Source organism: Ascaphus truei, chromosome 11, assembly GCF_040206685.1.
Source record: "Ascaphus truei isolate aAscTru1 chromosome 11, aAscTru1.hap1, whole genome shotgun sequence".
Taxonomy (NCBI): domain Eukaryota; kingdom Metazoa; phylum Chordata; class Amphibia; order Anura; family Ascaphidae; genus Ascaphus; species Ascaphus truei.
In genome coordinates this window covers 56,867,548-56,939,636 of record NC_134493.1, presented here as the reverse complement: position 1 = coordinate 56,939,636, position 72,089 = coordinate 56,867,548, and the positions used below count along the sequence as shown (strand labels likewise).

The 72,089-nt window shown below is 46.6% G+C and overlaps 2 protein-coding genes across 4 annotated transcripts in view; both read left to right on the top strand.

The window, feature by feature from the left end:
* The window catches only part of LOC142463577 (up-regulator of cell proliferation-like), a 25,138-nt gene extending 18,567 nt beyond the window's left edge, over positions 1–6,571 (top strand). For all 3 annotated transcript variants that reach the window (XM_075566512.1, XM_075566514.1, XM_075566513.1), the window contains exons 2-3: positions 99–384; positions 1,056–6,571. In XM_075566512.1, the coding sequence (XP_075422627.1) occupies positions 120–384; positions 1,056–5,812 (5,022 nt within the window). In that variant the 5' untranslated portion in view covers positions 99–119 and the 3' untranslated portion in view covers positions 5,813–6,571. The remainder of the gene's footprint in view (positions 1–98; positions 385–1,055) is intronic.
* A 5,293-nt stretch (positions 6,572–11,864) lies between these two features.
* On the top strand, positions 11,865–53,964 carry LOC142463579 (interferon-induced very large GTPase 1-like). The gene is made up of 3 exons (XM_075566515.1): positions 11,865–11,956; positions 23,387–23,703; positions 48,611–53,964. The coding sequence occupies exons 2-3, from the start codon at positions 23,406–23,408 to the stop codon at positions 53,311–53,313; spliced, it is 5,001 nt and encodes a 1,666-aa protein (XP_075422630.1). The 5' UTR covers positions 11,865–11,956; positions 23,387–23,405; the 3' UTR covers positions 53,314–53,964.
* Positions 53,965–72,089: the final 18,125 nt, after the last annotated feature.

Sequence of the window (72,089 nt, the reverse complement as noted above, 5' to 3'; positions counted from 1 at the left end):
AGTGCCTCTTGGCTTTGATTTTGTGCGTCTTTCTCAAACACCTTCCTTTTCCCCTTTGTTTATTGCACTTTTAAACCTCTCTTGTTGTTGTGTTTCAGAGCTAGAAGTCCGCGGGCGCCATGGAAACTGGTGGAAGAGCGTCTCGGACGCTGCGTAGTTTGCAGAATGAGTGTGAGGAGATATTACAGATGGACGTGGCGTGGAAGGACCTGTCCTTCACGCGAGAGGAACAGTTTCGGTTAAAATCCACGCCTGAGCCACGGGCGAGAAATACAATGTTGATACAGATAGTGCTTCGGAAAGGAGAGTCGGCCTGCCAGGAATTCCTCCACTACTTGGAAAAGAGGGCGCCCCCATTTCCGTGGCTAGCCCCATTTCTGCAGGGTGAGTAAGGGGTAATACCATCTGTTTGTAATAGGCAGTGCAAGAGGAAGAGGGGGCAGGAACAGGGGTTCTCAACTCTGGTCCTCCAGCGCCCCCAACAGGTCAGGTTTTAAGGATATCCCTGCTTCAGCACGGAGCCACAATCAGTCCCAGCTTCAGCACGGAGCCACTGATTGAGCCACCTGTGCTGAAAGTGAGAGATCCTTAAAACGTGTCCCGTTGGGGGCGTTTGAGGACTGGAGTTGAGCGCCTCTGGGATAGAACATCTGTATAGACAGACACAAAAGGAACCCTAAAAATGAGAGGCCCGGGGAGCAGCAGGAGCAGCAGGCTGGGGCACAGAAGCACAAGCTCCTTCCTTCTGTTTTCCCAACGGAATTATTAGAGCTACTGAATAATATACCTAGCACGCACCGTCCATATAATAATCCCTAATCCTCACCCCGATGCGTGTACGTGACGGTAACACAAGTCGGTGTTTATATTACATGCAATGTGTGTATTAAGCAGCAGAGATCTGTTTGGTTTTAGGAGATGTAGCTTTGAATAGCACAATGCTATGTTATAATGTAATATCCCACGGGTCTCTCCTAGAGTAATGCTGGGCTGGCAGACCGGTAACTAACGCCTTTTATAGGAGGAAGTAATACAACTTTAATTTCCTCACTCAGGCAAAAGAAAACCACTGGATGAACTACTGTCGCAGATGCAGCTGGAAGACTACAGAACCTGTAAGCTCTCCCTGAAGGACGTGCTGCATATTGGGGAAGAGTGTGTGCATGGACTTGATCTGAAGACTTCAGCATGTGAACCGTGGCGTTTCCTACGGAAACTGGTTGCTTTGGATGAAACCGCCAGGAACACACGACTAGACCACTGTGCACCGGACTTGGGAACTAGTGGCAACAGTGAGGATGAGGAACAGCACGAGGCTTTTGATTTTGCTTATGAGACTGACACATCTAACTCCAGCCACCCCCTGGATGTTCTGTGCGCTCTCCTGCATTGCTCAGACAGCTTTCTGCAGCAGGAGATTGTGTCAAAAATGACCATGTGCCAGTTTGCTGTCCCCCTGCTGCTCCCTGCTGGTGATGGCCCAGACTGCACCTTGATGCTGTGGGCAATGAGAGATATTGGGAAGAGGTGGAGACCTCAATCATTAGCAGAGAGTAAAGGGTTTAGAGAAGACAGCTTGGTGCACATACCTATGCCAACCTTCTCTTTTGTGAGGCTGGGGGAATGTAACTTTTCCAAGTCTAAATTCCTGAATCAAGTTCTCAGCCCGGCTCACGCGCACCATTTCTTTGTCCATCGGGACCTCGAGTGTGGGTATAGTCCACGGAAAATCTCCGATGGGTTAGTGGAAATCTCCTGGTATTTTCCTGGGGGCAGAGGGAAGTCAGACATTTTCCCAGAACCCATTGCGGTTACCAATCTGCGGGGAGACCTGGAGTCTAACTGGAAACAGTTCAGCTTTTTAACACAAGTGTCATCAGCAGTGTTTGTATTTGCTGAAAGTTTTCGGGAGAAGCAATGCAAATTACTATCAAATTCTGGAGAGGCAAATACAAACTATTATTTTATTATTTGTCCAACCGATGGCAAAAGTGTCAATGCAGAGACCAAGGATTCCCTAAAAAAGTATTTTCCAGTGCTAAAAATGAACAGAAATGTCTTAGTGAAGAGCACAACGGCTAATGAAGCTGAAATGGTCAAGCAAGTACAAGGTCTTATTAGAAATGTTATTACGGATCCCATAAAACCAGTGAAACTGGTGGATATGACCAAGACGGCCAAAGGACTTGGCATCCAGGTAGACGAGAGCTCGGCAGAATGTCAGGAAGCCCGAGAACACGCCCTGAAAATTACTAAAGGGATAAAGTATGTGGTGCAGTATAAGAAGGAGACAATGCAACTACAGGGAGATCTGTGGAAACAACTGAGTGAAAATGAAAAAGAGCTTTGTAGAATGAGAAAACAAGGGAATTATAATGGAGAAGATTACAGAGCAAAGCTCATCAAGAAACGGTCTGAGCTACATAAGGAGCAAAATCAGCACGATCTTCCCGGTGGCATGAAGACATTTATAGAAGCAATCACTGACTTGTCTCCGGTAGAGAAACATTATTTCCTGAAATGGATGAAGTTTGATCTTGATTCAGTTGCTAGAAACAATCTGTCTGTGTTACAGGATGAATACAAGAAGAAATGCTACAACTTGTCAACTAACATGAAAGAACTAAAGGAACTGGATCAGAGAATATCTGACAGCTCGTTGGGAATTGAACACTTTTTTCGGGAGGTAGGACAGTTTTATGAAGCTGAATGCTCCATGGTGAGAGAAGGAGAAATTCAGGGAAACGAGAGACAATTTACCAGATTACCGGGAGCAGCTGCTGATCTCCTGCTGGACGGGTTCCCATTGGAGTTGATTGATGGGGATGCCTCCAACATCCCCCTGCAGTGGGTAACGGACGTCCTGACTGAGCTGGACAACAAGACGAGAGGAAGATGCAGGATGAGAGTAATAACTGTGCTGGGAGTGCAGAGCACGGGGAAATCTACCCTTCTGAACACCATGTTTGGTTTGCAGTTCCCCGTGGCCAGTGGACGCTGCACACGAGGAGCCTTCATGACACTTATTAAAGTGAAAGAAAACTTCCAGGAGGAGCTGGGCTGTGACTTTATTCTGGTGATTGACACTGAAGGTTTGAAAGCTCCTGAATTGGCTTCTCGGGAGGACAGTTATGAACATGACAATGAGTTGGCGACACTAGTGGTTGGGTTAAGTGACATCACCATAGTGAACATGGCCATGGAAAATACAGCAGAAATGAAAGATATTTTGCAGATTGTGGTCCATGCATTTCTTAGGATGAGAGAAATAGGAAAGAAACCCAACTGTCAGTTTGTGCATCAGAATGTGAGCGACGTGTCGGCTCATGACAAGAACATGAGAGCCAGAAAGAAACTCCTGGAGCAGCTGAATGAAATGACAAAAGCTGCAGCAAAGATGGAAAAAAAGTGTGGAATCACAACCTTCTGTGACATTATGGACTATGATATTGAGAACCACAACTGGTACATTCCTGGCCTCTGGAACGGTGTCCCACCCATGGCTCCAGTAAACTCCGGATACAGCGAAAATATTTTTGAGCTGAAAAATTATTTGTTTGAATTCATGAAAACCAGATTACAGTCTCAGAGCCCCCAGAATATCCGTGCATTTATTGAGTGGGTTAAAAGTTTGTGGAATGCTGTGAAACATGAGAAATTCATCTTCAGCTTCAGAAACAGCCTGGTAGCCGAGGCTTATAACCAACTGTCCATAAAATACTCACAGCTGGAGTGGGACTTCCGCAAAGAGATGCACAACTGGATTATTGAGACAAAAAATGTCATCAGGAATCAGTCAGCAGAAAATCGAGAAATGCAAAGCAGTGATACTTTCAAATTCAGTATGTATCAGATACTGGAGAAAGAGGAAAAAAATATGCTGGGATCGTTGGAAACGTACTTTGAAAGTGGGTCTGAAAATATGCATCTTGTACAAAGGTACAGAGAAGACTTCTTCAGGAGTGTGAAGTATCTCAGGAATGAGCTTGAAGAGTATTTAAGCAGAAAGTGTTCGGAGGCTATTCGCATTCAAAAAGGAAAGCACGAGATAGAAATGATCCAGGATAGATATGTCAAAACAATTGAAGAGAAAGTTAGCCGGCTTGTAGACAACTGCAGAAGGAGACAGCGAGATCTGAATGACATTGAGCTGAAGTCGGAGTTTGAGAGCATGTGGAACAATACATTCTCAGGCTTCCAGCTCCGTACTTTAACAAAACACAATGTTGACCAAGACATGCAACAGCAATTAAAAAAAGATATGACCAGTAAGAGTGGTTCTATTAATGAGAGACTGCTTGGTATAAAACATCTAGCAGACTACGCTCAGGGCTGTTTCACAATGAAAGATGAGCACATCGATCTTCTGTGGTACCAGAAATCTGCTGAAAGTGTCTGGTACAAAGCTGCAGGACGTAGGGAATATTATATAAAAGATTGTCACTTTAAAACTGATAACCTTGTTGAATTCTTATTAAATAAATGTAACAATTATGTTAAAGAGAAGGTCAGTACCAAAGAGGACTATCATGACACCTTTTGTCAGGAGTTGCTGAATGTGATCAATGAAAGGCTTCAACAGAAAGATGTTGAAATGCTTCACACCACAGATGACTTTGAGTTGGACCTGAAGCTTCTCATTTTGGGCCGAGCAGCTCCAATGTTCCAGAAGATGCACGAAGACTTTGTCCAAAAGAATGATCCGAATCTCTGCCTGGAATCTTTAAAATCTCAGTACTTTGCAACGTTTGAAAGTATATTCCAAGAGAAGGATGAGTGTCAAACCAGGGCCAGGCACTTCTGCGAGCTGTGCCTCAAGCCTGCATTAGCTGAATACGTTAACAATTATCTCGGGAAAGAAATAGTAAGTGATATATTAACGAGTGTTGACTCCATGGAATATAGGAGCCGGACCTTTTTCCAGTTCACTGTGCTTAGGAAACTGCTGGAAGAAAATCGATTTGACCAGTACGTTGAATACATTAATAAATATGAGAGCTTTGTCAAACAGTGGATATTAAAATACATTACAGATAAATACGGAGAATCCAGAGGGTTAGAGAGTTTACAATTAATAATTCTTTCCTCTATCTTTCGGAAAGTCCGAGCGACTCTTAAACACCGAGAGGTTCTAGGAAGTAACAACGTGTCGGACTTTTTGGCAAATTTTTGTAAGATGTTAAATAAAGAATTGGTGATTTCCCAGAATGATATGAAAGTGATAACTTTCCAAAACACGGCATCTATCCACCAGTTTTCTGCTGACATTGAGTCCTTCCTCACTGAGGCAGGAGATCAAATAATATCCCAAATGAATTCTCTAACCATTGAGTCGGTACTTTCCGAGGTGACCCTGAAGCCCGAGGATGAATTGTTTAAGAAGGTGTTTGGATGTGGGAAGCAGTGTCCATTCTGCAAAGTCCCCTGTGAGGCCGGAGCTGCTGACCATAAGGAACACTTTGCATCTGTTCACCGACCTCAGGGGTTAGGAAGTTATAGAGATTTGGAAACTAATGTTCTGTGCGAGTCTCTGTGTTCCACCGATGTGGTCTCAAATCGATCATTCAGAAATTCAGACACAGAAGAGAAACTTCATCCTTACAAAGATTACCGCACATATTACCCAGATTGGGCCATCCAGCCTGACCCGAACATCAATGCCTCTGATTACTGGAAATTCATTTTGAAAGAATTTAATAAGCAGTTTGCAGAAAGGTACAGGGCTAAACCTGCTGCCCTTCCAGAAGACTGGCACAAAATAACTCGCGAGCAGGCCCTTCAATGTCTAAAGGAAACATTTCATATGAAATAAAAGGAATTAATCCTGTTTGACTTTTACTCGTAACTTTTCATTTTTTATGCACATTAAGTTACATGGAGATTTTCGCTCTTTCTTCTGTATATTGGTTGTTTCTAAATAATTATACTTCATTAGCCTTTCTATTTCAACAATAGCTGGTGATCTATTGCTCTGTGGCGGCCCAAAGATACATTGTATGCCACTTTAACTTGTTAGGATGTAGGAATCTTGATAATGGGATCGTGCTCTGGATTAAACCAGGAGATTACGAGTAACACGGGATAGATTTTCATTACACAGAGTAACTAGGTTTCTGTGTTACGTTAGGACAGCCGCCTGCTGGAGTTATACATCATAAACATTCCAGCAGGTAAAAGTATAAAGTGTGGTCGCTTCTCATGTGTTTTACTAGCCCATCAACTCTCAATAAATCACAGTTTAACCAAAGCGGCACAAAATCAATGCCTGTAATTTTGGCTTTCTACTGAATGGTTGTAGGGGTGCTAACTATTAAACACAAGTCATTAAAATGCCCAAATGCCACCCTTTTAAATACAATATAATATGATAGTAAAATTGGAATCCTATTTACTGATTAAAATAAAACCTGGACACATTATACTTGTTTTTACAGATGAATACTATTTTGTTATGCATTTTTATTCATAAAGAGGGATGTTACTCTTTTTTTTCACAGACTACATTACTGTGAAATGCATATCTGGAAGGGGATGTGTATGTAAGTCTCTATAATAAATATATATCGCTGTCTGACGTGGAACTTCGTCGTATTATTCTCGGTTCTGTTGTTTTTTTATTTGTTTTTTATTTGGGAATGTTTCACAAAATTGGTACATGTATTCTGTTTCCAACATTGTACAATATCATATAAATAGGAATAAAATGTTTCCATGTTAACTTTCTCTACACAACATGCCCAATGTCTTTTACACATCCAGCAGTGTATACACATACAGGTATATCTCTGTTACACCGTGTTATCTCAGCGTGTTCCTCGTGTCATCGTGTCTCTTTTACACATACAGCAGTGTATACACATACAGGTATATCTCTGTTACACCGTGTTATCTCAGCGTGTTCCTCGTGTGATTGAGTCTTTTACACATATAGCAGTGTATACACATACATGTATATCCCTGTTACACCGTGTTATCTCAGCGTGTTCCTCTTGTGATCGAGTCTCTTACACATATAGCAGTGTATACACATATGTATATCCCTGTTACACCATGTTATCTCAGCGTGTTCCTCGTGTGATCGAGTCTCTTACACATATATAGTAGTGTATACACATACATGTATATCCCTGTTACACTGTGTTATATCTCAGCGTGTTCCTCGTGTGATCGAGTCACTGTTACATGTAACCCTGTACCCCCACCCTAAGTACGTAGGGATATTGGGGGTATGCTTCTTATCTGGCTACTTCCGAGGTGTTGTGCTGTACCCGTTTGGCAGCAGGAGGACTGAGTGCTTCGCGATGGTGTGGGGAGGACGGGATTACAGGTTACCATAGTTGTTTATCAGTGCAGCGCCTCCAGTCAGCATGGAGCCGCTGTGATAGCGGGGGAGGGCCCATACTGACACCTTTTCTTCTTTCATCAGAAAGACAGCGAATCACACTTCTTTGTATTTCCATGGTATTTATTGCATGCAAATCACATACAGAGGCGACACGTTTTATTTAAAATCGGCTAGAGCCGCAAGCCGGGAGGTTTCCCGGCTTTCTAAACGAATCCCCTCGGCGTGCCGCGCGTCACCGATGCGCGGTCATGCTTCATTGGGTGCGTGCGCCCCATGCGCGCGTGCCCAGGGCTCCCCGAGGGAGCCCTGGTGTCCCGCGATGTGGGGGATGGCGGTGGGGGGTTCAACGTTAAGTGGCGTGGGAATAAACAGTTGTAGAGCACCTAGAAATAAAATTATTTTTGCCCCTAGTTCCTAGGCCTCCCCCCACTCGACCACAACCGAGTCCCCGAATCCTGAACCCCCGATAAGGGTCGAACCGAGAAGAGCGGGTCGCGCCATAGGTTCCAATGGCGGCGGCAGAAACAGCTCAAGAAAACGGATAGGTGTAAAAAGCTGAAATTTAGGAATCCATATCTCCGGTTCCGGAGGGTCCAGAAGGCCAGGGTTTGGGGTACCTGTAGTCACTGCTCCGGCATCGCTGCAGAACCATCCTTGACCCTCTTGGACTAACCCGACGGAGTATGGACCCCCTTGAAAGTTTGGGACTTTTCCCATAGACTTCAATGGCGGCCAAACTCCCTTGACCGGCTATGGCGGAAAAACCCCATTGACTTCAACGGCCCCATTGAAAGTCTATGGCGGCGGATTCCCATAGCCGCCAACGGCGGCGTTTGCCATTGAAAGTCTATGGCGGCGAAGCCCGTTGTTTTCAATGGGGATTTAGTGAAAAACCGTGATTTAATTTACAGCGGAGTTTATTGTATTAAAATAGGAAACGGTTTAAGGTGTATTTGTGTAACTCCGGTTCTGAGGGTCGTAGCAAGTCTCAAATTGGACCCTAGGGTGTCCCAGTTCCGGCATTGAGAACTGGGAAGTTTGGACCCGCTGGACCCAACGGAACCGTATACTTTAATATGTTTGTGTTTTATCTTTAATACTGTGTCCCAAGGTATGGACAGGAACCAGAGGAAATTCCTTTGGCCATAAGGCAGCAGATGGCCAGGGAAGCGCCCTAATGTCTAGAATTTAAGTGCTGTTCAAAGGGGTTTATCACCTACACTGTTTACAGGAGGGCGGAGATGACTCAAACCAGAGCAGGCTGTAAGTGTCCCATTTCACACCTTACAACAAAGAGTATCCTGCCAGAAATTATATTTAGTAGACTGGCTGTCATTCCTGATGCAAATGTGGGACTACAGAAATGAGACCCCAGAGTTCTAATGCGCATGTGCCAAGTAGCAGGGGGGCATGTATCAAAATGTGTTCCCACGTTAGAGAGTGGCTACAGGTAATTGAAAACCAATCACCTGTACTTAATGTTAAGGATAGGGTTACAAAAGATATATAAACTGTGGTAATCCCTATCCCCATTGTCTTCTGATATCATCTTGATTGTACCTGATTGCGGGAGAATTGCTATGCAACATACTTCTCATCCCCCATCCCCAAAGTAAGTGTACTTCTTGTCTGTTACTGTACTATATTGTGTGTTCACCTATCCAAAGGAATAAATACAATGTATTATATCTAAGCCTCGTTCAGTTCAAACCCAGTTATTTGGTGTAACTTACAACCTGTCATAAGCTATCATCACAGCCGGTACCCGAAGGAAGAGGAGGAGCGCAGCCGTGTGCAAGGTGAGGAAACACAGGGGAATGGGTTCTTTCACGCATTCCTGACTCCCCCCCTCCTCCCTGCCCTATGCCCCCCCCCTCCCCTTTGCCCCCTCCTCCCTCCCCTTTGCCCCCCTCCTCCCTCCCCTTTGCCCCCCCTCCCCTTTGCCCCCCTCCCCTTTGCCCCCCCTCCCCTTTTCCCCCTGCCCTTTGCCCCCCCTCCCTGCCCTTTTCCCCCCTCTACCCTTTGCCCCCCATCTCCGCCCTTTGCCCCCTCTCCCCGCCCTTTGCCCCCCCTCCCCTTTGCCCCCCCTCCCCTTTGCCCCCCCTCCCCTTTGCCCCCCCTGCCCTTGCTCCCCCTCCCCTTTGACCCCCCTCCCCTTTGCCCCCTCCCCTTTTCCCACCTCCCCTTTGCCCTCCCTCCCCTTTGCCCCCCCTCCCCTTTGCCCCCTCCCCTTTCCCCCCTCCCTGCCCTTTGCCCCCCCTCCCTACCCTTTGCCCCCCCTCCCTACCCTTTGCCCCCCCTCCCTGCCCTTTGCCCCCCTCCCTGCCCTTTGCCCCCCCTCCCTGCCCTTTGCCCCCCCTCCCTGCCCTTTGCCCCCCTCCTCCCTGCCCTTTGCCCCCCTCCTCCCTGCCCTTTGCCCCCCTCCTCCCTGCCCTTTGCCCCCCTCCCTGCCCTTTGCCCCCCTACCCTTTGCCCCCCTACCCTTTGCCCCCGCCCTGCCCTTTGCCCCCGCCCTGCCCTTTGCCCTCCCTGCCCTTTGCCCTCCCTGCCCTTTGCCCTCCCTGCCCTTTGCCCTTCGCCCTCCCTGCCTTTGCCCTCCGCAATCCCCCGCCCTTCCTCGCCCCTTGCCCCCCGCCGCCCTTCCACGCCCCTTGACCTCCGCCCTTCAACGCCCTCCGCAATCTCCCGCCCTTCCACGCCCCTTGCCCCCCCGCCCTTCCACGCCCCTTGTCCCCCCGCCCTTCCACGCCCCTTGCCCCCCACGCCCTTCCACTCCATGCCCTCTGCCCTTCCACGCCCCCGCTCCTGCAAGCCCGGGCAACGCCGGGTATATCAGCTAGTGAGCTATATTTGGGGACACAATATTAGCCTTATTAACCCATTATATAGCTCTACGTTATCTACCAATAGTTTAGCTGGTGTATTTGTACAAGATAAAGCATGTATGTGATGATGTAATAGTACTCGGACTCGCACTATAGCCCCGTGATTTACAGTAGGTCATTTTCTCCTATGGGGGAGTGCTGCTGGTCTGCTGCTCATGTATAAACCCCACTGGACATACCTAGGGACTTTACAGGCATAGTGAACACTTCATATAGCCCTATGCCATTTAACCCATAGGTCACCTGGTGCAGCCTCTCGACAATAAGGCCGCGTCCATAGAAGGACAGGCAGCGCTGAGCCGCGTGGACGCTCTGCGCTGAGCCCCGGCATCCTCAATGAGGAAGCCTTGAGACGGGGCTCACGCGAGCGTGCGCAGGCGTGCCCAGGAGTTGGATTTTTCAGCCGACAGCCAAGCTGTTTTTCAGCGCGCTGTCGGCTGAAAACATTCAATCAGCGCGAAGCAGCGTCAACATCACGGCGCCGTGACGTTGATGTCGGTGCGTCGCGGGCGATTGGCCCAGCGACGTCACTGCCCCGCCTCCCCCCACCTCCCGATCGCAGACGCTGGCTCACCTGCATGAGCATGAAATCGCTCATGCTTGATCAGGTGAGCATCAGCGTCCGCGCGGCTCAGCGCTGCTCCACCTACTATGGACGCAGCCTAAGGGTTACATCAGGTCAATCTGTTCCATGCTGCAGCACAGTCTGTGTATTGCTCACGTATTAACACCCTGTGTGTACAGATTTCACTGGTCTATACCATCTACCGAGACTGATTTTATGTATTGTGCACAAGATGAATAAGCAAATACCCAACAAGAGACACGAATACAATCAGACTTTCTGAATAAAGATTTATTATTTTATTTCTTCATTTAACTAATGAGATACTCACGTGTCTGTACATTGATCTACAGGGAACAATCTTCATTTATATATACTGCTTTACAGCAGAGTATTCCCTCCTCCATGTACTTTACAAACATACCTTACTAAGGATGTGCCTGTCAGCGGATACCTTATCCATGTATGGTTACCCACTGTTACTGTTAGGATCCTGAGCATATACTGGACTCAGCAATTGGATCCAGCACGCAGTCAGACGGTCATTTTAATACCCATTATTTTAGCTTTTTGTATCAATAAAACATTTTAAACTATTACCACTTATCATCAGAGCGTGAGCTTGAGGGCTTGTCTTGGGTCCCTTTCTCTTCTGTGATTAACATATTGACAAAGGTCAGTGTGTTTGACCGAAATGTTGATCTGTGTGGATTAAAATCTCTTTTTTTTTAATAATGCAAACCCTTGGAGCGCCTGCTCTTTTTATTATTATTAGGAGGAGGTGTTCTGTATTATGTAACACTGCAGGACTACTTTATGACTCTCTCTCTCTCTCTCATTTATGTTACACACACACATAGATACTGCAGGACTGATTTATCTTACACACACACACATATATACTGCATAGATTGCAGCATTAAAGAGATACAGAGGCTAGAGCACAAGCAGAAAGTGAAAGTAATTGTTTATTGGCCGCCATCTTGTGCTTTTCTTGGAAGTCATGTGATTTCTGCAGCGAATGGGAAGTTGGCAAAGTTCCAGGATTCTGTCACGTCACTCTGGTTCCCCCCACACTATATAAAGGCTGGAGGCAGGTGAGACATCCAGAGGTTGGTTCCCGGCAGTGAGATACCCTTACTCTGTGCGCACAGGCAAGAGGTAAAGCTAATTGTACACTGCAGATTTTTCAATCTATTTTTTCTAACTGATAAGTAATCTAATTATTTTATTACAATCACACTTTAGTATAGACGTTTATCATTATACCAACACTCCCCCCCCCCCCCCCTCACTTTCTTCTTTATCAGTGAATTAATCATCAGGTATTTATTTTTTGATACTTATTTATGTGATAATTAATATCTCCCTTTTCTTTTGTATGTATTACACATATTTTATGTTTTATTTTGGCAATTCTCTGTGAGTCCCTGGGGATGTAAATGAGGGACTTCCTGTGCATTCTCTTTGTATTCTTTGTTGCATGTATGTGTATATTCCGGTGGCTGTGTTATTGGGCTCTGCAGACCTATCTTGCATATTTCTGTGCAGCCACTTGTCAGTGAAGTAATTACTATTATTATTATTGATAAAGTTCCCTTGTGCGAAAACCCCCTCACCCCCCCCCTCATCCCATCACTCACCTACACTGCTCCCATTCCCCCCTCATCCCATCACTCACCTACACTGCTCCCATTCCCCCCTCATCCCATCACTCACCTACACTGCTCCATCCCCCCCTCATCCCATCACTCACCTACACTTCTCCCCCCCTCATCCCATACCATCACTCACCTACACTTCTCCCCCCACCCCACTCATTCCATCACTCACCTACACTTCTCCCACCCCTCCCCTCATCCCATCACTCACCTACACTTCTCCCACCACCCCCCCTCATCCCATCACTCACCTACACTGCTCCCACCCCCCCTCATCCCATCACTCACCTACCCTGCTCCCATTCCCCCCTCATCCCATCACTCACCTACACTGCTCCCATCCATCCCATCACTCTCCTACACTGCTCCCACCACCCCCCCTCATCCCATCACTCACCCTCATCCCATCACTCACCAACACTGCTCCCACCCCCCCCTCATCCCATCACTCACCTACACTGCTCCCACATCCCCCTCATCCCATCACTCACATACACGGCTCCCATCCCCCCCTCATTCCACCACTCACCTACACTGCTCCCACCCCCCCTCATCCCATCACTCACCTACACTGCTCCCCCCATCCCATCACTCACCTACACTGCTCCCACCACCCCCCCTCATCCCATCACTCGCCTACACTGCTCCCACCCCCCCTCATCCCATCACTCGCCTTCACTGCTCCCATCCCCCCCTCATCCCATCACTCGCCTACACTGCTCCCATCCCCCCCTCATCCCATCACTCACCTACACTGCTCCCACATCCCCCTCATCCCATCACTCACCTACACTGCTCCCACATCCCCCTCATCCCATCACTCATCTACACTGCTCCCACCCCCCCCCTCATCCCATCACTCATCTACACTGCTCCCACCCCCCCCCTCATCCCATCACTCACCTACACGGCTCCCATCCCCCCCTCATCCCATCACTCACCTACACTGCTCCCATCCCCCCTCATCCCATCACTCACACTGCTCCCATCCCCCCCTCATCCCATCACTCACCTACACTGCTCCCATCACCCTAACATCCCCCTCATCCCATCACTCGCGTACACTGCTCCCATCCCCCTCATCCCATCACTCTCACCTACACTGCTCCTATCCCCCTCATCCCATTACTCACCTACACTGCTCCCATCTCCCTAACATCCCCCTTATCCCATCACTCGCCTACACTGCTCCCATCCCCCTCATCCCATCACTCATCTACACTGCTCCCATCCCCCATCTACACTGCTCCCATCCCCCCTCATCCCATCACTCATCTACACTGCTCCCATCCCCCCTCATCCCATCACTCATCTACATTGCTCCCATCCCCCCCTCATCCCATCACTCACCTACACTGCTCCCATCCCCCCTCATCCCATCACTCACCTACACTGCTCCCATCCCCCCCTCATCCCATCACTCACCTACACTGCTCCCACCCCCCCCCCCTCATCCCATCACTCACCTACACTGCTCCCATCCCCCCCTCACTCACCTACACTGCTCCCATCCCCCCCTCATCCCATCACTCACCTACACTGCTCCCATCCCCCCCTCATCCCATCACTCACCTACACTGCTCCCACATCCCCCTCATCCCATCACTCACCTACACTTCTCCCACATCCCCCTCATCCCATCACTCATCTACACTGCTCCCACATCCACCTCATCCCATCACTCATCTACACTGCTCCCACCCACCCCTCATCCCATCACTCATCTACACTGCTCCCACCCCCCCCTCATCCCATCACTCATCTACACTGCTCCCACCCCCCCCCCCTCATCCCATCACTCATCTACACTGCTCCCACCCCCCCCCCTCATCCCATCACTCATCTACACTGCTCCCACCCCATCACTCACCTACACGGCTCCCATCCCCCCCTCATCCCATCACTCACCTACACTGCTCCCATCCCCCCTCATCCCATCACTCACACTGCTCCCATCCCCCCCTCATCCCATCACTCACCTACACTGCTCCCATCCACCCCTCATCCCATCGCTCGCCTACACTGCTCCCTTCACCCTCATCCCATCGCTCGCCTACACTGCTCCCATCTCCCTAACATCCCCCTTATCCCATCACTCGCCTACACTGCTCCCATCCCCATCATCACATCACTCACCTACACTGCTCCCATCCCCCTCATCCCATCACTCATCTACACTGCTCCCATCCCCCTCATCCCATCACTCATCTACACTGCTCCCATCCCCCATCTACACTGCTCCCATCCCCCTCATCCCATCACTCATCTACACTGCTCCCATCCCCCTCATCCCATCACTCATCTACACTGCTCCCATCCCCCATCTACACTGCTCCCATCCCCCCTCATCCCATCACTCATCTACACTGCTCCCATCCCCCCTCATCCCATCACTCACCTACACTGCTCCCATCCCCCCCTCATCCCATCACTCACCTACACTGCTCCCATCCCCCCCTCATCCCATCACTCACCTACACTGCTCCCATCCCCCCCTCATCCCATCACTCACCTACACTGCTCCCATCCCCCCCTCATCCCATCACTCACCTACACTGCTCCCATCCCCCCCTCATCCCATCACTCACCTACACTGCTCCCATCCCCCCCTCATCCCATCACTCACCTACACTGCTCCCATCCCCCCCTCATCCCATCACTCACCTACACTGCTCCCATCCCCCCCTCATCCCATCACTCACCTACACTGCTCCCATCCCCCCCTCATCCCATCACTCACCTACACTGCTCCCATCCCCCCCTCATCCCATCACTCACCTACACTGCTCCCATCCCCCCCTCATCCCATCACTCACCTACACTGCTCCCATCCCCCCCTCATCCCATCACTCACCTACACTGCTCCCATCCCCCCCTCATCCCATCACTCACCTACACTGCTCCCATCCCCCCCTCATCCCATCACTCACCTACACTGCTCCCATCCCCCCCTCATCCCATCACTCACCTACACTGCTCCCATCCCCCCCTCATCCCATCACTCACCTACACTGCTCCCATCCCCCCCTCATCCCATCACTCACCTACACTGCTCCCATCCCCCCCTCATCCCATCACTCGCCTACACTGCTCCCATCCCCCCCTCATCCCATCACTCGCCTACACTGCTCCCATCCCCCCCTCATCCCATCACTCGCCTACACTGCTCCCATCCCCCCCTCATCCCATCGCTCGCCTACACTGCTCCCACCCCCCCCTCATCCCATCGCTCGCCTACACTGCTCCCATCCCCCCCTCACTCACCTACACTGCTCCCATCCCCCCCTCATCCCATCACTCACCTACACTGCTCCCACATCCCCCTCATCCCATCACTCACCTACACTTCTCCCACATCCCCCTCATCCCATCACTCATCTACACTTCTCCCACATCCCCCTCATCCCATCACTCATCTACACTGCTCCCACATCCACCTCATCCCATCACTCATCTACACTGCTCCCACCCACCCCTCATCCCATCACTCATCTACACTGCTCCCACCCCCCCTCATCCCATCACTCATCTACACTGCTCCCACCCCCCCCCCCTCATCCCATCACTCATCTACACTGCTCCCACCCCCCCCCTCATCCCATCACTCATCTACACTGCTCCCACCCCATCACTCACCTACACGGCTCCCATCCCCCCCTCATCCCATCACTCACACTGCTCCCATCCCCCCCTCATCCCATCACTCACCTACACTGCTCCCATCCACCCCTCATCCCATCGCTCGCCTACACTGCTCCCTTCACCCTCATCCCATCGCTCGCCTACACTGCTCCCATCTCCCTAACATCCCCCTTATCCCATCACTCGCCTACACTGCTCCCATCCCCATCATCACATCACTCACCTACACTGCTCCCATCCCCCTCATCCCATCACTCATCTACACTGCTCCCATCCCCCTCATCCCATCACTCATCTACACTGCTCCCATCCCCCATCTACACTGCTCCCATCCCCCCTCATCCCATCACTCATCTACATTGCTCCCATCCCCCCCTCATCCCATCACTCACCTACATTGCTCCCATCCCCCCCTCATCCCATCACTCACCTACACTGCTCCCATCCCCCCCTCATCCCATCACTCACCTACACTGCTCCCATCCCCCCCTCATCCCATCACTCACCTACACTGCTCCCATCCCCCCCTCATCCCATCACTCACCTACACTGCTCCCATCCCCCCCTCATCCCATCACTCACCTACACTGCTCCCATCCCCCCCTCATCCCATCACTCACCTACACTGCTCCCATCCCCCCCTCATCCCATCACTCACCTACACTGCTCCCATCCCCCCCTCATCCCATCACTCACCTACACTGCTCCCATCCCCCCCTCATCCCATCACTCACCTACACTGCTCCCATCCCCCCCTCATCCCATCACTCACCTACACTGCTCCCATCCCCCCCTCATCCCATCACTCACCTACACTGCTCCCATCCCCCCCTCATCCCATCACTCACCTACACTGCTCCCATCCCCCCCTCATCCCATCACTCACCTACACTGCTCCCATCCCCCCCTCATCCCATCACTCGCCTACACTGCTCCCATCCCCCCCTCATCCCATCACTCGCCTACACTGCTCCCATCCCCCCCTCATCCCATCACTCGCCTACACTGCTCCCATCCCCCCCTCATCCCATCACTCGCCTACACTGCTCCCATCCCCCCCTCATCCCATCACTCGCCTACACTGCTCCCATCCCCCCTCATCCCATCACTCGCCTACACTGCTCCCATCCCCCCCTCATCCCATCGCTCGCCTACACTGCTCCCTTCACCCTCATCCCATCGCTCGCCTACACTGCTCCCATCTCCCTAACATCCCCCTCATCCCATCACTCTCACCTACACTGCTCCCATCCCCCTCATCCCATCACTCATCTACACTGCTCCCATCCCCCATCTACACTGCTCCCATCCCCCCTCATCCCATCACTCACCTACACTGCTCCCATCCCCCATCTACACTGCTCCCATCCCCCATCTACACTGCTCCCATCCCCCCTCATCCCATCACTCATCTACACTGCTCCCATCCCCTCTCATCCCATCACTCATCTACACTGCTCCCATCCCCCCTCATCCCATCACTCATCTACACTGCTCCCATCCCCCCTCATTCCATCACTCATCTACACTGCTCCCATCCACCCCTCATCCCATCGCTCGCCTACACTGCTCCCATCTCCCTAACATCCTCCTCATCCCATCACTCTCGCGTACACTGCTCACATCCTCCTCATCCCATCACTCACCTACACTGCTCCCATCTCCCTATCACCCCCCTCATCCCACCACTCTCACCTAAACTGCTCCCATACCCCTCATACGATCACTCACCTACTGCTCCCATCCCCCTCACCCCATCACTCACCTACACTGCTCCCATCCCCCTAACATCCCCCTCATCCCATCACTCACCTACACTGCTCCCATCCCCCTAACACCCCCCTCATTCCATCTCTCACCTATACTGCTCCCATCCCCCTAACATCCCCCTCATCCCATCTCTCACCTATACTGCTCCCATCCCCCTAACATCCCCCTCATCCCATCACTCTTGCCTACACTGCTCCAATCCCCCTAACGTCCCCCTCATCCCATCTCACCTACACTGCTCCCATCCCCCTAACATCCTCAGCATCCAATCACTCTCGCCTACACTGCTCCCATCTCCCTAACATCCCCCTCATCCCATCACTCTCGCATACACTGCTCCCTTCCCCCTCATCCCATCATTCACCTACACTGCTCACATCCCCCAAACATCCCCCTCATCCCATCACTCACTCACCTACACTGCTCCCATCCACCCCTCATCCCATCGCTGGCCTACACTGCTCACATCCCCCTAACATCCCCCTCATCCCATCACTCTCACCTACACTTCTCACATCCCCCTCATCCCACCTCTCACCTACACTGCTCCCACCCCCCTCATCCCATCACTCACCTACACTGCTCCCATCCCCCTAACATCCCCCTCAACCCATTACTCACCTACACTGCTCCCATCTCCCTAACATCCCCCCTCTTCTCATCACTCACCTACACTGCTCCCATCTCCCTAGCATCCCCCTCAACCCATTACTCACCTACACTGCTCCCATCTCCCTAACATCCCCCTCATTCCATCACTCACCTACACTGCTCACATCCCCCTAACATCCCCCTTATCCCATCACTCACCTACACTGCTCACATCCCCCTAACATTCCCCTCATTCCATCTCTCACCTACACTGCTCCCATCCCCGTCATCCCATCACTCACCTACATTGCTCACATCCCCCTCATCCCATCACTCACCTACACTGCTCCCATCCGCCCCTCATCCCATCGCTCGCCTACACTGCTCCTATCCCCCTAGCATCCCCCTCATCCCATCACTCTCGCCTACACTGCTCCCTTCCCCCTCACCCCATTACTCTCGCCTACACTGCTCCCATCTCCCTAACATCCCCCTCATCCCATTACTCGCCTACACTGCTCCCATCTCCCTAACATCCCCCTCATCCCATTACTCGCCTACACTGCTCCCATCTCCCTAACATCCCCCTCATCCCATTACTCACCTACACTGCTCCCATCTCCCTAACATCCCCCTCATCCCAGCACTCGCCTACACTTCTCCCATCTCCCTATCACCCCCCTCATCCCATCACTCTCACCTAAACTGCTCCCATAGCCCTCATACGATCACTCACCTACTGCTCCCATCCCCCTAACATCCCCCTCACCCCATTACTGACCTACACTGCTCCCTTCCCCCTCACCCCATCACTCACCTACACTGCTCACAACCACCTCATCCCATCACTCACCTACACTGCTTCCATCCCCCTAACATCCCCCTCATCCCATTACTGACCTACACTACTCCCTTCCCCCTCACTCACCTACACTGCTCCCATCCCCCTCATCCCATCACGCACCTACACTGCTCTCATCCCCCTAACATTCCCCTCATCCCCTCACTCACCTACACTGCTCCCATCTCCCTAACATCCCCCTCATTCCATCACTCACCTACACTGCTCCCATCCCCCTAACATTCCCCTCATCCCATCACTCACCTACACTGCTCCCATCTCCCTAACATTCCCCTCACTCATCTACACTGCTCCCGTCGCCCTAACATTCCCCTCATCCCCTCACTCACCTACACTGCTACCATCTCCCTAACATCCCCCTCATTCCATCACTCACCTACACTGCTCCCATCTCCCTAACATTCCCCTCACTCACCTACACTGCTCCCGTCGCCCTAACATTCCCCTCATCCCCTCACTCACCTACATTGCTCCCATCTCTCTAACATCTCCCTCATCCCATCACTCTCACCTACACTGCTCCCATCTCCCTAACATCCCCCTCATCCCATCACTCTCACCTACACTGCTCCCATCTCACTAACATCCCCCTCATCCCATCACTCTCGCGTACACTGCTCCCTTCCCCCTCACCCCATCACTCTCGCCTACACTGCTCCTATCCCCCTCATCCCATTACTCACCTACATTGCTCCCATCTCCCTATCACCCCCCTCATCCCATCACTCACCCACACTGCTCCCACCCCCCTCATCCCATCACTCACCTACACTGCTCCCATACCCCTCATACGATCACTCACCTACTGCTCCCATCCCCCTAACATCCCCCTCATCCCATCACTCACCCACACTGCTCCCATCTCCCTCATTCCATCTCTCACCTACACTGCTCCCATCCCCCTCATTCCATCTCTCACCTACACTGCTCCCATCCCCCTCATCCCATCCCTCACCTACACTGCTCCCATCTCCCTAACATCCCCCTCATCCCATCACTCACCTACACTGCTCCCATCTCCCTAACATCCCCCTCATCCCATCACTCACCTACACTGCTCCCATCCCCTTCATCCCATCACTCACCTACACTGCTCCCATACCCCTCATACGATCACTCACCTACTGCTCCCATCCCCCTCACCCCATCACTCACCTCACTGCTCCCATCCCCCTAACATCCCCTCCTCCCATCACTCACCTACACTGCTCCTATCTCCCTAACATCCCCCTCATTCAATCACTCACCTACACTGCTCACATCCCCCTCATCCCATCACTCACCTACACTGCTCCCATCCTCCTAACATCCCCCTCATCCCATCACTCACCTACACTGCTCCCATCCTCCTAACATCCCCCTCATCCCATCACTCACCTACACTGCTCCCATCCTCCTAACATCCCCCTCATCCCATCACTCACCTACACTGCTCCCATCTCCCTAACATCCCCCTCATCCCATCACTCACCAACACTGCTCCCATCCCCCTAACATCCCCCTCATCCCATCACTCACCTATACTGCTCCCATCCCCCTAACATCCCTGTCACGTACGATCCCTTGCTAGCACGCGACCTGCATACGGGACAAGGGTTAATACCGACGCTCGCAAGCGCACCCACTCTTCACCTCCGCAAAGGTCCGTCAAATGGACAGTATCCCCTCTTACAGGATCAAGGATCAATACACAACCCGCAAGCTGCCCCACTCTTCACCCACTCAGGGGTCCCTCAAATGGGTTGTATCTCTCCGCACGCCGTCCCAATATAATACCGCCACGAACAGCACACAAGTGAGCACGTGACTTTAGATATGCAACCAGGGTTAATACACAAAGGCTTCTCTAGCAACCCCCCTTTCTCCTCTGCAAGGAACCAGCGAGTTAGTATTAACCCCTACTCAATTGCACATCATAACCATCCACTGCCACCACCTGAGGTTATGCAGATATGATAAAAGATCTTAGACTAAAATATCCGCCAGGGCCTCAGGTCCCTGCTTATTATAGGAAAAACTATGCACTTTAACACACAATCAGTTGTAGTAACATGTGCCTGAATTTAGCAAGTTATTCTCTCCAGCGTGCGCAAAGTTCATTCAGAGCCCAAAGCATTACTTATTAAATGGTTTAATATATATAAAAATACAGTGCTTGAACTACAGAAAAGGTATTACAAAATAAACATACAATTACAATACAAGGCAGAGCAGCTTCTTAAAATAAAAGGGGTAAAACAGAAAATCCTATACAGTACATTACCACATGCTATGGATTTTTCCCAGAGAGGCACTGGTTCAGAAGATGAGGTCTGCTATGCTTTCCAAGCATGCCCCTGGTCAGATCTGACTTGAAACAATCTCCCCCAGACTTAAGTACAATTCTTTTTTTAGGGCCCCTTCATGAGCCCACCCCTTCTACAAAATACCTTGAAGCTGTTCTCCCCCAACCCTGTCTGTAGACCTTGATTAATTCAATTGACACCTTGAGTGGGCCATCCACACGGACACCCCTCCCCAAGTAAATCCCTTTGAAATTCAGAGCAGTTCAAAGAAACAGTTCTGACCTGTTTCAGACTCAGCATTTTGTATTTTTCTTAAAAATGTAGCTCATTAACCCCTCAAGCACCAGAGGGATTAAAAATACCCAATATCTCATGACATTATCATGACAATCCCCCTCATCCCATCACTCTCGCCTACACTGCTCACATCCCCCTAACATCCCCCTCATTCCATCTCTCTCACCTACACTGCTCACATCCCCCTAACATCCCCCTCATCCCATCACTCTCACCTACACTGCTCCCATCTCCCTAACATCCCCCTCATCCCATCACTCACCTACACTGCTCCCATCTCCCTAACATCCCCCTCATCCCAGCACTCACCAACACTGCTCCCATCCCCCTAACATCCCCCTCATCCCATCACTCACCAACACTGCTCCCATCCCCCTAACATCCCCCTCATCCCATCACTCACCTACACTGCTCCCATCCCCCTAACATCCCCCTCATCCCATCACTCACCAACACTGCTCCCATCCCCCTAACATCCCCCTCATCCCATCACTCACCTACACTGCTCCCATCTCCCTAACATCCCCCTCATCCCAGCACTCACCTGTAGGAAGCATTTCCAAAGTCACACCCCCTTCCCTTTCTGATTATCTATGGCTCTTGAGCCCCACCCACTCTAGCAGTGCACCAATTGTATCTAGTAACTGCCCAGTCACTTATATTCGAGGACTACATTGCCCAGAATGCTGTGCAAGAACAGAATTAAATAACCCTGAGCAAGCGATCGATTACAGGAGAACAGATTGATCTGCAGTTTAGCTATTCACTTGTAAGTGTGCAGAATGTATTGATGCACATATTGAATGGGAAAAAAAATATATATTTTTTTAAATGGCAGCTTGAACGGCAGCTTTAAAATACAAGGATATTTTGCTCATACAGTTTCTTTACTTCTATTTGTGGAAACGTAATAGTTATAATTGCAACACATTCTTAGCAATGACAGCTTTCAGACTTAAATTACAGCAGAAAATCTCACGTGAGCACATTCACGTCTCAGACAGGCGGCAACTCTGTCTTTCCCCATTATCTTTTAGGCTGTGCTTATAGTGCCAGCGACGGTGATGCGACGTCGCCCGAAAACAGATGCATTGTCGCCGCCACTGCGTGCGCTTATAGTAAGCGCGACAGTGACAAGGCAACGTTGCAACGCGATTTTTTGAAGCCATCAATCTTTGATTTTTCAGGGGCTGTCGTCTCGTGACAGCCCCTGAACCAATCAATGGCCTGGTCGCCCGCGACGCTGCCGCAAAGCAAAATACAACTTTCGCTAGCGGTGACGTCACGCGTCGCGGGCACTATACGCGCGGCCTTAGCATACAATGCTTCCACTGCAGATAGGGATTCTGGGTAATGACATGCAAATGAGCACAGAGTTAAACTGTTCAAATTGTTTTAATTCAAGTCAGGTTTTCTCCTTATTTCTATTGCTATTTATTGTATACAAATACAAGTCTATACTTATTTATACATGATTTTCCAGGCTGTGACGCTCGGGAACCATGGACCGTGCAGGAGCCGCATCTCACTCTATCACCACGCAATGGGGGAGATTAACAGAAGTATTTGAGCGGGACGTGGACGGTTTGATTGCTGAACATGTCTCGCTGCTGCTCCTCCTCACTCAGGAGGAGAAGATCCATCTGAATGAAGCAGAGAACCCACAAGAGAGAACTGACAAGCTGTTACATCTAATACTTCAGAAAGGAGAAGCTGCCTGCCAGACATTCCTCCACCAACTAGAGAACATGGTCCCCAGGTTTCCAATGCTGTCCGACCTGTCAGGATTGTTTTTGGGAAGTGAGTAATCCACAATTATCATGTCACGTTTCCATAGAAATATATGTTGGGAAAGATTTTATTACTTACTAGCTCACAGCACCGGTGTTGCTCAGGAATACGAAGAAGAAAAAAAATACTGATTTATAAATGGATATTATTATTATTATTATTATTTTTTTTATTCTAATGCAGTTGGGTAAAATATATTTTTGGTTTTTCCATCAGGCACAAAAACATACACATTTTTCCAGTTCCCTCTCTGGCGCATCCAGCATAAAGTTACCAATGTGCCAAACAGGGATTTTCTCCATTCAGTCCCGCTACTTACAATCCTGGTGATTTAGTTAAAGTCGGTGCCGTTTTGAAAGGTTCAGTTCGCCATCTTGATTCTAAATGGCATCCAATTGTTTCCAAACAGACAGATTGTGTATCAAAGAAAAATTAGCGCAAACTAAGGGCCCTGTGCTATACGCCTTCATAAAAAAAATCCCAAAATGGGCGAGTAGCCGGTGACGTGGTGATCGCCTTATCCTGAAACTAGGGTCACGTTTTGAGGTATGAATAGCTTCAGTTGGCTTTAACTCATGTCTTCCCTCTTCCAAAGCATCACAAGTCCTCAGTGTCTTTCTTAACTTTATTGCAGAAGTAGAAAACACAGGAACTTGTAGGTGTAGTGTAGGCAGAGAGTGCTTCTCTATGTGGGATGCTTCTATGAGGTTAGACTATGGTAAGACAGAAAGGCCTTACCAGGGGTGGATGCAGACAAGTCTGTACTCACTGTGATCTTAGGTGGAAAAGGAAGTGAGGAGCAAGGGTCACACTAAAAGTGAAGTGAGACTATACTAACTGTCAGCAAGGACAGGGGGGAGGAATAGCCCACTCTCAGCTAGGAGAATAGGAGCTGCAGGCAACCAACACAGGCTGTGTAAACAACATGTAACGATTATGTTGCCTTTTCACATGCAGCTAGCTGCTGGGACAGGGAAAATAGCAGGCAGCTGAACTAGGGAGAAATGAATCCCATGAGCTGCAAAGGGAAACAAAGAATATGGAATCTGGTTCCAGGACACTCCCTGTCTGGTATCTGGAGATACCACTATATTCCTGGAATATGTGGAACATATGTGCAGTACAACAAACATAACAATGCAAAGTTCGTGTCCACATAACGCTGTGATACCGGCCGGTACCACCATCTTAAAGTCTTTTGGCCATCTCGGTAAGGGAGGCCAGGTGGATTCACAGCTCTAGGTTAGCTTGATGCACCTCAATGTCTCCCAGAGTTCACAGAACTGGTAGTCAGTTCTTCCTTGTTATAGTCCGATTGAGGCATAAGGAGTATAGTCTCTGTGATGGGCCTTAAAAAGGTTTTAACAATTCCACGTTGGGTCACCCACACTTCTACCTTGCTATCTGTGTAGAATCTGACAGCATCTGGTTTGCAGTCCATCTTGTTTTCGATGAGTTCTGAGAGTTCTACCGCTAACACTGCGCCACATAGCTCGAGTCTGGTTATAGTGTGATCGGGTTGTGGCGCCAGCTTAGACTTGCCAAGGATGACCCTGATATGGTAACTTCCACCCACGTCCGTAGTTTTTCGGTAGGCCACTTTGCTGTGTGCAGCAGTGCTAGATGTAGGTGAGTAGGGGCGTGGGATTTGAAGTTGCTCAAGGGTCTTCAAGGAATACTTCCACGTTTCCCACTCTTTCCATTTTTCTGGAGGTAGGGGGTTGTCCCAGTCCTGCTTCTCGAAGGACGTTTCTCTGAGAAGAGACTTCCCTTGTATAGTGACAGGAGCTATGAATCCTAGCGGATCGTAAAGACTGTTAACAGTGGACAGGACTCCGCGTCATGTGTAGGGTTTTTCCTCGATGGCTACCTGTTTGTTACCGTCCCTTGTTGTCTGTAACGCTGTACACCCTTGGTCATCGGAACGTTTCTCTTGCACGAGAACGTCTCCACGTATTTTGACAATACTCCTTTATGTCTCTTTGTTAACTGCCATCAGGAGGTTGTTTTCTCCCTGAACATGACGAAGAACAGTCTCTTTTGTCCTTGTATATCCCTTTGTGAAATGTCTCTACGACTGCCTCTTTTTTGACGTGTGTGAGGACAGTCTTTTTGCCACTGTGGCTTCACCTGTAGGGCGCAATCTTTTGCGGCTATGCCAGCCATGGCAGCTGGCCGCTTTGCCACTTGATATTCTGTGGAGAGGAATGGCTGTTCGTCTCAGCCGTGTCATTGCTCTCAGGAGGACTGTCTGATTTGTTTATTGTCTTTTGGACGATCCCTTTGTCGGTCACCTTTGGGAGGTTACTTTCTTCCTTCGGTGGAAAACGACTCATCATCCTTAGCTGTCTGGACTGTGAGCATCCTAGGCCGTTGTCACATCCCCCTATGAGGATGTTTTTGTTGATCTCAGGGATATAACCTTGTCTCTTCTCTTCACTTGGCCCTCCTGTCACTTGGAGACGGCCAAGACATGGTTCAGAGAGGGATGTGTGTCCACATTCTGTTATCACCGTTCTGCGGGCGTCAACATAGTCTTGTCCGTGCCCTTTGTCAGTGCACACGTTGCGCACTATCACCCATCCTAGGTCAAGTCTTCGGGCGTATGGTGCGTTGTGGGGTCAGTTACGCTGTTTACGGACTTTGTGCACCCATAAGATGTCCCTACCGAGCAGCAGCAAGATCTTGGTGCCTTGTGCTACCGGCGGGATGTAGTTGGCTATTCCCCTGAGGTGTGTGTGGGAGATGACGTGCCACGTCTGGTGTGGGAATCTCGTCCCTGTTTGCAGCCATGTAGTTGCACTCGGTGGGGAGAGCTATCTTCACTCTGTTATCCACTGAACGTATAACGTAGCCGCTTGCTCTTCTCCCTGTTGTCGCAGTTGACCCTGCACAGGTTCTGAGGGTGTAGGGTGAGGCATTGTCTTGTGAGTTGAATAAGTTTAAGAATTCTGTCTTTGCTAATGATCTGTTACTTTGATCATCGAGGATTGCATACATCCGGATAGCCTTCTCAGATTGTCCCTGGGGGTGCACTGCGACCAGGCATATATTGGAGCAGGATATTTTGTCACTTCCTTTTCCGCAAACCTCTGTGCGCTGAGATGTGACGGATGTTGGCTCTCCTTCTCCTTCCTCCCCGCCATGCTCCGCTACGGAGGATGGGTTGTTGAGTTGGAGTGTCAGCGCCTCTGGATGTAGCAATGTTACGTGCTTGTCACTTTTGCACACTACACATTTGATGTCTTCTTTACAGTCTCTGGCTAGGTGAGTAGTGGAACCGCAGCACCTGAAGCAAACTCCGAATTCTCCGCAACTTCTTGCATTTCTCTAGGGACTTAATCCTGAACCCAAAGCATCTGTTAAGTGGGTGTGGTTTCTTGTATATGGGACATTCCCTGTTTGGGTCTCTTGGTTCCTCGTCTCTGGCGATCGACTGATCGGGAGTAGTTTGGGTTGTGGGAGACACGTCCGTCCTGTGGACCTAGATGGATGTTTGAGTGCTACCGTATCTCGCCACTGGTCTCTCATTCCTCAGACTGCTTGCACTGTGTGTGGTTTGCGCACCCAAAATGAAACTTGGATCATTCCTTGTCCTTGCCGCTTCGCGGATGAAGCTCAAGAAGAATGAGAATGGGGGGAAGGCGACTTGCTTCTCCCTTTTGTATTTGGAGCCTTGTGAGATCCATCTTTCTTGGAGGTTGTAGGGTAGCTTCTCCAAGATGGGTCTCACTCCGCAAGCTGAGTCTAGGACGTTGAGACCTGTTAAGGAATGGTCTTTCCTTGCAAACGCCAGCTCTTGCAGCAGGTCCTCGAGCCCTCGTAACTTCGAGTAGTCTTTGTGATCCTGGGAAAGCTGTCGACTCTCTTGAAGAGCGAATCTTCGACTGCTTCGGGGCTACCGTAGCACTCTTCTAGCCTTTCCCACACTAGGTCGAGACCTACTTGGGGATGGTTCGCGTTTGCCGTCCGAAGTCTCTTCGCATGCTCCCTGGATTCGTTTCCCATCCATTTGGATAGCAGGTTGAGCTCTTCCCTTGCTGAGAAGCCCAGGCTGTTGATGGCGTCCTTGAACGTGAACTTCCACGTCCGGTAGTTCTCAGGACGGTCGTCAAAGTTGGTGAGTCCTGTTTGCACCATGTCACCGGATCATGTACTTGGCCATGTCTGTCAGGCCTGAGGCATCGGTGTGTTGGTCACGTTCTGAGGTAGTTGCTGGGAGGGTCCGTGCGGTCGCCTCTTTCTTGGCATGGCTGCGTTATGACTGCTGGTCAGTGTGAGGGCTGTGTTCTCCCGTGCGAGTGTACCTGGATTGCGAGCCTGTTGTGGTGCGCGCTGGCGTGTGGATCACTGTTGCGGCTATGGCTATCCCAGGCCGCATGTACCATTGAAGGACAGCGTCTTCTCCGTGTGGACCCAGCAAGTCTTTGGTGTCTGTGGAGTCACTCTCGTCGTGTTGAGATGGTGCGCTAGTGTTTATGCTGAAGAGGCTCCTTACATAGTACTCAGTGCATTTGACTGGGTTCTCTGAGGCTATCTATCTGTACGGTAGCTCCCCTCCGTCCTGTCTCGTAGCTGCTTCTAAGACTTCGGCTTGAGCTTTGGCGGCGGCGTCCTCTTTGCTTAGAGCTTCTAGATCCGCGTCCAATTTGGCCTTTCTACGCGCGGCAGCAGCATTGTCGGCGTTCTGCTCCTCTTCTATGCGCGCTCTTTCTGCCCTTACGGCGGCCTCTCTGACCATATTCAGCCCTGGCACGTGCGGCCTCTGCGGAGGCTCATGCCTTGGTAGCGCTTGCGCTGGATGCGTTAGATTGCGCTGGCCGTGACGAGTGCCTGGATGTGCTGGAGCGCTGTGATGCAGTTTCCAGCAAAAGGTCTTTTCTCTGGTCTTCGGCCTCAGTGACAGTGGTCTGCACGAAGCCGTCACGCTCCAGGTCAGTTGCCTCCTGCTGGTCACGTTCGCTGAGGCTTTCCTCCGTGTTGATTCTTTTTAGGTAGGCGAGATATGTTTGTGACAGCATTTGGTAACGTTTGTGACTTGACCTCAATTGGGCTATAGCTTGCCTAATCTGTTTCTCCTGATCGCTAGTACTTGCAACGTTACATATTTCACGACAAGTGTCCTCCCAGGCCTTCTCTAACTTTTCGTGGTGCGCTTCAATGTCGGTCTCATATTTTTCGCGGGCCTTTTGTGTCAGTGTGACTGTCCGTTTAGGCCTTCCGTCTGTTGCAGTTGCGCAGCTGTCTGTGTCTCTGTGTCTGAGTGGTCACTCTCCTGCGTGATGTCTGGTGAGGCTCTGAGTTCTGCCATGCTGTAGGTGTGTGTAGGCCTTTAGCCAGTGCGTGTGGCGATGGGCGGTGTCCTTCAGCGTAGGGATAGCTGTACTCACAGGTGTCCGGTGGCTCTGACCCGTGTTCTGGCGGGTGTCTGGGGGCGTGGCCCTTGGTGGCGCTAGCCATGGAGACATGCGCAGGGGTAGGTGAAATGGTAGCTCCTCACTATGGAGCTGTGCAGGGGGTGGACTCAAAGACAGAAAAGAGCAATCAAAGTTCTGTGTATATTGCAGTCTGACTGCAGCGCTGCTGTCTTGTGTGAGCTGCAGGCTGTGTGCAGTGTAAGCTGCTTGCTTGTACTGCTGCAGGCTTCTGTCTAAAGGCTGTAAGCATTGGCTTTTATGCTGAATTCAAGGTATATAGAATCCATTTTACTGTGCTGTGCTGTTTAAACTGCTGCTTGTTTTTGCAGAAAGCTGTAGCTGTTTGATGTAGAGCTGCACTTTTCTAACATGAAGGCTGTGAGTGATAGCGTCTGCGTAGACCTCTAGCACACAGTCTTTGTCTTACTATCCTGTAGCTAGGGTCACGTGTTGAGGTATGAATAGCTTCAGTTAGCTTTAACTCATGTCCTCCCTCTTCCAAAGCATGACAAGTCCTTAATGTCTTAACTTTATTGCAGGAGTAGAAAACACAGGAACTTGTAGGTGTAGTGTAGGCAGAGAGTGCTTCTCTATGTGGGATGCTTCTGAGGTTAGACTATGGTAAGACAGAAAGGCCTTACCAGGGGTGGATGCAGACAAGTCTGTACTCACTGTGATCTTAGGTGGAAAAGGAAGTGAGGAGCAAGGGTCACACTAAAAGTGGAGTGAGACTGCACTAACTGTCAGCAAGGACAGGGGGTAGGGATAGCCCACTCTCAGCTAGGAGAATAGGAGCTGCAGGCAACCAACACAGGCTGTGTAAACAACATGTAACGATAATGTTGCCTTTTCACATGCAGCTAGCTGCTGGGACAGGGAAAATAGCAGGCAGCTAAACTATGAATCACATGAGCTGCAAAGGGAGACAGAGAATATGGAATCTGGTTCCAGGACAGGCCTTACCCGGCGATTTCTTTCAGCTGCAGAGGGAGCCGTCTCTCCCTGCGCATATCTGGCCAGCGATCAAAATCTTTTTTTTTTTTTTTTTTTTCCAACTTTGTTTTTATTAGTTTTTTGTGCATACACATCATAGAAAACAGAATGTTGTCAGGTGTATCAGGTATACACCAAACTTACAGGAATACTTTACAAGTAACGGACGAACATTGGGGGGACCACAGGACAGAACACAGACAGACTAACAACATCTAAGGACAAGGAAAGGAGGGGGGGGGGGTAGGGATGGGGGGAGCGGCCTGGGAGAAGCGCTTGTTCCACGTTTCGCAGGAGTCCTTCACCACCACCGCCTTTGCTCTGCTCCAGTCCACCTCTCAGAGGAGCCCAGCTCCGGTTCACATCAGATTTTCGTTGGTCGGTGAATTGATTCACCACTGTACCTCGGGGGGAGCCCTACTGTCCGATCGTCCTGTCCGGCTCCCAGCCCAACATCCAAGGAGAACCCACCTATCTCTATCAAAGCCATATTGTGGCCTCATTCATCCCCTGAATATCAGTTTGGGCAAGCCATAATGACCATACTTTTTCAAATTTGTCGGCTGAGTCGTTAACTAAACTCGTTAACTTCTCCATTCTGCAAATGAACCAAATTCTGTTTCTAATTTTATCAATAGAAGGAATCGCATTCTGATTCCACAGTGCTGCGGTCTCACACCTCATAGCGGTAGCAAAATGTGCTATCAGCTTGTTACCCGATCTAGATACCTCGTTTGTAGGTTTACCTAATAAAAATAGCCACGGGTCCAGCTGAATTGTGAGCCCTAAAAAGATCCTCTGCAGCCAATCGCTGATCTGGGTCCAGACCGGCACTAATCTCGGGCAAGACCACAGCATGTGCACCAGATCCCCCTGTTCCCCGCACCGCCTGGGGAAGAGCGGGGAAGCCCCTCGGACGAATTTAGCTAATCTGATTGGGGTGAGATACCACCTTAATAATACCTTATATGAGTTCTCCTTCAATGTCGTGCATATGGAGCTCGAGGCCGCAGCTTTGAACACCGCAGCCCAGTCCTCGTCCTCTAGTTGTGTCTGGAGATCCTCTTCCCATTGTGTCACGAAACGGGGTTTGACTGTCCTGTCTGAGTCAGTATTCACCACCTCTCTGTATAACGCAGAGATCAGTCCCCGCGTGTCTGCTCCGCGCACGCAGAGCTGTTCGAATTTGGTCAGCGGTGGTCTCACCGGGTGTGCGTTATAAAATGCCCGAACCTGGAGGTACCTCATAAAATCAGTGTTAGGTAAGTCCGTTTCTGACTGTAATAGTTCAAAAGATTTGATCTTGCCCTTAACCTCCAGGTCCTTCAATCTACTAATCCCCAATTGCCGCCAGCGTGGGAAGCATTTTTCTGCCAGCCCAGGAGCAAAGTCCGGGTTGCCATATAAAGGAGCCATCAGTGTGTGTTTAGAGGTCAAAGAGCAGCTACTTTTAGAAGCCTTCCAGACCGAGAGTGAGTTGAGCACAGAGGATAGAGGAATGAGTATATCCTTCACCCGTGTCCTCGGGTACCAGATTAGGTACCTGAGCTCAAGCGGGGCGCACACCTCCTTCTCCAGTGCCACCCACCGCCTGAGCCCCGGGTCCCCATGCCACTGCGTGATTTGGCACAATTGTGCCGCTTTATAGTAGGATATGACGCTCGGAACCGCCAAACCAACAGCTTCCTTGGCTTTCTGCATAATTTTTCCTTTAATCCGTGGTTTTTTATCTTTCCAAATAAATTGAGAAATAGCTTTTTGGAGCCCTGCAATGTCTGCTCTAACCACGGCAACCGGGAGAGTTTGGAACAGATATAGAATTCGGGGAAGGATGTTCATCTTTACACTATAGATCCTCCCCAGCCAAGAAATACCATATGCCTTCCACTCCTGCAGCTCTTTTTTGAGAGTCCTTAACAGTATGGGATAGTTAGCCGAATATAAGGAGCTCGCCTTTTTTGTGATCTGCACTCCTAGGTATTTCATGGCGGATGGTCGCCATCTAAACTCAAAGTTCAGTTCTATCAGCTTCTCCATTTCTCTTGGCATGTGTAGGCTTAAGGCCTCCGATTTAGCTTGATTTATTTTGAAGCCAGAGATCTGGGCAAAACGCTCTAGAAGCTCGAACAGATTGGGCAGCGAGATGAGCGGCTTGGCAAGGGTTAGAATAATATCGTCCGCGTACAGAGCCACTTTGTGCTCCTGCGAGTGGATCTGTACTCCAGCGATATCAGCGTTACTCCGAATTTGTGCTGCGAGTGGTTCGATGCATAAGGCGAATAGCAGGGGCGAAAGCGGGCAACCCTGTCTCGTACCACTTTTGATTGGGAATCGTTCCGAGGGGAATCCCTGGTGAACCACTCTGGCAGATGGTGCCGTATATAGTGCCTTGACCGCCTGTTGAAATTTGCCTCCAAACCCAAATGCTCCAAGCGTGGACTCCAGGTATGGCCAATCAATCCTTTCAAAGGCTTTTTCCGCGTCTAAGCTTAGGGCTACACCCCGAATCTCATTGGCTCCCATAAAGTCTATTATATCCACAATTCTTCTAGTGTTGTCGGCCACTTGTCTACCTCTAATGAAGCCAACTTGATCCGGGTGGATGAGCCCTGGCAGGATTACATTTAATCTATTGGCCAGTAATTTAGCGTAGATTTTTACATCTGTGTTAATTAATGATATTGGCCGGTAATTTAGGCAGCTAGTGGGATCCTTGTCCTCTTTATGAATTACTGAGATCGACGCCTGGAGCATCTGTCCTGGGAAGGGCTCTCCTGCTAATACTCCATTAAACAGCTGGAGCATGTGTGGAGCCAAAACTCCGATAAATTTTTTATAGTACAGGTTGGAGAACCCATCCGGGCCTGGGGCTTTTGATGCTTTTAAGTTTTTTACTACCGCCTCTAGTTCTTCCCTTGTGAAGTCTCGTTGAAGAGCCTCTCGCTCCTTTCTGTTTACTTGTGGCAAGGCTGCGTCTGCTAGGAATTTCTGTAGATTACTACTTGTCCTAGCATTGTGAACTACCTTCTCTCCATTATATAGCTGTTCGTAGAATTTCGCGAACTCCCCTACTATGACTTTAGGGTTTGAGGAACTCTGGCCTCCTGCTGTCGTAATAGATTGAATGTTAAAATTTGGTTTCCGATTACGGAGTCTGGTGGCCAGCATAGTGTCCGGTTTGTTAGCTTTCTCATAGAACTTCCTCTGCGTCCAACTCATGTCTTTCTCAGCCCTGGAGGTGAGGAGGTTTAGCTGAATTCTAACGTCCTTCAACTCCCTCAGAGCATCATCTCTACCTGTCCGGTTATGTAGAATAGAGAGCTCATGTAACCTGTGATAAAGCTGGGATAATTTGGCTTCTTTTTTCTTTTTCCTATTTGCCGCTATACCGATTAATACCCCCCTAATTGTGGCCTTATGAGCCTCCCATAATAGTGAATGGGATTCCACACTGCCACTATTTATCCGGAAATAATCTGATATTTCAGATTTCACTTTGTTTTGGATCTCCGGGATTTTAATTATTGATTCATTTAGCTTCCAGTTTGCTCCTGGGCTGACATTGCTCAATTGAATGCATCTCAGCCCTACCGATGCATGGTCCGACCAAGTAATATCATGTATGCTTGTATCGGAAATTTGTGGGACCATTCTGCTCGATACAAAGAAGTGGTCAATCCTACTGTAGCTGTCATGTGGGTGGGAGTAGAAAGAATAACTGCGATCCCCCTGGTGCTGCTCTCTCCAAATGTCCACCAGGCTAGTCTGTTTGAGGCCTTTCAGTAGTGAGATATTCCCTTCTCTCTTATTATTTTTCTGGGACGTAGACCTATCTACCTTTGCATTCATGACTGTGTTAAAGTCGCCACCTAGAATTATTTGTCCCTCAGCCCATAACTGAAGCTTCTGAAAAAATGTGTTGTAAAAGTCTAGTTGACCTTCATTTGGTGCATATATGCACGCTAATGTCATTCTGACCTGCTTAAGGAGCCCGACCAGCACTAGGTACCTTCCCTTTGGATCCCTTTTAACCTTTTCAACCTGGAAGGGTGTGTGATTCTGAAACAGGATAGCTACACCTTTCTTTTTCTCTGCCCCTGATGCTAGGAAGAACTTTCGGAAGTTAGAATCGAGGAATTTCGGGTTGTTACGCGAGCTGAAGTGAGTCTCCTGTAGGAAGACCACGTCCGCCCTTCTCCTCTTGAACTCAGTGAAAGCGACTCTTCGCTTGTGTGGACTGTTGAGCCCTTTGGCGTTTTGTGAGATAAAAATTACCTCCATTTTATGTAGTAGTGTCTGTATGGGCCTAATATGTATGCCGATCTGATCTTACCCCAGACCCTGGACATGTTCTGCTCGTGAACTTTGTAGAGTAGACTCCGGAAGCGCCTATTCAACCCACCGCCTGTTGGGACTGGGGAGGGAAAGGGAGATAACATGAGGGAGGAATACAAACATATAACACATATAAACAACATGAGAACCGTATTGGTCCTAAGAGACCTCGGGTTCAGTGCCCGGTGGAGATATTTTCTCCCTGGACCCTCCTCCCCCCTGGTCCATCTCTGTGGCTTCCAGAACGCGCCACAGATCTCCGGGTCAGTACCAGGTAGGTGGGTTATGACCCCCCTCCTGGCAAGGACGCACATGCCTGCAGGCAGAGTGGTGGCTGCACTCCCCCCCGCCGGCCGCTCTGTGCGTTACAAAACCTAGCAACTATCTTCACTTCTATCTATTTTATTAACTCTTATTAACCTATTCTTAATCTTTTAACTATTTTGAGCTCTATTCGTGAGCTCTTATCTCTTGTCTATAACTGAAACTACAACTACACACCCTGTGCTACCCCTACTATTTCTACCTCTAGCTACTTCGTCCTCTCCTCCTCTATTCCTCACTGCCCCCAGGCTCGGTTGCTCTCCCCCTTTCCCCCTCCCTCTGGGATCATGTCTAGCCCCTCACTACCGCATCTCTGTTATCCCTTGCGTGAGCCCCCTGCTTGCATCTCTCCCGTACCCCTCCGTCCTCACTCCTGTTCCTTTTTCCCCTATCTACTCTATACTATATATACTCTGTGTACTATTCCTTGCTACTATATTATGCTTTAGGTAGGCCACCTATACATGTATTTGCTATATTCTCCCCTTTGCCTCCTTGCACTGGCTGGGGCCTTCGCCTCCCCCCCCCTCCTCTCCCCCTCCCCCTCCCCTGTTCAGAGGTATCCCCTCCCCGAGCGGGCAGGCAGCCTCCTTCTGCACCGCTAACTCAAGTCCTTCCTGAGGAGTTCAGTATGTCCCGCGGTCGCTTCCCTGGCGGTGGAGCTTGCGTGCCTCCGCCAGAGGAGCCCTCTTCACTTCCTGCAAGTCGCCTCTCATCCGACGTCATCTTGTCGTCCGCCGGGTCTGTTAGCCGCGCCTCTCCTCCAACTCTCGCGGGAACGGGTCCCGTGACGTCACCAGTGTGGGCGTGTTATTGTCATTCCGCTGTGGGCTGCCCGGACGAGAGGGCTGGATCGGGGGAGGCTCCCTGGGCGGGTCCAGCCGGCAGAGCAGATCTTCCCGCCGAAACCCCCGCCGCCATTGGAGATCTCGCGCCCTTCTGTCCTCCTTCCTCACCAGTAGGTAGATAGCCGCCATTTTGGGGACCCATGTGCTATGGCCACCTGCTTTGAGCCGCCATATTCGGCAGCGGGACGACTCCGGAGTCTCGACAGTCTCACGGTAGGGGGGATTTCTGCCTTGGTCTGTGTGTCAGGGTGTGTTGAAACTGCGCAACGGGCGCAACTGCAGCTCGCGAATGTTATTGTGTCCCGCATTTACGGGCTTTTCCCTCTTCCCCCCTCCTTGCTTAGGCTCCTCTCCGGTGTGAGTGAGGTACCCTGCTTTCCTGGCGGGGAGCCCGTCCTCCTCCCCTGCTGCATTCCCTCCGCACCATTGTCCTGTGGGCCCCGCACTCCCAGTTTTTTAAGGAAGGCTGCCCCTTCTGAGGGGTGTTTGAGCACCTGCGGTCTGCCGTTTTTAATGGCTACTAGGGCGAATGGAAATGCCCATCGATATCGCACCTCGCTGTCCCTTAGGGCCTTGGTTATATGCCCTACCGCTCTCCGTCTGGCCAACGTTAGAGGGGACAGATCTTGGAAGATCAAGAGGGTAATCCCCTCGAAGGTAATGTGGGGGGTGGCACGGGCTATTTTGCTCACCTCTTCTTTGACAGAGAAGTAGTGGAGCCGGAGGATCACGTCCCTAGGGGGGTTGGAGGGCACGGGTCTGGATCATAGGGCCCTATGGCATCTGTCCATTCTAAAGTCTGAAGCCAGGCTGCCTGGTAGTATTGAGGCCATCCACCGGGATAGTAGAGCTTCTGGGTCCAGGATTTCTTCTGGTATCCCCCGAACTCTGAGGTTGTTTCTTCTATCCCTATTCTCCCCGTCCTCTTGTCTGGCTTCCAGCTCTGCCACTCTCTGTTCCAGCGCCTGTACCCGGGAGTTTGTCTCTTTGTGGGTGTTGGAGCTAGCTTCCATTCGCTCCTCTAGTTCGTTGGTCCTCGTCCCTATCTGTACCAGATCATGTCTGAGCCCCTCCACCTCTCCTCTGAAGAAAGATTTGAGATCAATTAATAATCATGATATTTCTTTTTTAATGACTTTTGTTTGCTCTGCTGCCGCTCTTGAGCCCTCCGCATCTTGAGCTGAATCTGAATCAGAGACCGCCGACATCTCTGCAGCCCCAGCCTTGCTTTGGCCGGTAAAGTAGGCCCTGACATCTGACTTGCGTCGGCTCTTTTGTCTTGTAGCAGCCATCCTGTTTTGGGGCTTATTATCTTGACTGGGACGGGTTTAGACGTCTGTCGCTCTGTTTTTTCCCCCCGAAAATGCTGGTTTTGCTAGTGTTTATTTTCTTTATTGTGCCGGCGGTTGGAGGAGCTGTGTGTCTATGCAACCATCTTCAACCAGCCGCGCATGCGCCCGATCAAAATCTTTTAATATAAAATGTAATACTAGTGTAGATGAGCCGGGGGTCTCTGGAGCAGAACCGCATTGATTTCAGGTCCGGGGACATTTCCTCCCGGGTGTAACGCGTAGCTCGCCACAAACGAAGCGTGACCGCGGTGCTGAGGTAGGGAATTGTATAAAGCCAACCCACAACCGCGCGGGTGCGCCTAGAGTATAGGATGGTCGTGCAAGCCGGGTCAGGAGTACAGAGTGTAGAATAATAGAAAGTACTTGCCGGGTCAGGGCTGGAGAGTAGCGGATCAGTGGGGTACTTTAGCCACGGTCAGGACTGGAGATGGCAGCGTAGTCGTAGTGAGGATAGCCGAGATCAGGGTACGAGAATACAGAGTACGTAAGCCGGGTCAGGAGAGGAGAGGTGCGGAGTCCAATGAATGTAGCAGGGTCTGGCAACAACAAGGCAGAGGCACCATGCAGCGAGGCAAAACACAATAGGTAGCACTAATAAAGAAATAGGTGTGTGTGTGTGTATATATATCTCTATATCTCTATCTCTATCTCTATATATCTCTATCTCTATCTCTATATATCTCTATCTCTATATATCTCTATCTCTATATATCTCTATCTCTATATATTTCTATATATCTCTATCTCTATCTCTATATATATCTCTATCTCTCTCTATATATCTCTATCTCTATCTCTATATATCTCTATCTCTATATATCTCTATATATCTCTATCTCTATCTCTATATATCTCTATCTCTATCTATCTCTATATATCTCTATATATCTCTATCTCTATATATCTCTATATATCTCTATCTCTATATATCTCTATCTCTATATATCTCTATCTCTATATATCTCTATCTCTATATATCTCTATCTCTATATATCTCTATCTCTATATATTTCTATATATCTCTATCTCTCTCTATATATATCTCTATCTCTCTCTATCTCTCTCTATATATCTCTATCTCTATATATCTCTATCTCTATCTCTATATATCTCTATCTCTATCTCTATATATCTCTATCTCTATCTCTATATATCTCTATCTCTATATATCTCTATCTCTATCTCTATATATCTCTATCTCTATCTCTATATATCTCTATCTCTATATATCTCTATCTCTATATATCTCTATCTCTATATATTTCTATATATCTCTATCTCTATCTCTATATATATCTCTATCTCTCTCTATATATCTCTATCTCTATATATCTCTATCTCTATCTCTATATATCTCTATCTCTATCTCTATATATCTCTATCTCTATCTCTATATATCTCTATCTCTATATATCTCTATCTCTATATATCTCTATCTCTATATATTTCTATATATCTCTATCTCTATCTCTATATATATCTCTATCTCTCTCTATCTCTCTCTATCTATCTCTATATATCTCTATCTCTATATATCTCTATCTCTATATATCTCTATCTCTATATATCTCTATCTCTATATATCTCTATCTCTATATATCTCTATCTCTATATATCTCTATCTCTATCTCTATCTCTATATATCTCTATCTCTATCTCTATATATCTCTATCTCTATCTCTATATATCTCTATATATTGTCAAAGCGTAGAAATAAAATCAATGAATCAGGGTTCAAAGTAACAGGTGAGTTTATCTCTACCAAGGCACAAGTGAGAGAAAAGAATTCCAACAAGGAACTCAGGCCTCTGAAAACATATTGCTTGGACCACATTTTTATACATTTCAAAATGAGTAATACACCCCTTAAGGGGGCTGGCTTATAGATAAAGGATGATATGATGACATGCAAAAATATATTAGTTGATACATAAATATGCTTTACATTGCTATATTCTTATCGATAATTTACCATAATGTGGGCCTCTTAACCTTGTGACATAAGGGAGTTACTTTGTTCAGCCCTGTATGTGTACTGTAGTTGCCAGATAACAAATCCTACGGTTAGCAAAAATATCTAAAGACAGGAGAAATTGCTTACGAATGCTATTTCAATTCTTGCCTGCCTTGTAGGAATTAAAAAGGGTTAGTTATATCTAGGAGCGATACTCTGCAGATTCAAACATTCACAGTTCATTCATTCATTCACGAATGAGACAAATATACATTCATATAGCAAACACTCAGAAAATGGTGGTTTAGGCCAAAATGGAGGTGATGATAGCCACTCACATTATCTCAATCTTCACAATATCTCTATCTCTATATATCTCTATATATCTCTATATATCTCTATATATCTCTATATATCTCTATATATCTCTATCTCTATATATCTCTATATATCTCTATATATCTCTATATATCTCTATATATCTCTATCTATCTCTATCTATCTCTATATATCTCTATCTCTATCTCTATATATCTCTATCTCTATCTCTATATATCTCTATCTCTATATATCTCTATCTCTATATATCTCTATTTCTATCTCTATCTCTATATATCTCTATCTCTATATATCTCTATCTCTATATATCTCTATTTCTATCTCTATCTCTATATATCTCTATCTCTCTCTATCTCTCTCTATCTCTATCTCTATATATCTCTATCTCTCTCTATCTCTATCTCTATATATCTCTATCTCTATATATCTCTATCTCTATATATCTCTATCTCTCTCTATCTCTATCTCTATATATCTCTATCTCTCTCTATCTCTATATATCTCTATCTCTATATATCTCTATCTCTATATATCTCTATCTCTCTCTATCTCTATATATCTCTATCTCTCTCTATCTCTATATATCTCTATCTCTATATATCTCTATCTCTATCTCTATATATCTCTATCTCTATCTCTATATATCTCTATCTCTATCTCTCTCTATCTCTATATATCTCTATCTCTATATATCTCTATCTCTATCTCTATATATCTCTATATATCTCTATCTCTATCTCTCTCTATCTCTATATATCTCTATCTCTATATATCTCTATCTCTATATATCTCTATCTCTCTCTATCTCTATCTCTCTCTATCTCTATATATCTCTATCTCTCTCTATCTCTATATATCTCTATCTCTATATATCTCTATCTCTATATATCTCTATCTCTATATATCTCTATCTCTATATATCTCTATCTCTATATATCTCTATCTCTCTCTATCTCTATATATCTCTATCTCTCTCTATCTCTATATATCTCTATCTCTATATATCTCTATCTCTATCTCTATATATCTCTATCTCTATCTCTATATATCTCTATATATCTCTATCTCTATCTCTCTCTATCTCTATATATCTCTATCTCTCTCTATCTCTATATATCTCTATCTCTATATATCTCTATCTCTATATATCTCTATCTCTATCTCTATATATCTCTATCTCTATCTCTATATATCTCTATCTCTATATATCTCTATATATCTCTATATATCTCTATCTCTATCTCTATATATCTCTATCTCTATATATCTCTATCTCTATATATCTCTATCTCTATATATCTCTATCTCTATCTCTATATATCTCTATATATCTCTATCTCTATCTCTATATATCTCTATCTCTATATATCTCCATCTCTATATATCTCTATCTCTATATATCTCTATCTCTATCTCTATATATCTCTATCTCTATCTCTATATATCTCTATCTCTATCTCTATATATCTCTATCTCTATCTCTATCTCTATATATCTCTATCTCTATATATCTCTATCTCTATATATCTCTATCTCTATCTCTATATATCTCTATCTCTATATATCTCTATATATCTCTATCTCTATCTCTATATATCTCTATATATCTCTATCTCTATCTCTATATATCTCTATATATCTCTATCTCTATCTCTATATATCTCTATCTCTATATATCTCCATCTCTATATATCTCTATCTCTATATATCTCTATCTCTATCTCTATATATCTCTATCTCTATCTCTATATATCTCTATCTCTATCTCTATATATCTCTATCTCTATCTCTATCTCTATATATCTCTATCTCTATATATCTCTATCTCTATATATCTCTATCTCTATCTCTATATATCTCTATCTCTATATATCTCTATATATCTCTATCTCTATCTCTATATATCTCTATATATCTCTATCTCTATCTCTATATATCTCTATATATATCTCTATCTCTATCTCTATATATCTCTATATATCTCTATCTCTATATATCTCTATCTCTATCTCTATATATATCTCTATCTCTATATATCTCTATCTCTATCTCTATATATCTCTATCTCTATATATCTCTATATATCTCTATCTCTATCTCTATATATCTCTATCTCTATCTCTATATATCTCTATCTCTATCTCTATATATCTCTATCTCTATCTCTATATATCTCTATCTCTCTCTATCTCTATATATCTCTATATATCTCTATCTCTATATATCTCTATCTCTATCTCTATATATCTCTATCTCTATATATCTCTATATATCTCTATCTCTATCTCTATATATCTCTATCTCTATCTCTATATATCTCTATCTCTATCTCTATATATCTCTATCTCTATATATCTCTATCTCTATATATCTCTATCTCTATCTCTATATATCTCTATATATCTCTATCTCTATCTCTATATATTTCTATATATCTCTATCTCTATCTCTATATATATCTCTATCTCTCTCTATCTCTATCTCTATATATATCTCTATCTCTATATATCTCTATCTCTATCTCTATATATCTCTATCTCTATATATCTCTATCTCTATCTCTATATATCTCTCTCTCTCTCTATCTCTCTCTCTATCTCTATCTCTATCTCTATCTCTATCTCTATCTCTATCTCTATCTCTCTCTATCTCTCTCTATCTCTATCTCTCTCTATATATCTCTATATATCTCTATCTCTATATATCTCTATCTCTATCTCTATATATCTCTCTATCTCTATCTCTATCTCTATCTCTATCTCTATCTCTATCTCTATCTCTATCTCTCTCTATCTCTATCTCTATCTCTCTCTATATATCTCTATCTCTATCTCTCTCTATATATCTCTATCTCTCTCTATCTCTATATATCTCTATCTCTCTCTATCTCTATCTCTCTCTATCTCTATATATCTCTATCTCTATATATCTATATATCTCTATCTATCTCTATATATCTCTATCTCTATATATCTATATATCTCTATCTCTATATATCTCTATCTCTATATATCTCTATCTCTATATATCTCTATCTCTATCTCTATCTCTCTCTCTCTATCTCTCTCTATCTCTCTCTATCTCTCTCTATCTCTCTCTATCTCTATCTATCTCTATATATCTCTATCTCTATCTCTATATATCTCTATATCTCTATCTATCTCTATCTCTATATATCTCTATCTCTCTCTCTCTCTATCTCTATCTCTCTCTCTCTATCTCTATCTCTCTCTATCTCTATCTCTATCTCTCTCTATCTCTATCTCTCTCTATCTATCTCTCTCTCTCTATCTATCTCTATCTATCTATCTCTCTCTCTCTATCTCTCTCTCTCTATCTCTCTATCTATCTATCTCTCTCTCTCTATCTCTCTCTCTCTATCTCTCTATCTATCTATCTCTCTCTCTCTATCTCTCTCTCTCTATCTCTCTATCTATCTATCTCTCTCTCTCTATCTCTCTCTCTCTATCTCTCTCTCTCTATCTCTATCTCTCTATCTATCTATCTCTCTATCTCTATCTCTCTCTCTCTATCTATCTCTCTCTCTCTATCTCTCTCTCTCTATCTATCTCTCTCTCTCTATCTCTCTCTCTCTCTCTCTATCTATATATCTCTATATATCTCTATCTCTATCTCTATATATCTCTATCTATCTCTATCTCTATCTCTATATATCTCTATCTCTATATATCTCTATATATCTCTATATATCTCTATCTCTATATATCTCTATATATCTCTATCTCTATATATCTCTATCTCTATATATCTCTATCTCTATCTCTATATATCTCTATCTCTATCTCTATATATCTCTATCTCTATATATCTCTATCTCTATATATCTCTATCTCTCTCTATCTATATATCTATATCTCTCTATCTATATCTCTCTATCTATATCTCTATATCGAGAGCGAGATATCGAGATATCTCTATCTCTATATCGAGAGCGAGAGCAAGATATCGAGATATCTCTATATCGAGAGCGAGATATCTCTATATCGAGAGCGAGATATCTCTATATCGAGAGCGAGATATCTCTATATCGGGTGCGAGATATCTCTATATCGAGAGCGAGATATCTCTATATCGAGAGCGAGATATCTCTATATCGAGAGCGAGATATCTCTATATCGAGAGCGAGATATCTCTATATCGAGAGCGAGATATCTCTATATCGAGAGCGAGATATCTCTATATCGAGAGCGAGATATCTCTATATCGAGAGCGAGATATCTCTATATCGAGAGCGAGATATCTCTATATCGAGAGCGAGATATCTCTATATCGAGAGCGAGATATCTCTATATCGAGAGCGAGATATCTCTATATCGAGAGCGAGATATCTCTATATCGAGAGCGAGATATCTCTATATCGAGAGCGAGATATCTCTATATCGAGAGCGAGATATCTCTATATCGAGAGCGAGATATCTCTATATCGAGAGCGAGATATCTCTATATCGAGATATCTCGCTCTCGATATAGAGATATCTCGCTCTCGATATAGAGATATCTCGCTCTCGATATAGAGATATCTCGCTCTCGATATAGAGATATCTCGCTCTCGATATAGAGATATCTCGCTCTCGATATAGAGATATCTCGCTCTCGATATAGAGATATCTCGCTCTCGATATAGAGATATCTCGCTCTCGATATAGAGATATCTCGCTCTCGATATAGAGATATCTCGCTCTCGATATAGAGATATCTCGCTCTCGATATAGAGATATCTCGATATCTCGCTCTCGATATAGAGATATCTCGCTCTCGATATAGAGATATCTCGCTCTCGATATAGAGATATCTCGCTCTCGATATAGAGATATCTCGCTCTCGATATAGAGATATCTCGCTCTCGATATAGAGATATCTCGATATCTCGCTCTCGATATAGAGATATCTCGATATCTCGCTCTCGATATAGAGATATCTCGATATCTCGCTCTCGATATAGAGATATCTCGCTCTCGATATAGAGATATAGAGATATCTCGCTCTCGATATAGAGATATAGAGATATCTCGCTCTCGATATAGAGATATAGAGATCTCGATATCTCGCTCTCGATATAGAGATATAGAGATCTCGATATCTCGCTCTCGATATAGAGATCTCGATATCTCGCTCTCGATATAGAGATCTCGATATCTCGCTCTCGATATAGAGATATAGAGATATCTCGCTCTCGATATAGAGATATAGAGATATCTCGCTCTCGATATCTCTATCTCGCTCTCGATATAGAGATATCTCTATCACGCTCTCGATATAGAGATATAGAGCTATCTCGCTCTCGATATAGAGATATCTCAATATCTCGCTCTCGATATAGAGATATCTCGCTCTCGATATCTCGATCTCGCTCTCGATATCTCGCTCTCTATCTCGATATAGAGATATCTCGCTCTCGATATAGAGATCTCGATATCTCGCTCTCGATATCTCTCTCTCGATATAGAGATCTCGCTCTCGATATCTCTATCTCGATATCTCGCTCTCTATCTCGCTCTCGATATAGAGATATCTCGCTCTCGATATAGAGATCTCGATATCTCGCTCTCGATATCGATATCTCTCTCGCTCTCGATATCTCTCTCGCTCTCGATATCTCGCTCTCGATATAGAGATATCTCGCTCTCGATATAGAGATATCTCGCTCTCGATATAGAGATATCGAGAGCGAGATATCGAGAGATAGAATCATCCTAGATACACATCTGGCCCCCAGTCAGATAAGAGTAATGGTGCTAACAATAATATAGAAATATAAGAGAATGAATATACATCCAGATGGCGATTGGAAAATTCAATGATGATCTCAGCAGACGGTGATCAAAGATGAAATACAAGAACAGAAGCAGGGCATTCAGACTGCTTTCCCTGCCCCTGCGACAGCGTGGACGGACGCTCATTCTGACGGTATACACCACACGTGGCAGACGCTGGAGAGAAGTGTAGGAGCCGGGCCAGCTGCTATGAGAGGGGATACTCTCTGATTATCCACTGCTTATTACCATCTAGGCTCCGGTAAGCGGGCATTTCGGCCAGTTACAGGATATTGTTGGGACCTTTAACATTGTCATTATTGTCTTATATGTTTATATGATATATTAAATATACAATTTTTTATTTAGTCATCTGTGTGTTTCAGCAACCTTGTTAGTCATTGTTTGTCTGTTTGTTTTTAGTGTATACAGTATTATACTATGTTTTTCTTTTCTTGTATTTCATCTTTGATCACGTCTGCTGAGATCATCATTGAATTTTCCAATCGCCATCTGGTTGTATATTCATTCTCTTATATTTATATACTAGCTGAGAGACCCGGCGTTGCCCGGGATGTAATGTTCCCGTTCCTCTCTCTCCTCCCCCCTCTCTCTGTTTGTCCCCCATTCACATCAATCCAGTCCCCCCCCCTCCCTCCCTCCTTTACAGCTTCATGTAGCGTGTGTGCGTCAGTCACTGTGTGTTTGCTCGCGCGTCAGTGAGTCTGAGGCAGAAACACAAACACACACAGACTGACTGACGCACACACAGTCAGTGTGTGCCTCAGTCAGTGTGTGCGTGCGTCAGTCAGGCTTTGTGTGCGCGTCAGTCAGTGTGTGCGTGCGTGCGGCAGTCAGTCAGTGTGTGCGCGCGGGGCGTCAAAGGCAGGGGGGGGCGTCAAAGGCAGGGGGGGGCGTCAAAGGCAGGGGGGGGCGTCAAAGGCAGGGGGGGGGGCGTCAAAGGGAGGGGGGGGGGGGCCTCAAAGGGAGGGGGGGGGGGCCTCAAAGGGAGGGGGGGGGGCCTCAAAGGGAGGGGGGGGGGGCGTCAAAGGGAGGGGGGGGGGGCGTCAAAGGGAGGGGGGGGGGGCGTCAAAGGGAGGGGGGGGGGGGGGCGGCGTCAAAGGGAGGGGGGGGGGGCGTCAAAGGGAGGGGGGGGGGGGGCGTCAAAGGGAGGGGGGGGGGGCGTCAAAGGGAGGGGGGGGGCGTCAAAGGGAGGGGGGGGCGCCTCAAAGGGAGGGGGGGGGGCGCCTCAAAGGCATGGATTCCTCCCCCTGCATGAGGGGGGGACGCAGTGGACTGGAGGGGGGACGCAGTGGATAGGAGGGGGGGGGCAGTGGATAGGAGGGGGGGGCAGTGGATAGGAGGGGGGGGGCAGTGGATAGGAGGGGGGGCAGTGGACAGGAGGGGGGGGCAGTGGACAGGAGGGGGGGGCAGTGGACAGTGACACACACACACACACACACACACACACACACACACACGTCTCAGTTGATGCGCCCTTTCTCAGTTCCGTTTGGCGCCGGAGGTGGGGAGCGACACCTACCTGTACTTCCGGGCGCCGCCACCGTCTGACTCGGCGCCGCGAGGGAGGAAGGGGGTCCGCCATCTTACGCGCCGCGTGGCAGCTGCGGGAAGCGAGGTGATTTGGAGCGGGGAGGGGGGAGAGGTGATTTGGAGCGGGGAGAGGTGATTTGGAGCGGGGAGAGGTGATTTGGAGCGGGGAGAGGTGATTTGGAGCGGTGAGGGGGAAGAGGTGATGCCGCTGGGGAGGGGGAAAGGTGATTTGGAGCGGGAGGGGGAAGAGGTGATGCCGCTGGGGAGGGGGAGAGGTGATGCCGCTGGGGAGGGGGAGAGGTGATTTGGAGCGGGGAGGGGGAAGAGGTGATGCCGCTGGGGAGGGGGGAGAGGTGATGCCGCTGGGGAGGGGGAGAGGTGATGCCGCTGGGGAGGGGGAGAGGTGATGCCGCTGGGGAGGGGGAGAGGTGATGCCGCTGGGGAGGGGGAGAGGTGATGCCGCTGGGGAGGGGGGAGAGGTGATTTGGAGCGGGGAGGGGGAAGAGGTGATGCCGCTGGGGAGGGGGAGAGGTGATGCCGCTGGGGAGGGGGAGAGGTGATGCCGCTGGGGAGGGGGAAGAGGTGATGCCGCTGGGGAGGGGGAAGAGGTGATGCCGCTGGGGAGGGGGAAGAGGTGATGCCGCTGGGGAGGGGGAAGAGGTGATGCCGCTGGGGAGGGGGAAGAGGTGATGCCGCTGGGGAGGGGGAAGAGGTGATGCCGCTGGGGAGCGGGGAGAGGTGATTTGGAGCGGGGAGAGGTGATTTGGAGCGGGGAGAGAGGTGATGCCGCTGGGGAGGGGAGAGAGGTGATTTGGAGCGGGGAGAGAGGTGATTTGGAGCGGGGAGAGAGGTGTGTGTGTGTGTGTTTTATTTATTTTTTTGGACCTTTGGCCCGTCACTCCGCCTCAGGCCAATGAGAGGTGTGGGGGGCGGGCCAAGGGGGTGGTGTGAGTGTGTGAGGCCAATGAGAGGTGTGCGGGGGCGGGCGGGCCAAGGGACCAATGAGAGGGACACCGGACATCCAGACAGGCAGGCAAACATACAGTGCTTTCACTAATATAGTATAAGATTGTTGTTAGCGCCATTGATACCATTACAGTTACAATGCAGCGAGGCGCGATGCAGCGAGGCGCGGTGTCACACACAAGGTTATGCTCAGCAATGAGTGTCTGGGCTAAGCTGGTATTTATGAGACTCCCCTCCAATGGTATGCCGGGGCGGAGCAATGGAACGAGATCTGATAGGCTGCTGGGTCACACAGGTGCGCCTTATTGTGCAGCCAGATTGGGAATAGAGGCGGAGTTACGTCACGTGCGCGTTACCGACGTGGAAGGCTGGCGACTGTCACATGTTGCTTGCGCACTGCGCATGTCCATCCGCCGAACGCGCCTGGAGGCGGGTCCTAGGGTGCAATGACCCGTGCGCGTCACCGTGGTCAGGGGGCGGAGACTGGTGCGCACATCACACTTGCGCCGTTTATGCTCATCACTAGAGTAGTGGCGGAGACTGGGGATGAACCCGGAGGGGAGGCTGGCCGAATGAGCCCGCTGCACGTCGGGGCGGAGACTGGAGGCGGATTCTGCGGGGGGCAGACCGCGCACGTAGCTGGAACATCGCGACATTGTGCATCCTGGGTGCCTGTCATGGTTGAAGGTTTCAGATGAGGAGATGGTTTCCAGCCACCAGGATGGCGAATCCTCAACCCGGGCGCCAGATGGGCCCGAAGAACACTGCGTTTTCCCAGATTGTCTTTGTTAGCCTCTGCACTCTTTTCTGATAACCTAAAATACATTCTTTGATAGCTATATTGTATTGTACTGTACATAACAATATACCGTGTACACAGTGTTTTACAGAGATATTATGCAGGATAAGGACATCAAATATAAAAGCAAACATACATTTTAAAGTACAGACTATAAATTGAATATGTAACTAGCACAGAATCTACTCAAACTGTCACAGAATAATGATAATCCTGGAGTTACTATAAAGATTGTAATGCTGCTTTCATTTCTTTTCTCAGACAAAATAAAGACTTTCATGGAACTCGTGTTGCAGCTGAAAATGACGCAGTATACAGCTTCAAAACTCACTCTAAGGGATGTCCTGAGTATTGGGCCGGAGAACCTGAAGGAAGTTGGACCTGAGGCTGTAGAAGTTGTCCCCTGGCATTTCTTAAGGAAGCTTTTCGCCTTAAATAGAACTGCAAGGCACACAAGTTTAGGTAACCCGGAGCAGGATCTGTCTGTGGATTTTGATTCAGTTGATGAAAGTGACACATCTAACTCCAGCCACCCCCTGGATGTTCTATGCGCGCTCCTGCATTGCTCAGACAGCTTTTTGCAGCAGGAGATTGTGTCAAAAATGACCATGTGCCAGTTTGCTGTCCCTCTGCTGCTCCCTGCTGGTGATGGCCCAGACTGCACCTTGATGCTGTGGGCAATGAGAGATATTGTGAAGAGGTGGAGACCTCAATCATTAGCAGAGAGTAAAGGGTTTAGAGAAGACAGCTTGGTGCACATACCCATGCCAACCTTCTCTTTTGTGAGGCTGGGAAAAAGCAAATTATCCAAGTCAAAAATTCTAAATCAAGTTCTCAGCCCAGCTGAGCAGCACCACGATTTCTTTATACATGATAACATGGAAGGTGGGAATGTTCCACGGAAGATCTCCGATGGGTTAGTGGAAATCTCCTGGTATTTTCCAGGGGGCAGGAAGGATTCAGATATTTTCCCAGAACCCATTGCAGTTACCAATCTGCGGGGAGACCTGGAGTCTAACTGGAAACAGTTCAGCTTTTTAACACAAGTGTCATCAGCAGTGTTTGTATTTGCTGAAAGTGTTTGCGAGAGAGAATACAATATGTTATCACGGTGCAGTAACCAGGAAACAAAGTACTATTTCATTATTAGTCCAAGTTTTGGCAAACGTGTAAATAAAGAGACAAAGGAATTCTTGGAAAAGTTGTTTCCTGTGCTGAAACTTGACAAAACAAATGTATTGATAAAGAACAGCACTTCTAATGAGGCAGAAATGGTAAAAAAGATACATTTTGTCATTGCACATTTTCTGAAGAATTCCTCTAAAAAAGTAAAAATGGAAGACATGTCAAACACGATTATTGAACTTGGCATCCGGATAGATGAGAGCTCTGAGGAATGTCAGAAAGCAAAGGGATGGGCCATAGAAGTTACTAGAGGCATAACGGATGTGGTGAGCTATAAGAAGGAGACAATGAGACTGCAGGGAGATCTGTGGAAACAACTGGCTCAAATAGAGAAAGAGTTTTGCAGAATGAGAAAACAAGGGAGTGTAAATGGAGAAGAATATAAGTCCCAGCTGGTAAAGCAACGATTGGAGCTCCATAGGAAGCAATATCGGCACGATCTTCCCAATGGCATGATCAGTTTTATAGCTGCAATCACTGATTTGTCTCAGGTAGAGAAACATTATTTCCTGAAATGGATGAAGTTTGATCTTGATACAAATGCTAGAAAGAATCTGTCTGCGTTACAGGATGAATACAAGGAAAAATGTAACAAATGTTCAACCAATGTTACAGAACTAAAGGAACTGGATCAGAGAATATCTGACAGCTCGTTGGGAATTGAACACTTTCTGCGTGAGCTGGGGCAGTTTTATGAATCTGAATGTTCCATGGTGAGAGAAGGAGAAATTCAGGGAAACGAGAGACTATTTACCAGATTACCGGGAGCAGCTGCTGATCTCCTGCTGGACGGGTTCCCATTGGAGCTGATTGATGGAGATGCCTCCAACATCCCCCTGCAGTGGGTAACGGACGTCCTGACTGAGCTGGACAACAAGACGAGAGGAAGATGCAGGATGAGAGTAATAACTGTGCTGGGAGTGCAGAGCACGGGGAAATCTACCCTTCTGAACACCATGTTTGGTTTGCAGTTTCCCGTGGCCAGTGGGCGCTGCACACGAGGAGCCTTCATGACACTTATTAAAGTGAAAGAAAACTTCCAGGAGGAGCTGGGCTGTGACTTTATTCTGGTGATTGACACTGAAGGTTTGAAAGCTCCTGAATTGGCTTCTCTGGATCACAGTTATGAACATGACAATGAGTTGGCGACACTAGTGGTTGGGTTAAGTGACATCACCATAGTTAACATGGCCATGGAGAATACTACAGAAATGAGAGATATTTTGCAGATTGTGGTCCATGCATTTCTTAGGATGGATAAAGTTGGAAAGAAACCCAACTGTCAGTTTGTGCATCAGAATGTGAGCGACGTGTCGGCTCATGACAAGAACATGAGAGACAGAAAGAAACTCCTGGAGCAGCTGAATGAAATGACAAAAGTCGCAGCAAGAATGGAAGATAAGAGCAATGTCACACAGTTCTCTGATATCATGCAGTATGACCTTGATAAGCACAGCTGGTACATTCCCGGTCTGTGGCACGGTGTCCCACCCATGGCTTCAGTAAACTCTGGGTACAGTGAAAATATTTTTGAATTTAAAAAATATTTGTTTGAATTCATGAAAACACAACTAATGTCCCGCAGCCCCCAGAATATCCGTGATTTTATTGAATGGATAAAAAGTTTGTGGCATGCTGTGAAACATGAGAAATTCATCTTCAGTTTCAGAAACAGCCTGGTAGCCGAGGCTTATAACCAACTGTCTGTAAAATACTCACAGCTGGAGTGGGACTTCCGCAAGAAGGTTCAAAATGGTATGATGGAGACAGAAAATATCATCATGAATCAGCCAGCAGGGCAACTACAAACAGAAATGTATGCAAAGTTAAAATGTGATATAAATAATGTGCTGCAGAAAGAGGAGAAAATCATATCAGATTCATTAGAAACATATTTTGAGAGCGGATCAGAAAATGTGCATCTGATAGAGAGATACAGAGAGGATTTCTTCAGGAGCGCGAAACTTCTCAGGGACGAACTAGAAGATTATTTAGGTAATAAGTTTGAAGAGGTTATTCGCATCCAGGAAGGGAAGCAGGAGATACAAAGTATCCAGGACAGTTACCTGACAACCATTGAAGAGAAAGTCAGCCGGCTCCTGGAAACCTGCAGGACGGAGAACCTTCAGCTTGATGATGAGAAACTGGAATCAGAATTTAACACCATGTGGAATGAAACGTTAAAAGGATTACAGCTGAGAAGCTTAAACACACGCGATATCAGCCAAGAAATGCTGCAGCAGCTGAGAAAAGAACTGAGACACAAAGCAGGTTCCATTGTTGAGAAAATTAATGATGTTAACAGTTTTACTAAATATGGACACATGCGGTTTGACTTTGAGATGAACGAGAAATACATGCAAATAGGTTTCATCGCAAAAATCGTAGAGAGATACCGCTCAGAATATTGGAACAAAATAAATGATCTTGCTCTCTCAATACTAGACAAATGCCAAAGGTCTGTTAAAGATAATGTTAACAAAAAAGGTGATTATAATAAAACTTATTGCCAAGAATTGCTGAATATTATAAATGAAAGACTTAGAGAGGCTGATGTTAGAAAGCTTAATACCGCGCCTCTGTTTGAGTTGGACTTGAAGCTTCTCGGTTTGGTGAGAGCAGCTCCGATGTTTCAGAAGATGCACGATGACTTTATCCAAGAGAACGACCCAAAGCTCTGCCTGGAAAAGCTAAAACCTAAATATTTCTCCACTTTTAAATGTATATACCAAAAGAAAGATGAAAGTCAAAGAAGAGCTCAGAGTTTCTGTGACACATGTCTGAAGCCAGCGCTATCTGAATACATGTATAGAAATCTTGGGAAAGACATTGTGGACGATATTTTGCACAGTGGCGACTCCGTAAGATACGGCAGCCGGACATTCTTCCAATTTTCCTTGCTGAAAGAGCTGCTGGAAGACGAAATATTTACTCAATATGTAGAATACAGTAATCAGTATGAGAGCTTTGTCAGAAAATGGATATTAAAACACATTGAAAAGAAATACAAGGAATCTACAGGCTTAGAAACCTTACAATCAAATATTCTCTCTTCCATCACAAAGAAGGTCAGAGAAGTTCTCAAAGACCCAAAAGTCCAAAGAAGTCCCAACGTGTCAAGTTGCTTAGAAATATTTTGTGCGATGTTAGAAAAAGATTTAGTAATTTCACAGAATGACATGAAAGTGATAATTTTCAAAAACACAGCAAATGTTCAACAGTTTTCTGCTCAAATTGAGTCATTTCTCTGTGATACAAAAGAACAAATCCTGTCAGAAATTAAATACCGGAGCATAGAATTTGTACTTTTCAAGGTGACCCTGAAGCCCGAGGATGAATTGTTTAAGAAGGTGTTTGGATGTGGGAAGCAGTGTCCATTCTGCGAAGTCCCCTGTGAGGCCGGAGGTGCTGACCATAAGGAACACTTTGCATCTGTTCACCGACCTCAGGGGTTAGGAAGTTGTAGAGATTTGGAAACTAATGTTCTGTGTCATGATATTTGTTCCACTTGTGTGATTGGAAATGGAAGTTTCCTGAATACAGACACAGGAGGGAAACTTCATCCTTTTAAAGATTACCGCACATATTACCCAGATTGGGCCATCCAGCCTGATGGGAGTATTAATGCCTCTGATTACTGGAAATTTGTTTTTAATGAGTTTAATGGAGAGTTTGCAAAAGAATATAACGCAAAACCAGCTGAAATTCCACAAGACTGGAACAGAATCACAGAAGAGCAGGCCCTTCAAAGCTTAAAGGAAACATTCAATATACAATAATAGTAACAGGACACAGTGTGTAACACAGCCCCTCCCTACATTACTGTTACACTGATCTGTGTGATATAAAGTAACAGGACACAGTGTGTAACACAGCCCCTCCCTACATTACTGTTACACTGATCTGTGTGATATAAAGTAACAGGACACAGTGTGTGTAACACAGCCCCTCCCTACATTATATCACACAGATCAGTGTAACAGTAAAGTAACAGGACACTGCGTGTAACACAGCCCCTCCCTACATTACTGTTACACTGATCAGTATGATATAAAGTAACAGGACACAGTGTGTAACACAGCCCCTCCCTACATTACTGTTACACTGATCTGTATGATATAAAGTAACAGGACACAGCGTGTAACACAGCCCCTCCCTACATTACTGTTACACTGATCTGTATGATATAAAGTAACAGGACACAGCGTGTAACACAGCCCCTCCCTACATTACTGTTACACTGATCTGTGTGATATAAAGTAACAGGACACAGTGTGTGTAACACAGCCCCTCCCTACATTACTGTTACACTGATCTGTGTGATATAAAGTAACAGGACACAGTGTGTGTAACACGGCCCCTCCCTACATTACTGTTACACTGATCTGTGTGATATAAAGTAACAGGACACAGTGTGTGTAACACAGCCCCTCCCTACATTACTGTTACACTGATCTGTGTGATATAAAGTAACAGGACACAGTGTGTGTAACACAGCCCCTCCCTACATTACTGTTACACTGATCAGTGTGATATAAAGTAACAGGACACAGCGTGTAACACAGCCCCTCCCTACATTACTGTTACACTGATCAGTGTGATATAAAGTAACAGGACACAGTGTGTGTAACACAGCCCCTCCCTACATTACTGTTACACTGATCGGTGTGATATAAAGTAACAGGACACAGCGTGTAACACAGCCCCTCCCTACATTACTGTTACACTGATCTGTGTGATATAAAGTAACAGGACACAGCGTGTAACACAGCCCCTCCCTACATTACTGTTACACTGATCTGTGTGATATAAAGTAACAGGACACAGTGTGTGTAACACAGCCCCTCCCTACATTACTGTTACACTGATCGGTGTGATATAAAGCAACAGGACACAGCGTGTAACACAGCCCCTCCCTACATTACTGTTACACTGATCAGTGTGATATAAAGTAACAGGACACAGTGTGTGTGTAACACAGCCCCTCCCTACATTACTGTTACACTGATCTGTGTGATATAAAGTAACAGGACACAGTGTGTGTGTAACACAGCCCCTCCCTACATTACTGTTACACTGATCTGTGTGATATAAAGTAACAGGACACAGTGTGTGTGTAACACAGCCCCTCCCTACATTACTGTTACACTGATCTGTGTGATATAAAGTAACAGGACACAGTGTGTGTAACACAGCCCCTCCCTACATTACTGTTACACTGATCTGTGTGATATAAAGTAACAGGACACAGTGTGTGTAACACAGCCCCTCCCTACATTACTGTTACACTGATCTGTATGATATAAAGTAACAGGACACAGTGTGTAACACAGCCCCTCCCTACATTACTGTTACACTGATCTGTGTGATATAAAGTAACAGGACACAGTGTGTGTGTAACACAGCCCCTCCCTACATTACTGTTACACTGATCTGTGTGATATAAAGTAACAGGACACAGCGTGTAACACAGCCCCTCCCTACATTACTGTTACACTGATCAGTGTGATATAATGTAACAGGACACAGCGTGTAACACAGCCCCTCCCTACATTACTGTTACACTGATCTGTATGATATAATGTAACAGGACACAGTGTGTGTGTAACACAGCCCCTCCCTACATTACTGTTACACTGATCTGTGTGATATAAAGTAACAGGACACAGCGTGTAACACAGCCCCTCCCTACATTACTGTTACACTGATCTGTGTGATATAAAGTAACAGGACACAGGGTGTAACACAGCCCCTCCCTACATTACTGTTACACTGATCAGTGTGATATAAAGTAACAGGACACAGTGTGTGTAACACAGCCCCTCCCTACATTACTGTTACACTGATCAGTGTGATATAAAGTAACAGGACACAGTGTGTGTAACACAGCCCCTCCCTACATTACTGTTACACTGATCTGTGTGATATAATGTAACAGGACACAGCGTGTAACACAGCCCTTCCCTACATTACTGTTACACTGATCAGTGTGATATAAAGTAACAGGACACAGTGCGTGTAACACAGCCCCTCCCTACATTACTGTTACACTGATCAGTGTGATATAAAGTAACAGGACACAGCGTGTAACACAGCCCTTCCCTACATTACTGTTACACTGATCAGTGTGATATAAAGTAACAGGACACAGTGCGTGTAACACAGCCCCTCCCTACATTACTGTAACACTGATCAGTATTGACAAAGTTGAGAAAAAAGGACACTAGGTTGACGTAAACAGCACTAGGGTCTAAGCAGCCATTTTGTTTGACTACTCTTGTCCGCCATTTTGTCTTGTGTTTGTAAGTCTTCTGTGTCATTCCTTTTTGTAACATGCTGTTCTCTGTGAAGAAATGTGTCTGTGAACGAACGTGTGAACCATTGATTGGAATGTTTACGCTCCTAGCAGGTTTTCTTGATCCTGAAATTCAACCAGTTACAAATGATGGGAGTTAGGGAGTATTATAAACAAGAATAGAAAATGAGAAGCTTCGTTAGCGGCCTGAGATAAACCCAGAGTCTTGCAGTTGAACTTATTCTCACACATTTACATGTCAGGGGAGAGAACAGATAAAACATCACTTCTCATGATTCACCCCTTGAAAGAAATGTATAAACATTTAACCCCATAATGATTTTTAGCTGACGTATCCTTATTCATTTTGTTATGTATTACAAACTGATGTCATTTTACATGACGCAAAATTACGCGCAAGCCAACTCATAAAGGGCCGTGAACTTTAGTTTTTAGGGTATAAACATATCTTATACCGTATTACCTATTAGAGAGCTTTTGTTTTCAAGCTTTCTCCTGTGTGCCAAAAACACAAAAACACAGCGCACAACGCTCATAGTGCATTAAGGATATATTAAACCAACAAATTATTAAGGTAATTATTGTGCGTACATCAATATAAATCAATCAAGCATTTTGGGGTAAGTTACCCATCCACCAGCAGTGCGACCCGGATCAGATGTCATCAGCAGGGACCATGCACCACACTGTGGACCGGATCAGTTGTCATCTACTGGGACTGGAGCAGGTGAATAAGTCCCAGATTTTGAATGGGTAAGTAGGGAGTCCTTTAAATGTCCCCGGTGAAGGTGAGCAGTGTCCAGCCACTTGTGGCTCACTGGGGAACGGCCATATCCCGCGGTCCTCGCGACGGCTGGTCTCTCTCCTATCCACCGCACCAGCACTTCCGGGTTGTGACGTCACTATAACTCGCGTCGCGTCACGTCATAATTCTTCTCCGGTGGCCGGATCAGTATAAAGCGGGGCAGAGAGTCCAATAGCACACTTTCCAACGCGTTTCGAAACCGTGAAGGTTTCTTCATCAGCATGACCTGCTGATGACATCTGATCCGGGTCGCACTGCTGGTGGATGGGTAACTTACCCCAAAATGCTTGATTGATTTATATTGATGTACGCACAATAATTACCTTAATAATTTGTTGGTTTAATATATCCTTAATGCACTATGAGCGTTGTGCGCTGTTTTTTGTGTTTTTGTCTGACGTTCTAGGGGGTGCCCTGAGCCATCCCCATTACCACAGCTGCAGACGCTCCAATCTGATAAATAGGTCACATATTATACTTTAATAATCACTGTATTATCACTTCACGTGTGTGGTATTATTTAATAGTTGCGCACTTCCTTTTCACTTTTGTCACATTTCTCCTGTGTGCACCTGTTTGTTATCAAATAAATTCACGTGTCATTCTGTGACAATTTAACCCTCAGACTTGTATTTTTTCCATGCTTTCTAAGAATGATATAAAGTAACAGGACACAGTGTGTGTAACAGTAACACAGCCCCTCCCTACATTACTGTTACACTGATCAGTGTGATATAAAGTAACAGGACACAGTGTGTGTGTAACACAGCCCCTCCCTACATTACTGTTACACTGATCAGTGTGATATAAAGTAACAGGACACAGTGTGTGTGTAACACAGCCCCTCCCTACATTACTGTTGCACTGATCTGTGTGATATAAAGTAACAGGACACAGCGTGTAACACAGCCCCTCCCTACATTACTGTTACACTGATCAGTGTGATATAAAGTAACAGGACACAGTGTGTGTAACACAGCCCCTCCCTACATTACTGTTGCACTGATCTGTATGATATAAAGTAACAGGACACAGTGTGTAACACAGCCCCTCCCTACATTACTGTTACACTGATCTGTATGATATAAAGTAACAGGACACAGTGTGTAACACAGCCCCTCCCTACATTACTGTTACACTGATCAGTGTGATATAAAGTAACAGGACACAGTGTGTGTAACACAGCCCCTCCCTACATTACTGTTACACTGATCAGTATGGTATGTGAAAGCGTAGAAATAAAATCAATGAGTCAAGGGTTCAAAGTATCAACGTGAGTTTATCTGCACCAAGGTACAATTGAGAGAGAATTCAAAAATGAACTCATGCCTCTGAAAACATATTGCTTGGTATCACATTTTTATATATTTCAAAATGAGTAATACGCCCTTTAAGGGGGCTGGCTTAGAGATAAAAACAATATGATGACTTATACAACAATACATATTGATACATAAATATGCTTCATACGCTATATTCTTATCCTATAATTTATCATAATGTGGGCCTCTTGACCTTCTGATTTTAAGGAGTAACCCTGTTTAGCTCTCTGTGTGTACTGTATCTGTCAGATAACAGAACCTAAGGTCAGCAGATATATCTAAGGCAGGAAAAACCTCTTACGAATGTAATTTCAATTTCTTTCATGACTCGTAGGAATTACACAAGGGTGAGTTACAGCTAGAAGCGATACTCACAGAATCAAACATTCACAGATCATGCACAAATATACATACATTCAAACACTCAAAATGGCTACTGCGCCAAAATGGAGGTGATGATAGTCTGTCTTCATATAGCCTGAGCCACACACATTATCTCAATCTTCACAGTCCTCTCTTTTTATTCTTGAAAACATAGTCTTTTAAGGATAATTTCAGATAAAACTCCAGAAGCGTTGCACTGGCCCGGAGGACCCAAGTTTGCATGGCTTTGATAGTTCTGGGAACTCACAGAGCTGCTGGCTATCATATCAGCCAGGTTGGTCTTTCTGCCATCATCTTCATCTGTATTCCATTGAGGAGGACTGACTTTTCCTTCTGAGATTGCATCTTCCGTGGAGTCGTATGTGATCAGTGGCATGGCCTGGGTAGAGGGTGTTACACACCTTTGCAGTATAGATTTACTGCACATGACAGTCATACAAACCAATCAGAACTGCAAACACACAGACAAATTCATTCATCTGTTTCGCTTCAACGAAACCAACCAATTTGCTAATTCCTAACAAATCCCACGTCTTATCTTCGCCTTTCCTTAATCTCTCCTGTATCTGTGCGATCTTCTCTAGCTCATGCTCAATCTTACACTTTGATCTCTACTAAAAACACAACATTGCTCTGTACTATGGCACACACGCTAAAATATAGTCCAGAGCCATTCTATTCTGTAGGGCCATTAATCTAATCTGTACCTGTTCTTGGTTAAGTAAATTAATGGATAAAATTAAGGCCATATCCTCCCTATACATGTTTCATTGGTTGGTGGAGGCACCTGACCCATAAATTGATTTTTGTTTCCAGTGTAATTTCCACCTACAGGAACCTCATTTACCAGTGGAATTCGGTTTAGAAAAGTTAGCAGGAAGATAGGTGAAGATGTGTTGCACTGCCTCAATTTCCAAATCCCAATGAAACCGGAAAAAATACAAAGTGAGCACTCAGCTGAATAACAGGTCAGGTTTATTGCAGGGTGGTGCAGCAAGGGGACAGCAAAGCCACACGAACGCACCTACGCGTTTCGTGCACCTTGATAAAGTGCCTTGTGCACGAAACGCGTTGATGAACTGCACGCCCTGGATATCTGGAAGTCCTACAAAGCACTAAGGTAATAGGGCCAGAGTGCCCCTACATATATGCATATGTTTACCAGTGCCTCTGTTCATTTTATATTGGTTACTAGGGGGGGCTGTTATGGTGTTTCATTTGTGGTGGTCATGTGGACCCCACTAGACTCCTAGCCCGCACCTGATAATTGCCATATCATTCATGGACTTTCCATTGTTATCCAGTATTATTTACATATGTTATTGAGGAACTTTGCCCAATTTGGATGCATCACTTTTTTCCTGGTTTAGAAAAGTTCCCTGTAAACAAATTCAAATTAACATTTCATTTTTTTTAAATTCGGCATTAGTGTAAGGTATCCCTACTCAAGGGGTTAAATGTAATTCTCTCTTGCGTCGTTGGGGGCCACTAGAGAATGGCAGGAAATCGCTGTATATATTCCCTTGTGACCCATTAACCTGTGTATGATTGTCTGCAAAATGATGTGACCACAAAACAATAAATATTGCAAATAAAAATTGATCATCCCTTATCATCATCTGGATGGTGTAGGCTGATCTTGCCTAGCGGGGCATACATCTTAAAAACACACTCTAAAGCATAAAAAATAATATGGAGTCCTGGAGGCGCATGCGTGACGACGGACTGAATGGACGTGTGAGCAGATAGCTCCGTTCACAGCCGACAGTAAATAAATAATTAAAGCACTCAAACTTAACTGAACATCTCCAAAGTTACCTCCATAGCAAGCGGATATCCTTAGGATGTCGAAGGGGACAAGATCTAAGCGCCCCTCCACGGTCCTAACGGACTATTTTGGGAAGGGAGACCCGGCGCGCGCCAAAAGCCACGAGGGTCCCCCGCCAAGCGGAACAGAGTCAGATGAGGAAGGTGAAAACGATCGGGGGAATCAAATCATGAAGCGGCGGGACATGCAAGAGTTATGTGCAGACATAAAAAGATGCCTCCAAGCTGAAGTAGCCACCCTGAGAGCAGACATCAGCAGCATAGGTACCCGCACAGACTCACTGGAAAAGAAGCTCGACTCCACTATTAAGTCTCTACACAAAACTGACAGGCAACTGGCTCAGGTCAAAGATACTGTGCGAGACCTCATGGACAAACAAGAGGACTCTGAGAATCGTGAGCGCCGCAATAATGTTAGAATAAGAGGGGTTTCGGAGGAATAATCAGATCCTGAGGACTTTGTGGGAAGATGGCTGACACAGCTCATGCCTGACAAGGCAGCGCAAGAGATCCAGCTAGATCGCTGCCACAGAGCCCTAAGATCTCGGCCACAGCAAGGCGATCCCCCGAGAGACATAATTGCACGTTTCCATTACTTTAAAATTAAAGAATCTTTCTGCCAGATGACACGCAACAGCCCCACATTCGAAGGCCACAAAATCCAAGTCTTCCAAGACATCTCCCCCACCACCCTGCTGAAAAGGAAGCAATTTACCCCATCACAAAAATCCTCCGCGATGAAGGAGTTAAATATCGCTGGATCTATCCATTCGGCCTCCTGGTCTCCAGAAACGGGGCATCTAATACAATCCTGCGGGCAGAGGAAGGGGGAGACTTCCTCACAAAGTTGGGCCTGCAGGATAAAATCCCTGAGGAAATGGCGGGCGGCAGATCGGCTCCAGACCCATCATGGCGCGAGGCAGGTAAATCTGACAAAAACAGACAAACCCGCAGCCCCCGTTGAAAAGACACTAACAGAGACATACTGCTCGCTCACAGTGACATGGAACAGCACACAAGAAGCTGCGAGCTGCAACAGAGGAAGGGGGCGGGTTAGAGCAATGGAGATAGAAGCAGAAGGGTAGAGGTAGCCGGTCCAAAAGAGGGAAGGGTAGCAGAGCAGAGGTATGTGGGGGGAAAGATAGGCTTTGGGGGAGAGAGGGAATATGATGACAGGTAGTGTGGAGCAGGGGAAAGACGGAGTGGGGACGGGGGGATAAGAAAGTAGAGGGGAAGAAGCGAAAGTCAGAAGAAGGAGCAGGAGGGGGGGATGAGGATAGAAAGGGAAGGTGGGGAATAAGGAGGGGAGGAAGGAGAAGGGGGTGGAGGGAGGAGGGAAAGGGGGAGAGAAGACAGAAAGATCCTCAGGAAGGGAGGGGTATGAGAAAGAAAAGATAAACACTAGCGGTCAGCAGCACTAGCAGCAAGCTATAAAGGGGCCGAGGCACTCTGCGGGGCCAAGGGGGATACGGGGGGACCCAAGGGAATTTCGCAAGGAGAGAGAATATTTAGCTCATCCTAGTGGCGCAATGATTAGGGTATAAAGGGGAGGCAAGGTTGCGATTAAGCACTATTAGTACACAAGTTAAGTTTGTGCTTTAGAGGTTTACAAGTTAAATATCAGGATTCATTATGTCTACCAATACATTATGGAATAATAAAGATAATGGACTGTCGGCTGGGACGGCGGTCCCACAGTCACCATGTGTCTACACTCTCGGGCTAGGGCAGCTGCCCTAGATCCCGAGGAAGACCTGGGGAAGGGGTGGAACAGGGCGGCCCTGAGGAGGAGACAGGAGGCAGAGGGCGCGACCCAGAGGTCCACCAACCCACAGGTACGGGAGAGGAGGTGGTTCTATGCCACTGACACCTCTCCCATCCAGTTCTATGTGTTTTGTGTGTTTTCTTTCCCCACTGTGTCCCATGTCCCCTCTGTTTCTGCCCCACCCCACACCGTCTCCTACACAGGTGGTCCCCCGCTGAAGTTGCACAACAAGCTGAGTACTGCAGAGGAACAGAAGCTGCCCAGTATAGGTCTGAGGCACCAGACTGCAGCATTTTCGACGCAAGGTCAGTCCACAGCATCACCATGCCTTTAACCTTTATATCGCACAACACTAAAGGGTTAAACTCCCCCGCAAACGTAAGATAGCACTCGCCGACTACAAAAGAAAGAGGGCAGACTTCATATTACTCCAAGAAACACACTTTTGCACCACTAGCGCCCCCAAATACTTCGACAAACATTATAAACAGGTATACCTATCCTCTGCCACAGAGAAAAAGCGAGGGGTGGCAATCTTGATCCACAACAGAGTAGGGCTAGTGGTGGATAAGGTGAAAAAAGACCAGGACGGTAGGTTCTTGCTGATCACAGGATCTATAAACGCACAGCCAATAACAGTGGCCACAATATACGCCCCGAGTGTACAGGAGGCAGATTTCTTCACAAAGACGTTTGACGTTATAATTTTTTTTAGCAAAGGCGCGATAATCTTAGGCGGAGATTTCAATATGGCTTTGAATGCAGCCCTTGATAGATCAGGTCCCCATAGACAAAGGGCTACAACACGACCCTCAGCCCTAGAACAAGGATTAAAAGATTTACAACTATTAGACGTTTGGAGGGAGACACATCCACTAGACAGAAACTACACCTTCTACTCCCACCCCCATGACTCATTTAGCAGAATCGACTACTTCTTTGTCTCTAGTAGACTGGTCCCTGCGATCGCCCATACTGGGACCCATGATATTTCATGGTCAGATCATGCACCCATTGAGCTAAGGTGCGCACAGATAGGGCTGGAAAGACCAAGAGCAAACTGGAAGCTAAACGAATCCCTACTATAGATCCCGACCTGGAAGATAAGGTCAAAGAGGCGATCAAGCACTTCTTCAAAGAGAATAAAAGTAGCGTTCGCTCTCACATAACCCTCTGGGAGGCACATAAAGCAACACTGAGGGGGGTTTTGATTAGCATTGCGGCCCATAGGAAAAAGGAAAGCAGCGCAAGTATTACTAAAGAACAGGCAGAGTTAAAGCAGCTTTGGGAGCAACACATGCGCTCCCCGAATGTGGCAACTCTTCAGAAAATTAAAGACACCCAGATTAAGCTGAACCTACTCCTCGCCTCCCAGGCCGGGAAATCGTTAAGTTGGTCAAAGAGAAGATTCTTTGAGAAAGCAAACAAACCAGATACCTTGCTGGCCAACATGATTAACTCTAAAACAAATAATTACAACATACAATCCCTACGCCGGGAATCGGGTGGGGTCACGGCCAATCCCAAACATATAGTAGGGGAATTTAGAACCTTCTACGCGAAATTATATGATGGGGACAAAGTTTCCCGTTCTACTAGTACGACGGAGGCCCTCCAGAGCTTCCTGCGGAACTCAAACATACCCGGTCTGAGCGAGTCGGATAGAGAGGTAATAGGCAGTGATTTCACAATGGAGGAATTATCAGAGGTTATTAAAAACCTGAAACCCTCTAAAGCCCCGGGTCCCGACGGATATTCAAACCTTTACTATAAGAAATTCAGGAAACAATTGGCCCCATATCTCCTCCGCATGTTTAACCAAGTACTGAACGGTTCCCCCTTTCCCAGCCAGATGCTTCAGGCGTCCATTTCAGTAATACACAAGAAAGGGAAAGACCCACAGGACTGTAAAAGTTACAGACGAATATCCCTGATTAATTCGGACATCAAAATCTACGCTAAATTACTGGCCAATAGATTAAGTCTTATCCTACCCAGACTGGTGCACCCAGATCAACTCGGGTTTATCCAGGGTCGACAAGCATCAGATAATACCCGACGAATCATTGATCTGCTAGAAATAGCCAATTCCAAATCTATACCAATTATGGCGCTCAGTCTGGATGCAGAAAAAGCGTTCGATAGGATAGACTGGCCGTATCTGGAGGCCACTCTTGGAGCGTTTGGCATGGGAGGCAAATTGATAAAAGCTATATTCGCTCTCTACGCAGCCCCGTCGGCTAAGGTTACCCACCAGGGATTCGCTTCAGACCCCTTCCAAATTAAGAGCGGAACGAGACAGGGATGCCCGCTCTCCCCCCTCCTCTTTGCACTGTGTATGGAACCACTAGCGGCCCAGATACGAGATAGCAAAGACATCACGGGTATTGATATCGGAAACCAGTCGCATAAGGTGGCACTATATGCGGATGATGTATTCCTGACAATATCTAAGCCCCTTACCTCTCTACCAAACCTGTTCGATCTGCTTGGGTGTTTCAATAGGGTCTCCGGGTTCAAAATAAATCAGAGCAAATCCGAGGCCATAAACATAAATCTCCCCAGACACATGGAAAAGTTAATTGCCATAAATTTCAACTTCCACTGGCAACAACACCAAATTAAATACCTAGGGGTTAACATCACCACGACATATAGCACAATCTATCAAGCAAATTATCCAGATTGATGCAGACTTTGAGAGAGGACATTAAGAGGTGGGCCAAATACAAAATCTCTTGGATAGGTAAGATCCACTGTGTTAAAATGAACTTGCTACCTCGCCTTCTGTATCTCTATCAAACCCTCCCGGTGCCTATAGGATTGAAGGACACTCTCTCACTCCAATCCGAGATAGATAAATTTATCTGGGGAGGAAAGAAGGCGAGGGTGGGCAAACAAATCATGCGCAAACAAACAGGAGCAGGTGGCCTAGCGGTACCTTGTTTGTTGTCCTACTATAAGGCGGCTCAATTATGTCAAATTGTGCAGTGGCACTCCAGCCCAGATTCCAAAAGATGGGTCGCGTTAGAACGAGAGGCATGCTCCCCATTAGAATTGGAGCACCTGATCTGGTACCCCAAAAAGGTGCGAAGAGGCACCAAACTGCCGCTATCCTCAATGACCAACTCGCTCTCGGTATGGGAGGGCAACAGGCTCAAATGTACATTGACCAGTAGGGCGTCGGGTATGACACCACTATGGGACAACCCACTCTTTGCTCCGGGCCAGTCCAGCACAGAATTCACTATCTGTAAACAAAAAAACATTAAGAGATTGGTAGATCTGGAGGGGAGACGAGGTATACAAATATTCGATATACTTAAATCTGACCACAATATCCCTAATGCCGAGCTCTTTAGATACCTCCAGATCAGGGCGTTCTACCAAAAGGTTCAGCCACAGACCCCCATGACAAATTTCGAAAAGCTCTGTCGATCAGGGACATCCACGGCGGGACTCACATCGCGGATGTACAAAGAGGTGACCGGTTCTAGCACGACTGTGACGAACAAGACAAGGTATATGACTAACTGGGAGACAGACCTACAGTAGGAGAGGAGCTAGAGGTAGAGGAATGGGCAAAAATAGTGACGGCAACATCCAAAAGTTCCATGTGCACGACCTTAAGGGAGAACGCATATAAGGTAATGATGCGATGGTACCACACTCCCACAAAATTAGCTAAATTCCTGCCCAGTTACTCCCCATTGTGCCCGAGACAATGTGGACAGCAGGCAGATTTGTTGCACATGCTGTGGTCTTGCCCCAAAATCGTCCCAGTCTGGGATTCAATTAAAGACTGGTTGAATAAGATTACAGGTAAACACGTCCCATTAGACCCATGGCTGTTCCTCCTGAACAGACCAGCTGACAGGTTCACCAAAGGAGAAAACAAACTGATAGCTCACTTTGCTATGGCGGTTAGAGGGGAAATCGCAGCACGATTGAAACAGAGGTTGAACCACGACCGAGCTAAAGGGTATGCAATGATTCCCCAGACGCAGAGAACCGGCGAGGGTGCGACAGAGGAGGAACCACACGAGGAGAAACCCACCCCCCATCCCCCCCTCTATTTTTCTTTCCCCCCCTGTCCCGGGGCTTTTCTGTTCGTCTGTTCGTCTACCCGGTCTGTCTGTAAATGTCAGCCCTTACACATACGGGAGTTACATATGACGCAGGCCGATCTTGTATTACGCTGTTATCATATTCACTGTATGTACATGTCACTTGAACAAAATAAAAATTTAAGTTGAAGAAAAAAAATAAAATAATAATATGGAGTCCTGAAAAAAAACATTGTTCGTTTAAGACCGGGCCTTGCCTGAAGTCTTAATTCCTCGGTGGTTAAATGTTCTAGGATTATTGTGCCTAGATACACTAACTGTTGGTCAAAAACACGAAGATATAATGTAACAGGACACAGTGTGTAACACAGCCCCTCCCTACATTACAGTTACACTGATCAGTGTGATATAAAGTAACAGGACACAGCGTGTAACACAGCCCCTCCCTACATTACTGTTACACTGATCTGAATGATATAAAGTAACAGGACACAGTGTGTGTAACACAGCCCCTCCCTACATTACTGTTACACTGATCTGTGTGATATAAAGTAACAGGACACAGTGTGTGTAACACAGCCCCTCCCTACATTACTGTTACACTGATCTGTGTGATATAAAGTAACAGGACACAGTGTGTAACACAGCCCCTCCCTACATTACTGTTACACTGATCTGTGTGATATAAAGTAACAGGACACAGCGTGTAGCACAGCCCCTCCCTACATTACTGTTACACTCATCTGTGTGATATAAAGTAACAGGACACAGCGTGTAACACAGCCCCTCCCTACATTACTGTTACACTGATCAGTGTGATATAAAGTAACAGGACACAGCGTGTAACACAGCCCCTCCCTACATTACTGTTACACTGATCTGTGTGATATAAAGTAACAGGACCCAGTGTGTAACACAGCCCATCCCTACATTACTGTTACACTGATCTGAGTGATATAAAGTAACAGGACACAGTGTGTGTAACACAGCCCCTCCCTACATTACTGTTACACTGATCTGTATGATATAAAGTAACAGGACACAGTGTGTGTAACACAGCCCCTCCCTACATTACTGTTACACTGATCTATGTGATATAAAGTAACAGGACACAGTGTGTGTAACACAGCCCCTCCCTACATTACTGTTACACTGATCAGTGTGATATAAAGTAACAGGACACAGCGTGTAACACAGCCCCTCCCTACATTACTGTTACACTGATCTGAGTGATATAAAGTAACAGGACACAGTGTGTGTAACACAGCCCCTCCCTACATTACTGTTACACTGATCTGTGTGATATAAAGTAACAGGACACAGTGTGTGTAACACAGCCCCTCCCTACATTACTGTTACACTGATCTGTGTGATATAAAGTAACAGGACACAGTGCGTGTAACACAGCCCCTCCCTACATTACTGTTACACTGATCAGTGTGATATAAAGCAACAGGACACAGTGTGTGTAACACAGCCCCTCCCTACATTACTGTTACACTGATCTGTGTGATATAAAGTAACAGGACACAGTGTGTGTAACACAGCCCCTCCCTACATTACTGTTACACTGATCTGTGTGATATAAAGTAACAGGACACAGCGTGTAACACAGCCCCTCCCTACATTACTGTTACACTGATCAGTTTGATATAAAGTAACAGGACACAGTGTGTGTGTAACACAGCCCCTCCCTACATTACTGTTACACTGATCAGTGTGATATAAAGTAACAGGACACAGTGTGTGTGTAACACAGCCCCTCCCTACATTACTGTTACACTGATCTGTGTGATATAATGTAACAGGACACAGCGTGTAACACAGCCCCTCCCTACATTACTGTTACACTGATCAGTGTGATATAAAGTAACAGGACACAGTGTGTAACACAGCCCCTCCCTACATTATTGTTACACTGATCAGTGTGATATAAAGTAACAGGACACAGTGTGTGTAACACAGCCCCTCCCTACATTACTGTTACACTGATCTGAGTGATATAAAGTAACAGGACACAGTGTGTGTAACACAGCCCCTCCCTACATTACTGTTACACTGATCTGTGTGATATAAAGTAACAGGACACAGTGTGTGTAACACAGCCCCTCCCTACATTACTGTTACACTGATCAGTGTGATATAAAGTAACAGGACACAGTGTGTAACACAGCCCCTCCCTACATTACTGTTACACTGATCTGTGTGATATAAAGTAACAGGACACAGTGTGTGTAACACAGCCCCTCCCTACATTACTGTTACACTGATCTGTGTGATATAAAGTAACAGGACACAGTGTGTGTAACACAGCCCCTCCCTACATTACTGTTACACTGATCAGTGTGATATAAAGTAACAGGACACAGTGTGTGTGTAACACAGCCCCTCCCTACATTACTGTTACACTGATCAGTGTGATATAAAGTAACAGGACACAGTGTGTGTGTAACACAGCCCCTCCCCACATTACTGTTACACTGATCTGTGTGATATAAAGTAACAGGACACAGCGTGTAACACAGCCCCTCCCTACATTACTGTTACACTGATCATTGTGATATAAAGTAACAGGACACAGTGTGTGTAACACAGCCCCTCCCTACATTACTGTTACACTGATCAGTGTGATATAAAGTAACAGGACACAGTGTGTGTAACACAGCCCCTCCCTACATTACTGTTACACTGATCTGTGTGATATAAAGTAACATGACACAGTGTGTAACACAGCCCCTCCCTACATTACTGTTACACTGATCAGTGTGATATAAAGTAACAGGACACAGCGTGTAACACAGCCCCTCCCTACATTACTGTTACACTGACCAGTGTGATATAAAGTAACAGGACACAGCGTGTAACACAGCCCCTCCCTACATTACTGTTACACTGATCAGTGTGATATAAAGTAACAGGACACAGCGTGTAACACAGCCCCTCCCTACATTACTGTTACACTGACCAGTGTGATATAAAGTAACAGGACACAGCGTGTAACACAGCCCCTCCCTACATTACTGTTACACTGATCAGTGTGATATAAAGTAACAGGACACAGTGTGTGTAACACAGCCCCTCCCTACATTACTGTTACACTGATCTGTATGATATAAAGTAACAGGACACAGCGTGTAACACAGCCCCTCCCTACATTACTGTTACACTGACCAGTGTGATATAAAGTAACAGGACACAGCGTGTAACACAGCCCCTCCCTACATTACTGTTACACTGATCAGTGTGATATAAAGTAACAGGACACAGTGTGTGTAACACAGCCCCTCCCTACATTACTGTTACACTGATCTGTATGATATAAAGTAACAGGACACAGCGTGTAACACAGCCCCTCCCTACATTACTGTTACACTGATCTGTATGATATAAAGTAACAGGACACAGCGTGTAGCACAGCCCCTCCCTACATTACTGTTACACTGAACAGTGTGATATAAAGTAACAGGACACAGTGTGTGTGTAACACAGCCCCTCCCTACATTACTGTTACACTGATCAGTGTGATATAAAGTAACAGGACACAGTGTGTGTGTAACACAGCCCATCCCTACATTACTGTTACACTGATCAGTGTGATATAAAGTAACAGGACACAGTGTGTAACACAGCCCCTCCCTACATTACTGTTACACTGATCTGTGTGATATAAAGTAACAGGACACAGTGTGTAACACAGCCCCTCCCTACATTACTGTTACACTGATCTGTGTGATATAATGTAACAGGACACAGCGTGTAACACAGCCCCTCCCTACATTACTGTTACACTGATCTGTGTGATATAAAGTAACAGGACACAGTGTGTGTAACACAGCCCCTCCCTACATTACTGTTACACTGATCTGAGTGATATAAAGTAACAGGACACAGCGTGTAACACAGCCCCTCCCTACATTACTGTTACACTGATCTGTGTGATATAAAGTAACAGGACACAGTGTGTGTAACACAGCCCCTCCCTACATTACTGTTACACTGATCTGTGTGATATAAAGTAACAGGACACAGCGTGTAACACAGCCCCTCCCTACATTACTGTTACACTGATCTGTGTGATATAATGTAACAGGACACAGCGTGTAACACAGCCCCTCCCTACATTACTGTTACACTGATCTGTGTGATATAAAGTAACAGGACACAGCGTGTAACACAGCCCCTCCCTACATTACTGTTACACTGATCATTGTGATATAAAGTAACAGGACACAGTGTGTGTAACACAGCCCCTCCCTACATTACTGTTACACTGATCTGTGTGATATAAAGTAACAGGACACAGTGTGTGTAACACAGCCCCTCCCTACATTACTGTTACACTGATCTGTGTGATATAAAGTAACAGGACACAGCGTGTAACACAGCCCCTCCCTACATTACTGTTACACTGATCTGTGTGATATAATGTAACAGGACACAGCGTGTAACACAGCCCCTCCCTACATTACTGTTACACTGATCTGTGTGATATAAAGTAACAGGACACAGCGTGTAACACAGCCCCTCCCTACATTACTGTTACACTGATCATTGTGATATAAAGTAACAGGACACAGTGTGTGTAACACAGCCCCTCCCTACATTACTGTTACACTGATCAGTGTGATATAAAGTAACAGGACACAGTGTGTGTAACACAGCCCCTCCCTACATTACTGTTACACTGATCTGTGTGATATAAAGTAACATGACACAGTGTGTAACACAGCCCCTCCCTACATTACTGTTACACTGATCTGTGTGATATAAAGTAACAGGACACAGTGTGTGTGTGTAACACAGCCCCTCCCTACATTACTGTTACACTGATCTGTGTGATATAAAGTAACAGGACACAGTGTGTAACACAGCCCCTCCCTACATTACTGTTACACTGATCAGTGTGATATAAAGTAACAGGACACAGCGTGTAACACAGCCCCTCCCTACATTACTGTTACACTGATCTGTGTGATATAAAGTAACAGGACACAGTGTGTGTAACACAGCCCCTCCCTACATTACTGTTACACTGATCTGTGTGATATAAAGTAACAGGACACAGCGTGTAACACAGCCCCTCCCTACATTACTGTTACACTGATCTGTGTGATATAAAGTAACAGGACACAGTGTGTGTGTGTAACACAGCCCCTCCCTACATTACTGTTACACTGATCTGTGTGATATAATGTAACAGGACACAGCGTGTAACACAGCCCCTCCCTACATTACTGTTACACTGATCTGTGTGATATAATGTAACAGGACACAGCGTGTAACACAGCCCCTCCCTACATTACTGTTACACTGATCAGTGTGATATAAAGTAACAGGACACAGCGTGTAACACAACCCCTCCCTACATTACTGTTACACTGATCAGTGTGATATAAAGTAACAGGACACAGTGTGTGTAACACAGCCCCTCCCTACATTACTGTAACACTGATCTGTGTGATATAAAGTAACAGGACACAGTGTGTGTAACACAGCCCCTCCCTACATTACTGTTACACTGATCTGTGTGATATAAAGTAACAGGACACAGTGTGTGTAACACAGCCCCTCCCTACATTACTGTTACACTGATCATTGTGATATAAAGTAACAGGACACAGTGTGTGTAACACAGCCCCTCCCTACATTACTGTTACACTGATCAGTGTGATATAAAGTAACAGGACACAGTGTGTGTAACACAGCCCCTCCCTACATTACTGTTACACTGATCAGTGTGATATAAAGTAACAGGACACAGTGTGTGTAACACGGCCCCTCCCTACATTACTGTTACACTGATCATTGTGATATAAAGTAACAGGACACAGTGTGTGTAACACGGCCCCTCCCTACATTACTGTTACACTGATCTGTGTGATATAAAGTAACAGGACACAGTGTGTAACACAGCCCCTCCCTACATTACTGTTACACTGATCTGTGTGATATAATGTAACAGGACACAGCGTGTAACACAGCCCCTCCCTACATTACTGTTACACTGATCTGTGTGATATAAAGTAACAGGACACAGTGTGTGTAACACAGCCCCTCCCTACATTACTG

Coding starts and splice junctions, on each gene's coding strand:
- LOC142463579 (XM_075566515.1), top strand. CDS start 23,406: ATGGACCGTGCAGGAGCCGCATCTCACTCTATCACCACGCAATGGGGG. Junction 23,704..48,610: donor GTCAGGATTGTTTTTGGGAA/GTGAGTAATCCA, acceptor TTCTTTTCTCAG/ACAAAATAAAGACTTTCATG.